General features: G+C 41.6%; 3 protein-coding genes across 13 annotated transcripts in view; 1 reads left to right on the top strand and 2 right to left on the bottom strand.

Annotated features, from left to right (window-relative positions):
* PSTPIP1 (proline-serine-threonine phosphatase interacting protein 1) overlaps positions 1 to 17,946 on the top strand; it is a 46,312-nt gene extending 28,366 nt beyond the window's left edge. For 2 of the 3 annotated variants that reach the window (XM_042876259.1, XM_042876256.1), the window contains 10 exons: positions 224 to 286; positions 1,317 to 1,415; positions 3,259 to 3,304; positions 4,078 to 4,157; positions 6,530 to 6,628; positions 7,352 to 7,448; positions 10,204 to 10,285; positions 11,552 to 11,622; positions 13,525 to 13,625; positions 15,184 to 17,946. In XM_042876259.1, the coding sequence (XP_042732193.1) occupies positions 224 to 286; positions 1,317 to 1,415; positions 3,259 to 3,304; positions 4,078 to 4,157; positions 6,530 to 6,628; positions 7,352 to 7,448; positions 10,204 to 10,285; positions 11,552 to 11,622; positions 13,525 to 13,625; positions 15,184 to 15,318 (873 nt within the window). In that variant the 3' untranslated portion in view covers positions 15,319 to 17,946. The remainder of the gene's footprint in view (positions 1 to 223; positions 287 to 1,316; positions 1,416 to 3,258; positions 3,305 to 4,077; positions 4,158 to 6,529; positions 6,629 to 7,351; positions 7,449 to 10,203; positions 10,286 to 11,551; positions 11,623 to 13,524; positions 13,626 to 15,183) is intronic. The other variant, XM_042876258.1, reaches the window with a different exon arrangement.
* A 9,660-nt stretch (positions 17,947 to 27,606) lies between these two features.
* Positions 27,607 to 51,538, bottom strand: TSPAN3 (tetraspanin 3). Its single transcript, XM_042876129.1, has 7 exons — positions 51,410 to 51,538; positions 39,659 to 39,850; positions 38,568 to 38,642; positions 34,288 to 34,389; positions 33,905 to 34,057; positions 33,595 to 33,678; positions 27,607 to 28,539 (listed from the first exon to the last, which is right to left on the bottom strand). Exons 1-7 carry the CDS (start codon positions 51,470 to 51,472, stop codon positions 28,447 to 28,449), a joined length of 762 nt encoding a protein of 253 aa, XP_042732063.1. The 5' UTR covers positions 51,473 to 51,538; the 3' UTR covers positions 27,607 to 28,446.
* Positions 51,539 to 69,175: 17,637 nt separating this feature from the next.
* Positions 69,176 to 72,089, bottom strand: part of PEAK1 (pseudopodium enriched atypical kinase 1) — a 95,727-nt gene continuing 92,813 nt past the window's right edge. For all 9 annotated transcript variants that reach the window (XM_042876272.1, XM_042876268.1, XM_042876277.1 and 6 more), the window contains one exon: positions 69,176 to 72,089. This exon is cut by the window's right edge and continues 4,292 nt beyond it. The gene's annotated coding sequence lies outside the window, so the exon portion shown is untranslated.

Genomic DNA, 72,089 nt, shown 5'->3' with positions numbered 1-72,089 from the left:
AATGGAAAGCACTGAAGTAGAATTATCTTGGATTATTATTATTTTTTTTACCTGATGCTCTCTGTGTCACTGAGAAGCCTGTCAGTTGCAAAAGCAGAGTGAAGTCATTTTTTGCACAGGCACGTGGCTTGTAGAGAGACACTGCCAATGCCTTGCCTGAACCTACCAGCAGGCAAGGGGGAAAGTCCAAAGAAATGCTCACACTCCTGTGTGTTTCTTACAGTACGAGTCTGCAATGGAGCGCATGCAAAAGAACAAGTTGTCCCATTATAAGAAAGCAATGGAGGTAAGCAAGGAGGTTTTCTGTAAACTCACTCCACCTTGAGACTGTATCACATGAAAAAAGATCAGCAGTGTGTGTGTGTGTGTTCTGTTGGCATAGGAGTGTATGTGTGTGTAAGACAGGATGGGATTCCTGGCAGGAGGGAGCTAATCTTCCTTGCATCCCCCACTGAAGTCTCCTAGAACACTCAGAAAGCTAAATGTGGAATCAGCATCAACCGAAACAGTTCAGATTGGATTTGATTCTTTCTAGACAAGGATAATTATAGGAGAAAACCTCATTTTCCTGCCTATGAAAATAACTTGAAAAAAAATTGAGCCTTGTAAAGCAGAAGGAAACCTTTCCAGCAGGGAGTTTTGCAGGTACAGGAACTGCAACAGCTGGGTTTGGTTTCCGATGGGCAACTGCCTCTGAAAAAGAGCAGTTGCAGACCTGCCAGTGCTACAGCTGGAATTGTACTAAGTATTTTAGTTTACATGCAGCATCATTCTAAGCGAAGCTCTAAGACAGGGAGTTCTTCTGGTGCACATAAAAATACCTTTTGCTTCTGAAAACTCTACTGAGATTGCTGCCTATGTGTGGTTGGTTCTGTCTCACAGCTCGGAGTGCTGGGTCAGCCACCTGGCAATCCAAGTCACGCTGTGGAAATGACAGCTCATCCTCACTGGCACATTAGCTGCAACTTGGTCCCTCTGCACTGGATGCACCGACAGTGCCTGAGCTGCATCTGTGCAGAGCACCCATGGCAGTGACCACCTGGGCAGGGAGCTGGCAGCACTGACACGGAGCAAAGAAATTCAGGGCTGTAAGAAGGGGGTCTGATTCCCACCACTAGCCTCTCTGCTACAACTTTTCAGTGCTATTTTTAATAAGCATCTCCTCCTGGCATCACAGGGAATTCTCTCCTTGGCCAAAACTTGGGTGCTGATTGGTTCCCCCAGATGAGCAACTCCAGTTTGTAGGAGCTTTGAGACAGCCCAGCCTTTTCCCTAACCCAAAGCCTCACATGTGATTTCATTTCAATTGGATACAGTCAAAGAAGAGCTACGAACAGAAGTGCAAGGAGGCGGATGAGGCCGAGCAGTCCTTTGAACGCATGAGCGCTTCAGGCAACCAGAAGCAAGCAGAAAAGGTACCTGAGACAGACAGACCTATTCAGCAGATGCTTAAAAGGGAGAAAGCTGTTTTTCCTTTTCCCAGGTTCAACAGAACACAATTGAACAGCCCATTCCACAAGATGCCAGGGGTTGCTTTCCCTTCTAATTAACTCCTTAGAATCAAAATGGGAAGAAGCACTTTCCCAAGGAGGCCTTCCTTCACAAAGCACTCAGTTGGACTTGCCATCCCTGATCTTGTCCTGTGGTGGGCCAAGGGAGGGACCGAGTTAACCCATTAGTTTTCTTTATCCCAGGCTATGACCTATTTGCTTTACAAATCATGAAAGCAATCCGAATGAGATTTTTCTCCAAAATCATTCATGAGAAAGAAGCGAGTCAGATGTATGCCACGCAGCTAGCTTTGCCTTTTGGTTGCTTACATTTAGTAGGCATAGTATCTTACATTAGAATGCATCTTTTTCTCTACATTTTTTGTCCTTACGCTTAGTTTAATTTCATCTAAATTTACAAACTCAAAAATAAATCATTGGAAATTAAGGCACTGCTGTCCTTCATTGCATCTTCTGATACTTGTTGCTGACAATTTGCTAACTTTTAATGGGAACATTTTACAGTGGAACAGATGGAGAAAACAAAATAAATGAACTCCCTTTGGCTCGATAAAATAAGTGCAGTGTAAGCAAAAAGGATCAAAAATCATCTCGAGGAGCAGGAGGAAGGAGACTCTGAAAACAGCATCAGAAGTTTACATTTTATTTCTCTCGCTCCCTAATCTTTGATGAATTAAACCGTCCAGCTTTGCCATAAAGAGGGGGGGGATGAAATCCTGGCCCTACTGAAATCACACCAGAACTCTCAGTAACTTCAGTGGTATCAAAATCTGACCCAGGTCCTTTCATGCAGAGGAATCCCAGGGTACTTCCTTGCCATTATTTCCACACAAACGCCAGCACAATTGAAATGCACAGAGGCACCTCACAAGAAATGCCAGCTGTTTAATTCTACTCAGCACTTGCAAACAATTTGGGCCAGGAAGAAAATAAGAATGAAGCTGATGTTTCCAGTTTACCACACATTTTCCAGCCAGCTGTGAGGAGGAATATGGTCATGAGAACCCCTACCTGAGCAGTGCTTTGAAGGGCAGAAGGGAAGAATGTGTGATACTGATTTCTAGAGCTGTGCATTAATGTACTGTCATCACCATCTGTGCAGAAAGACCTGGGAGTACAGAGCTGTCAATAACGTGCTTATTTTCATTTGTAGAAGCTGCAGATTGAAAAAAAAGAAAACCCCAAAAACCCTGCTCAGAGTGAATTTAGCTTTTAGCCTTCTGAGTTGTTATGGGAAATAGTCTGGCATTTGCAAAGTATTTTAAAGGCTGTATTCTTGTCATATATGCATTGCATGAGGAGCTTGGAAGACGAATATTTTTAACTGACATTTCTGCTTGTAAATACCTATTGGAAAAGCACTTTGGACACTCTAGAAAATAACCTGGAGAGCAGACACAAAGTTCAGGCTGCAGCATGCTAGCAGTGTGCTCCTACAGCAGGGATCCCCGGATAGGATGATATAAGCTGCCACTGCAGGCAGTGGACTTATGTCTACACCTGTGAAATTCTGCTCCCTCCTTCTCCATAGCACATGCTCAACAGAGCAGATGGTTGGACTAGATGATCTTAAAGGTCTTTTCCAACATGAATGATTCTATGATTATAAAGGTGGAGCAGCCAAGAACCGTTTGCACTTGGAGCCTTAACCCTGTAAGAGGAAAGGGAAGAAGGCAGCAGAACACTGTGCCAGGAGCAAAACATGCAGGAAATTAATTTGAAGTGTTTCTTTCTTTTCCTGTTTCAGAGTCAGAACAAAGCCAAGCAATGCAGAGATGCAGCACATGAAGCAGGTGATACTCTATTTGTAATAGAACTGATTTTTTTCTCAGCAAAGATCAACCAGCATGCTAATTTTGATAGCATCGATCAAATCAAGTGTTGCTAGCCCTATTTGAAGTCAGGTTTCCTGATGTCATCTACCCAAAGACACCATGGTGAAGAGAAAAGCAAGCCTGAAAGCTACACTTAATTTCACTTGTGGACATGCAAGTCTCGTGCTGTCATTAAAGATTTTACAGCAGACCATCTTTAAGGACTTCACTCAGGAAAAAAAACTCTTCTCAAAGCAAGTTTGAAAGCACAGTGACGCTCATTGTCCCAAGCCAACCTAAACCAGATACACAGTCCCTGGGTTCCCTGCACATGAGCACAGCAGCAAGGGTACATCCGTCAGCCAGAAACACACTCGATGTGCTTTGTCCAAAAGGACAACGCTGGCAAACCTCTGCGCTGGTTCATGAACTCAGCCTTGGCACTCACTGCTCATACTGAAGTTTACTACATTGCATGGCTTACCTGACTGGCTGAGTCAAAGGATGGGCATGGCCTGGACTCGTGGGATCTCACATAATTCCCCTTCCCCCTCCCCATATATATGTGTGTATATACACATGCACACTTGCTGACTATCAGTTTCAAGCTCACACATTCTCATGACTTATTTCAGGCCTGGGGTTTGACAGAGTAAGAGCCACAGGAAAATCCTAATGGGAGGAAAAAGAGGAAGACTATCATTTTTCTCGCCTAACTGTTGGGTTTCTATTGTGTGTGTCTGTATTTACAGAGAATGTGTACAGACAGAACATTGAGCAGCTGGATAAGGCCAGGACAGAGTGGGAACAGGAACATATTAAAACCTGTGAGGTAAACACTGACCTTTACAGCAATATATTTGCGTGCTCTTTGTTTTATCCTACTTACAGATACCCATCTGGGTCCTCAAATATTATCTCAAGGGCTTTGCTGTTTGCTTTACACTGAGTCTTTGCACTACAGAATCTAGAACAGATTCAGACGTAGTTACTTCCATGTTTCTTGTTTGTTCAGTGTGTGTAAGTAAATATACAGGAAGGGAATAAGTGCAGAGGATTGAGGCAAGGAGCAATATATGAACTTGTACAACCTTGCATTTCTTGCCACTTTTCACCTATAATGGAACTTTAGACACTAGCTCTAATGATGATGCTCTATCATAGCCAAGATTGTTTTGCAACTGCTTTTTGTCAGAATGTAGTTTCAGTAGAAGATTAACAGGAACACATGAAAATTCACTTCTTTTAAAAGATGAATTTCAGAATGGAAACAAGAAGTGCTAAATCAGCCCATTAAAAACAAACATTCCCTCCGAATTATGTCTTGCAGGAAGTTTTCAGAATGGTTTCTTGCAGGACAGCTTTTGCTTGTTTGATTTTTGCTTGTTAAATATCACAAGTTCAATGCAGATTAAAAAGAAAGTTTTCACACTAAGCAAAAAAGCATGGTAGCATCACTGTAGTGCAAACAAGGTAGCCTGTACATTTCACATAGCATGTTACCTTCATCTGCAAGAACATTCGCTCCCTGCCGAGGACTAATCTCTTCCATTGAAGGATAGTGGCTGGGGGAGGTTTGTTTCTGCTATGGACAAGGAGATTTGCTCTTGGTTTCTAAGGTTTGCACGCCAGCTCACATCTGGTTGACATCCAGATCAGACACACACTTGGTTATAATGATCCTTCAGGTACATTGTCCATCTGCTGAAGTACAGTTTTGCTATGTTTACTTCTTTCCAGTTTTACTCCTACATAAAATAGCTTTCTGGTTCTCTGCTTCCTCTTAAATTCCCTACCTGGGAACACTGGGAAAGTCCCATGGCTGCCACTGCAAACTTTCTATGGAAACTTTGCCAAGCCTTAATTTTCCCAAGATGCACAATTTCCCCTTCTTAATAAGCCAGTAAACAAGCAAAACTTTCCACGACTTGGAAGACTTTCTCCCACACGGCTAAATTCATTGTAGCCCACAGAGCTTGCGGCCTGCCCACTGCTTAGCTCCGACAGCCACTCATGAAGGAATGGCACTTCTAACTCCTCCTTGAAGAAGTGCTTGCAGGTAGAAGGAGCAGATTTCGTGAGACCTTTTAAACTGCTCACTGATCGAAACAAATCCGCTTAAGATCCCAAACTTCTGGCTGCACAGCACAAAAGCTAGAAGTGTTAAGGTCTGTGGCTAAGCATGGGACATCCACAGCCTGAAAATCCTAGCTAGCAAGTACAAGCACTGAGACAAGCTTCATTGTGAGGCTGGGCTGTGCTCCTTGGCACAAGCAGCCTGGGCTCACAAGCGGGCCAGTCGCACAAGCTGATGGCATGAGAGATGTGCCTATCACAGCATGCAGCTGCAACATGCAAAGGGTTTGACAAACCCCAGGTCGCTCTGTTTCTGTCTTTGATGAGCTGCATTTCCTGCAAGGGCATCATTTGCTTGGTAAGTTCCCAGTTGAACAGCCCCTGGGGGTAGGCTGTGTCCATAGGCTTTTTATTCTGCATGGACAGCAAACTACTAATTTCCCTACCCTGCAGGTTCTCTTAATAAGCTGTTTCTCTCAGAAACTGATCCCAACACCAGCTGGTTCTCCCTCGATTGACTCTTTTTATCTTTAAGTAAGATATTCGATGGCAGGCAGCACACCCAAGTATTCTGCTGAATACTGTATACATTTGTGGTGTTCTGGACATAATTACTAGCAAATGGAGATGCAAGCAGATGGCTGGAAGCATCTGAGCTTTTCACACCTCATAGAAAACAAAAAACCGATGTTCTACTTCTAACACTGGAACATAAAACAACAGAACCCAATTTCTAAAGCTTTCAGAGATAGTTTATCTGCTTCTTCCACCACCTCAATACATATTTATCCTGTTTTCCCCCTTTCACTCTCCGCAAATCCAGTAAGCTGTACAACATTAATGAATTAGACAGATGAGGGAGAGAGTAGAGAGACAAAAAGAAAACCAACAAAAAAAAAACACACACAAAAACACCTTATCTTACCCTGAAAACAACCTTAGAAATGAGCAAATGCAAACTCAGAGAGCCTCAAATAGTTCCAAAGAGGAAGTCTGGAAAGATACTTTAGAAGGCAGAGATGGATATTTCTGGCTTTCCCTTTAGCACAAATACAACCCCTCATGACAGCAATCTGCTACATTGCAATACAACTAACATGGCACTACTTCACATCTCTTTGGCTTCAGGTTTTCCAGCTCCAGGAGTGTGACCGCATCACCATCCTCCGGAACTCGCTGTGGGTTCACTGCAACCAGCTCTCTATGCAGTGTGTGAAGGATGATGAGGTAGGGGCCAAAATCAGGGAGCTCCACGTGCAAAAGACAAACTGCAGGAGCCCTTTGGAAGCACAGCACTAGCCTGGCCTTCTCTGCATGTGCAATCAAACTGGCTGTTGTGCAGCTCTGGCATGTTCCATGAAGTCCTCTCAATCATTCTCCTTCCTTCTTCCCCAGATGCAAAACAGATACATGGGTTTAGATAATGTGTGGCATGTGTGATGAACACTATGTCTGCCCTCCTTCTTTTGTTGGGTAGTGCCTCCAAATACCAGATTGCTCAGCTGAGTAGGAGTGCTTAGGCACGTCCTTCAGAAAGGCAGGCAGTTACAGTCTCAGAGCAGGAAGACATGAAACATACACCACTCCATAACGGCCTTTTGCTTTTTCCTTCAATTTTTTCCACCTATTTGAAGGTTTGTGGATCACATCCTAAAAAAAAAAATGTGGGTCACATTCCTCATTCCAGTATGCCTGAGTTTTAACTTTCACTGGCTGGCTCTTGCTATATAAATATGTCGGTTGCATTGAAAAGCCCTGGACTGTCTCATTCCTCCTCTCATGAAAAGATACCCAGAACACAAATAACAGATGCGTTTACAAGAATGTCTGCATGGGGGACAGACGTGTACCAATTGCAGTGGTTTTAAAGAGAAAAAGCATTAGAAGAACATCAAAAAGCTAATTCAACATGAAAGCTGAAATATTAAATTCTTGAATTCTGTTTTGTAGCTGTATGAAGAGGTTCGGGTAAGCTTGGAGGACTGCGTCGTAGAGTCAGACATAGACTACTTCATTAAGAGTAAAATGACAGGAACACAACCTCCAGGTAATTATTCCTTTTGGTCTTAGCTGATGAGCCTGTGCCTGTGTTTGGGCAGCCCACTCCACTGGGAAAGCCAAAGGAAGGATTCTCTGCTCCCACCACCCATTCACCCATGGTGGGAATGACGCTTTCTTCTCTTAACAAGTTGTTTGCATATGGACACGACCCCAACTGGGGAAAATTTTGAATGAAATCGGCTTTGTCCTAGTATGCAGTAGTGATGTAAAGTGCACAGACTGTCCACTCAACCCACAAGAAGCCTCTTCATCAACTTTACTGATCAAAATCTCTGAGCTGAAATGGAGAATAGGACAGGAAGAACTAACAGCAGTAGTAGATTGAAAACCTGCTGCTCCAGGATAGGAGTTCTCCAAACACATCATCAGAAATTAGGTCATTTTACATTCCAGTGACCAAATACAAACCACACCTTCTTACTTCAACAAGCAGTATCAGATATTTACAGACTGAGTGAATGCCTGCACTGCCTGCAGCAAACAAAGATTCACAGCCTTTGTAAAAGAACAGAAAATTCCCTATTTCATCTCATCATCAGCTGATGATAGATCTCTATTCTGAAAAGATCTCTTCCTCCATTTCTTTGTTTTTTTGATCTGTGTACACAGACTGCAGACGTATGCAATCTGCTGTAACGCTATTCTGAGACGCCAAAGAGGAACCCCCTCAGTGTTGACTCAGGAGTCACAAGAGAGCTTACTTCCATTCAGAACACAGAATAAGCCATACTGCTATAAGAAAATTGTATCTTGACAAAAGCCTTCCGTGCTAGGGATCTTATAGGTGCAAACATCAGTAGTACAAGTGCCCTGTCCCATGGCATAATCTTGACAGGAGCAGCTTAGAGCCCAGATCTGGCAGCAGTAGCAGACTGGCAACTTCTTCAGCAGGACTGGATGCTGCTAGTAATCCAGCACTGAGCTACTTAAGGCTTGTTTACTGCTTAGCCTTTTCTCATTACACCCATGACAATTAAGAATCAGGACTTAGAGAATTTTATTTTTTTTTATTTTTTTTTAACTAATACACTGATGCTTGTGCTTGGATGTCATTTTGCTGCTACAGTTTATTCCTCTTCTCATAGGGGATTGAAGTTTGAGTGCTACAAGAGCACTGATCTAGGAAAAACTACAGTTCTGTTTCCTGTCAGTGAAAATGCACCTTGCAATTGTATACAAAGAATTGTAATTCTCAGCTGGGCTGGCTCCCTCTCTCCCCTCCTCATGGGAGATTTCTCATTCTGCAGTCACCTCGGTCATTTTCTGCAAACAGTTCTTGGCTATGTCAGGACTCATCTCTAATAAGAAATAGGTGGGAGAAACTCTTGAGAGCTTTATGAAATGCAAAGAAACAACTGACTCTTGGTTTGGCTTCTTTTTGTTGTTGCTGTTTCAGGTTTTTTTTGCCACCTTCTAGAAGGTGACATGCTCTGGAAGTAACACCCTAGTACCTCTACAGCTCTTGCTAATGAGTTTGCACAGTAGCACTGTTCAGCTGTTCATCTCATTTATTATTTGCAAAGTGCAGGGGGAAAAAATCCACGTGTGGTTTTGCATTGTGTAGAGGTAGATCTTCATCCTGACCAAACCTTTAGGTTTCATGATGCTGTTGCTCTCTCTTCTACTTAGTCATGGCACGAATTACAGGCTAGAAACTACAGCAGGAGAAAATCTGGAAGGGTAAGAAATGCAGACTCTTAAAATGGTAAAAAATAAAAATAAAAATCCTTTAATACTGTGAGCTTCTGTTGTAGGAGTTCTTTGCACTCACTATTGTACGTGCCTGCTCTGTTTATGGTCTTGGCTAATCCAATGTGAAAACTTCAACACAGTCTTTAGTCTAAGTTCAAAATCTTATTTAATTACCTGGTATCAGAACTGAGATAATAGGCTATCAGGGCTTCCAAATCAGATTTGACTCGTATTTGTTTGGCTTTCACACTGAGAAGGCAGGAAGGGTGCCTGACCACCAGCTCTAAGCAACTGCACTGGCAGCTATAAGATGAAAAATAAATCCATCTGTAACTATTTCATCTGGAAAGCTAGATTTGTAAATAAGCTCAATTTCACCCTCAACCACACCATAGGGGAGAATGAAAGGACTGTAACATAACTGTGTTCAAGACAAGAAAAACTATCGCTGTAGTAAGCAGCAGTAAAAAGCAAATCAGCTCTCAGGAGGTGGAGGTGAAGATACAAAAGATATGAAGCCGTGCACAAGCATAGACCAGGAAATTTCTTGCTATTGCTGCTCCCAGAGATATTCAGAAATTTGCCCAGCTCCAACAGAAATACTCAGCTCAATGTGTTACGGAAAAAAAAATACACTGCCACCAACTGTATCAGGAACACGGTCATGGGCTCACAGTGACCATGCTCTGCAACCCATAAAGTCTGGGCTTCATAAAAAACCAGAGGAAACAGTCATGTGCTAAACTGCATTCTGAATTAGGGTTACTCACTGTTGTTGCAGTGGTTCCTCAGGACCTTGACTGTGCTTGTGCCAGGTTAAGAACGCCTTTCTACCAAGAGTGCATCCACATGCAATCACTTGAATGGCTTTTGTCAAGCACCTACATCCTCCTGAGCTGCTCCAAACACGTTACTGGCAAGTGCAAATGGATCTTATGCTGCTGCTTCTTCCAGCAGTTCCTGAACTGCTATACTGATGGCTGTACTCTGGTTGAGAGAAAAAGGTTTTGCCTGATTGAACATCACTTTTTTTTCTTGCCGTATTGCAGGTGCAATAGGATATGAGAACTACTATGACAGAGAACCAAACAGAAGCAACAGCCCAACTCAGACTTGTGGGATGATGAAGAGGTGAGTGCTAGACTTTCGTTCCCAGAAGTAGCATTTCTCAGTGCATGATGATGGCATGGGGGTTGGAACTAGATGATCTTTAAGATCCCTTCCAACCTAAGCCATTCTGTGATTCCATGCTTCTGTGACAGTAAATGGGACCTGAAAAGCCCTTCATTGTAGCAAGAAATGGCTGCATATAAATAAAAGTTAACTCGAGAGAAGAAGTAAACCTGTCAAAGCTGGAGTCAGAACCATTTTGCCTTGGCCTAGTGGGAAGAGAGACAAGAGAACAAGTTCATAAAACAATTAGTCAGCTGGCAACGGAGAGCATTCACACTTATTTCCTCTTTCCTAGTGAGTCATGGCACACAGCATCAAAAGCTCCCATCAAGGGAGGGCAAAGGTGAGCCTTGCTGGGAGCCAAGGCTGGGGAAAGCTGTCCTTTTCAGCAAAACCTCCTGGCTTAGTGCATTGCAACGCCCAGCTGAGCAGAACAAAGAGCTACTGTCTCTAGACCAAAGGAAAAAATACTTAGTGGAATAACTGTGATGATAAGGGAGATGTTTTTCTAATCCATTTAGGCTGGTAAATATAGTAACATGAATGCAGTTATATCAGCGGAACAGCATGGTAGAGCTATTGGTTTAAATATTTTATACCAAAATGGCTAATTCATGGCAGGAATGGCATCGTATTTAAAAGCAAGAGAGCTTAATATTTTGACAAGCCTTATTATACGGCAAAGACAAAGAGTGGGATGGGATCTTTCATTTAAAATGTGGTCCGGGGTTGTTAGCGAGCTGATAAGGTTCACACAATATTTGGCTTTTGGTTGGAAACAAGATTTTATATAATAATGAATTGTAACATTGCAGCCTCTGCAATTACAGAAGACAACTGTATGGCCAATTAGAATACAACTGTGCTCTGCAGGAGCAAACAGCCTTGAGAGGCTCAGTCTCAGTTGCTCAGAAATTGCTGAGCTTAGATATCCATTTTCCTGAAACTATGACCATACACCAGCTGAAAAATCAAACCCTCCAGAATTGCATTAGTTTTCCTTAAAGGAATTTTATTCTCTTGTAAATTTTCTGAGGTTTTGTTTAGAATTTACTTTAACTCAAGATAAGAATATTTATAGACAAAGGAAAGTAGATGGCCGCAGGAAGAGATGATATCCATGCAGCACTGCAGCACATGGGGGGAAGGTTGAGTCTGACAGCTGAGACTTGTAAGAAATGTCCTGGTCACTCATTTTGTCATTGACTTCTCTTGGTTCTGCAGATTCTCTGGACTGTTGCATGGAAGCAGCAAAAACAATGCTGAAAGAGTCATTCCTTCAGCCCCTCCTTTCGGTATGCCTCACCAGAAGTAAATTTACCAGATGTGTATAACATCAGTTGCTAAATCCAGCTTTAACACAGAGCAGAACTTCTACAGCACACGTTCACATGATGTCAGGCAAGAGTACGAGCAGATTGAAAACAAATTCAGCTCAAATTTCCCAGTTTGAAGTACTAAATAATCCATATAACATTAGGGTCGTAACAACTTCAAGACCTCTATCTGGGCAAGGGTATACCGTGCTTTCAGACCAATGCAGTTTTACTATACATAATAGTATTCTCCTAACGTTGGGTATGCTACCTCTAAAAAGCACAAGGGATTCCCTAAAGTCTTTAACACATCTGTCTCATGCCTTATGAATACAAATATTCATCTCATTTCACACTTGGACTGCCTTATCACAACCTTTGCAGTCAGGCATTTATCAGTAGGACATTTAAAACAGTATTTTGACCATGCAGAAAGCAGCAGCTTACAGCATTTTTTATTCATTTAAACCGGGAACATCTGAACTGAGATTGCTGCCTACAGGAAATCAAAAAGTTCTTTTAAAACAGCTTTTAAACGTACTCAGGCCAACTTCCTTTGCAAGGCATGCCTTGCCTGCTCAGATGTCCAGTAATGAGGCTGCAGCTACCCCACTTGCTGCACTTGGTGCTCAGAGCCTCTCCGGAGCTATCAGGCACCAGCTGGACCTGCCAGACCCCAGCCGTCTTAACTCAGCATGCAGCAGCATCCACATACATACACAGCCTGAAGGTATTTAGCCTCTTGCAGAGCTGTATAACGACCACATATGGAAAAACTTACCAAAATAAACAACAATATTACATCAAATGCTGGATTAAACAGCAGATCTCGACTTTATCTAAGTAAACAGCATCTGTGGTGGCACCTTACGCTAAAGCCTGGTATGATAATCTCCCTCTAACTGCAGAAAGAGCCCTGCTGGCTGCCCATCTCTCACTCAGATATTGTGTGGAGCCCAAGTAGACTTTGCTGCTCATTTAGCACACCGTAGCCATCACATTTTGGAAACCTCCTAAGGCAGTGTTTTCACCTGGGCTGACAGACCAGGTTATGAGCATGCAATTAGAGCCTGCCCTCCCCTTCATCTTTAGCCAGCCCTGAAGGTTTGGACTGCTGACACCATGACTGCCATTCTCTTCCCCACACAGCCCTTCTGAAAGCAAAGGTGTGCTTGGGAAATACACAAGAGCAGTCCTGGACTACTGTGTCAGCACAACAGCATCCACAGCAGCAAGGCTTTGGTTCTTGCATTTTACCACTGTGGTTACATCACGAGCACAAAAACAGCAGAAGAGACCCAGGTGGTTCTTTTCAACAGGGCTAGCTCTGCCTTTTCCTGAATGACAGGAGTTTTCCTTAATTATGTCAAGCTAGTTTAAAATCTCTTTCAGAAAAGTCCTATCTGTGACAAATGGCTAAATGGAAACTACATGAACTAATGAAAAATGTCTGATGACCCACCACACCAACACAGTATTTTCCACTTTTCTCAAAGGAAAAAGAAAAGCCCTGTGTGAATCACTGCACTGCCAGAATTCCACATCTCCAGTAGCAAACATCTTAAACCAATTTACTCACAGTACTTCCTTCTTTGCACTACTGTGATCGTGCTTTAGCGGGGTAACATTTTTCCTAACCTGGATGAAGCTAATGCTTCTGACCTCCCAGAAGGTTCAATGGCTGCACTGTCACCCAATCAATGGCACATAGTTTTTGTGCGAGAATTTACCTACAGTTCACAGCAGCTTTTCTATACACGTACACCTCCAGACAGAGAGAGAACAGAGACCCTTGTATTTGTGAACTCTTGCATATGATCCCATGCATTTATAAGCAACTGAACCCTTTGTTTCTGTTTTTCCTTCCCCCCTCTCCACAAGCAGAGAAAACAGATGGGGTCTACGCAGACATTTTTGTAAATGAACATGGAAGAACTACATCATCACAGGACTACAGAGTACTTTATGACTACACAGCCCAGGTAAACAAAGGCTTCAAACTAAATACTGCATACAGTGTCAGATTTAAAACCGAATGCTGATCTAAACATCTTGAAAGCATTAACTGTGCAAAGGAGCTGTTAGCTTCCCTTCCTTTTTCAGAGGAGGGCACCTAGAGCTGCTGGCACAGATCACTGGACCGTGCTCTGCCCAGGATGAAACAATAAGTCTCTTTGCAAGTAATTACGCTTGCCTAAATTGGTCCTGAGCTGTTGCAATCTCCTAAGGACACATGGAAAACTTTATTTTGGTGATGATGGCCAGATGTGCAATACTGAGCATTCTGAACTTACATTTTCTGTGAAATGTCCTCCCTGAGTAAGAAAATAGGTAGAGATCTCTCTTATAAACTCTACTGCAGCTTTATAGCAGATCTCAGACTACATGATGGATGCTTGATTAAGAACTCCTCTCCATGTGATCTCGCACATCGTCTGGAGAGTCCTGCTCCAGTATAACACACTGGTTTTAACTGAGGTCTCTTCCACGCTGGGGAGGACTGAATCCCCAGAAATGACAGAGTATCAGTGTTGCAAGTTGCAGAATCACAGCAGACTTGGCCTGTGTACCAAAAGAGTGTTATAAACCACAACCTGCATCCTTAACCCGGGTATTAAACTCTCACTGGCTTCAGACCTCTCTCAGCATAATACCATTAGTAAGATTACAGTATTAGAGGGCAAACCACTGTACTAAGCTTCAAAAACACAGACTCCTCACCTGTAGATGAACTCTGAGAGAGAGACATCATTATTCCTATCATGCAGATTACCTTCTAAAACACCAAAAATGGAAAGAAAAAGGACCAAGACACAGTGGCTCAGGCCCTTGATGCATCTAATGAATATTTTATTTCACAGCAGCCACAGGTTTCAAAGAGTGGTGTAAATAAAACATACAGCATGTAGGACACCTGCTCTCGCTTTCCATATTATGATTGTTATAATTTCATCCAAATCCATAAAATGATTCTTTCCTCTATATTTTTTCTCAAGACTGGTTAAAAATACTTTCTTCTTCACATCGACTCCTGCCACACCATCAGTCTCTGCCAAAAGGACTGTCACAGTTTAATCTGTAGGCTTAAAAGTTCCTCCACTGGTCACCACTGTTTGTTATTAAGAGAACCAAGAGTCTTATTTATGGGCTGGATTTATAGAGATACTGTTTTTATCTCTGCCAGAAATTAAGCCTTGCACTGTTCAATTGAGCAACAGCTGTAGAGTAAGGAAGGTTCATGGCTGGCTGGTTTGGGACAGTCACATTTAACCCTTTCCATCCTTCCCTTATGATAAAAAAGGTTACTCAGGAGGAGACAACAGGAGGCTAGGGAACGTTCTGAGGATCTTAAGGAAATAGGCAGCTCAGTAGGTGCTTAATCCTCCACTGTTTGGTATTTTAGGCTCATTCCCAATCAAGAGGACACTGACAGACTCTTGATGAAAGACAGGGTAAAAAAAAAACCAAAAACCCACAAGACATGTGGGTCCCTCCTGCATGCTCAGGTTAACAACATTTCCTTTCCCTGTCCCCTTGCAGAACATGGATGAACTGGACATCAACGAAGGAGACATTGTAGCTGTCATTGAAGAAAATGACAATGGCTGGTGGACAGCTGAAAGGAATGGGCAGCGAGGCTTTGTGCCAGGGTCTTACCTTGAAAAGATTTGCTGAAGCGTAGCCTCAGTCCTTAGACTTTGAAAATATTCTTCTACTGAAAACAAACATCATACAAGGTCTGCTCCAGCCGACCAAGAACAACCCATTATATTGCCCTCTACATTTACCAGTCAGGAAATAACTGCTTTCATCTTCCTTCCCATCGATCCTCTCTCCTCTCAACAACTTCTGGCTCACACTGTCTGAAAAAAGCTGTCTTCATCTCAGCAGGACGAGGACTCAGGTTTCTCACAAAGGTGCTTTCCACTCTCAGCACTGCTGCCATCAGAATCTGGGAGAAAAACCCTGCTTAGAACTTGACTATGCTAAAGGAAAAAGAAGCTAATTCTGCTTGTCCAGGATGGAGGAGCACCTCCAGTCAGCCTGCGAGCAACCCTTACCACCATAGCAGCCATGACCTCCACCACGGATTCCCTCTTCTCACTGCACACATCATGCAACTGTTTCTGAGGGCTGAGCTAAGAGCAGGAAGCACACATTCTCAGAAAGCAGATAGCTTCTACATCACAAGTTCATCCATGGCTCTGTTTGCACTGGATTCTGGGACAGCCAAATGAGGGCAGATAAAGAGCCCAAGGCCTGCTTTTACCTCAATTGGATGGTTTCTCTGACACCTTGCTGGGATTTTTCATGTTTAAAAAAAGCTTTCTAGCAGTGCTGCCCTGCCCTGATCCTGGGAAAGAAGTGCTGGTTGCCTCCACATGCAGTCTGCACAGACGTGCCCTCAGTGCATTCTCCTTTTAACTTCTCTGTTCACCCAGCTGATCCTTTCCTGCCCACCGGCTTTTCAGTCTCTGATTATCTACAGCCTCTGCAGCTCTGGGATAGCTGGCACAGATTTGGCTGGGTTCCTTTCCATTTACTTCTAATGTGCTTGTGCTACAACAAAGCCTCTGCGGAGAAGCTGTGCTGAGCAGGTCCATTGCACCTCATAGGTTACAGCTCTAGCAGTCTTGCTAGTCCAGCATTTAGGAATGCTTCCAACCAGCACTATACTTTGCAAGAGATCATTAAGTACTTTGTGCCACTTCTCTCTATTCAGAAATTAAGCACGGTGAGAGTCAAAGGTACTTGCGTTATCGTATTCTCATTTCTTGATTCCAGAATGAAATAAAAGTTGCTGCAGGCCCTCTCTGTCCTCCTGCACACACAGCACACTTGTCTTTCCTATGCTTGCCCAAGTTACCATGTTGCACATCTGCATTAGGGCTCTTAGCAGCTCCCATCAGCAGAGGCTCAGAAGAACTGCAGGAACTTGAATGTCATTTCAGGCACTACACTGTACTAACAGCAGTACTCACACAGGCTGAGGATGTCAACGACAGTGTCCTGTGACCAAGTCTGAACTGACAGTGCCAAGAGTCCACAATAGCCTCCAATTAGTTAACTGCACTGTAAATGCAACTGTCAGACAACAACAACAGATCCTTGCATACTGCATAAGAGCAAACCTAAAGTGTGAAGGATTTAATGTATTTGCTTGAATACAAAGAGAACTAATCAACCAGCAGATATTGAAATATTTTGCAAGCGATCTGAATTAAAATAAATCTCTAAGATGCAACTCTTCTAACAGTATATGACATAGGGATTCTGCTAAGACTCCTCACAGACAGCCTCACACAAGACACTGCAGTACCCAGTCCTGGTTACCTTGAAATCCTTTTATGGATTGTCTTTGCCTACACAGACCATATGGTCTGCATCAGCTGACAGACAGATGGTGACTACTGTATCTCCCCCATCAAAGCATTTCATATTTTTGCTGTTAAATTCAGGAAACTGGTTCCTTTCCTATCTTTTTTTTTTTTTTTTTCAAGTCAAGTTTTCTCCTGTTTGTTACAACTGCAAAAGGCTACAGATATTTCCAAATCTACCCATTCTTGTAGCATTTGGTTCCCACATGCTAACTCTAGGCTGATAAGAAATGGAAAAGCAACAGCAATGTTTTCTCATAATTCAGTTTCTGTGCTTTATGGTGAAGAATCTTGCTGATAAGTAGTTAATAAGCCATATCTATGCAGCTTGCTCTATCAGTGTGTCAGCACTTGTCAGAAATAAAACAAAAATATCGAGAAATACACACACACTCCCTTAAAACACCCCTTTCAGTGTCATCCATTCCAGGCAGTACGAAAAGCAGGAAGGTCAAACGTAGGGCATTGCCTTAATAATAATGTTGCCTCTCCAGCTTGGTAGCTATTTGGTAACAAAACTGAAGCATTCAAGAAATCATTTAATTTTCAGGTGAAACTAAAACAGATCCTTTCCAGGGGCAGGCATACTTAAACTCAACTCCGGTGTATCTGGCTGAGATGCTTTTCTGATAGACACTTCTGATAAGGCTCTACCTCCACCCTGACTACCATTCTTTGCTGAGGAGGTGACAAGCAACAAGTAGGGCCATGGCAGCAGTGGCACACACAGCTATGGCAAGTAAACTGATTTCACAGCACGTCCACAATCAGCAGATTACCTCTGTGGCACTACCTGTGCTGCTAGTGCTCTGGATGGGTTCACACACAAGCAGCTGTTAGCAGACAGTGAAGAACACGCTTTTGCCAGCTGCTTTGCAAAGGGGGGAGCCCAATTACCCACTTACAGCCTATGGCTAATATGTAAATAGAGTCAAACTAATTAAAGCAAATTTGCAATAACGTTACTGAGCTGTTTTTGAATAAGCACCGCAAGGTAAGACTTCATTTTGCACAAGTGACAACAAATATTTCATGCTGAACAATTTCAGACTTACAACTGTTATCTCTAGAAATTCTTACTAGATCATAAGAAGCCAGCAGGCATCTTCTATCCATTAAACAAGACGGGTAAGAAAGACTGGAGTCATTTCCCACATAGATCACAACAGAATACAAACAAACTGAGGTTCACACCTGCTGCTCTCCTAGATGGATTCCGGATTTGAGCAATGTGGTCATGAGACTGCTAGTAAGAAGTACAGAGATTCTATTGTTCCTTTAGCAGAAGCAAATTTTCAAAAGTTAGAAGCACGTGACTCAGACCAACAGTACTTGTAAACCAGGCTCAGTTACGTACATTATTGCCCTTTTACCATGGTATTAATTAAGGAGAAGAACAGGAAAGCCTGGTTGAATATGCAATTATAAGATGCCTGCTAGTGCAGTGAGGCCCACTAAGGAACAAAACAGATTTCAGCTGCTGCATATACCATTAATAGCCCACAAGCCCCTTGGAAAACCTTGGTCAGACAAAGCAGTATTAGACTGGTAACAACAAGGATCCTGGGGGCTCAGCCAACACAGTTAGGACTCAATTGCAAAGAAAGGACCTTCTGCCAAGTTCTACAGGACCATTGCTACAGACAGGTAGCTTCTGGCATTGTTTGCAAGTACTCAGCTGAGAGAAAGAAATGAATCAATCACTTCTACAATAGACAGAGCAGTCACCAACATCAGGAACACAGTGGCTACTGGAGGTTTTGAGTATCACCTCCTTGAAGACTCTTGCTTGAACTTCATACCAAGAATAATTCCAGCATACTTGAGCCACAGCATTGGCAGATCACATATATATGATGTTAACAGCATCAGCTCTTACCTTGTACTCGTCTTGCTCCTTGAAGGGGTGCCTTTGAAGTCCAGGGCTCCTTTCCAGAGGTAATTTTATGGATGAAGATACTTGATTGCAGCTCTCACTACGATATGCAATTTAAGTGGAAACACACAGATGCCAAGAGCAGATTCGTTACAAGCCAGGCATCAGGTGGTGCCTGACAGGAACCTGGCTGGGTGTTCAGAAACACCTAATGTAAGCACTGGTGGGTAACTAATATGCTGGCTTCTATAGCACTATGTATCCTCTTGGCTGTATCAGTGCTGGCTCGCTTACCTTTGCAGACTTTGGGAACCCAGGGGACTCTCTATCAGTAGTACATAAACTGAGTCTACTGCACTGAAATGTTGTTAACCTTCAGTGTAGGCTGGCAATAATTCTGAACAGTACAGAACAAATAGCCAATCCTCAAAAATGAGTTTCTGCTGCTCAAAACACCTTCTCTTCCCTTGCTTTATTGCTCTCCAACCACACAGCTACTAATAATTCACGCGCCCTAAAGCACAAACATCACTCAGCACTAATGAGCAAGGAAAACAAGAAGGTGCTGCTCTTAGCTCGGCCTTCACCCCTCAGATCCACATCTCTTTGTTATCGTGGGCTCAGAGGCAGGAGCGAGCTGCCAAGCCTCAGAAGTAAATCAGAGTTAGCTGTTACAAAACAGAACTAACAACATGATTAGGATCAGTCACTACCACTCACCAGTTTCCTAAATTAATTAGAATGCCCATCACAGGTGTTTTTAATAGCACAGCTGTGGATTCGGGCATGCTCACTGTAGTAGGGCTAAAGAGAAGAGAATGGCTGAGAGTTGTACCATTACCATTTCCCTTCAGATCTATCTCTAAAATATTCTTCTCACCTACTTGTTGCTTTAGTTTTTTTGTTTTATTTTTAAAGAAGGAGATGAAATTGGTATGCTAGGCCACGTCAAGCTTCTGAAAAGTAAATGATTGCTAGGAGCTTGCAGGGATTGACTGGGTTGATTGTTTTATTTTTCTTTAGGGGAAAGAGGACTCTCATAGAACAGGTTTTGGATGGGGAGTGAGAATTGCGGTCCTGCAAGTTAGTGTGCTTTTAACAAATTGACAATAGCCCACTGACACTGAAGAAAAAACTAACACTGGGAAGGGAAAAGTACTTTTCTTCAAAGTGTTTGTTAGCAATTACCTACTCTCAAGGGCCTACTCCCATTTTGGCAGAGAGAAGCTCAAGGTCACAGCTACCCTCAGATTTGTGCAGTGCTAGATGACACACAGTGCCAACTGGATCTGTTTCTGGCATGGACAGGTAATCATATTTCTGTCCAATTAGCCAGCATACATGGTAGTGCTCTTCCTGTCCTTCCACCAGCTGCTGGAGGACAGAAGACACCTGACCTGGCACAGAGCTGCTTGGTGCAAAGTTAAGAGCAAATTTACAGGCTGCCGCTGCTGCGTGTCACACAGCTGCAGCAATTTCTGTCTGGCACGCGGTTCAAAAGCCAGATTTACTGTATTTTGACCCAAGGCATAAACTAAAGACTAGAGTACATCCTTGCTTTAGAGATAAAATTCTAAATAGAAATCATTCAGGGCTTCCAGCTATCTTTTAGCAAAACCAGGAGAAATTTGACTTGTTATAACTGAAATTTACAAGGGAAAAAACAAAACCCTCCAAAATCAGCAGGCAAACAGAACTGGGCTTAGAATGTAACAAACAGCTGAGAATTAGAAATTTCCATATAGCTTATTGGTGATGAAGAGTGTACAGAGATATCAGGAGTGAGGTGGGGGGTGAGGGAACAAATATCCTAGGGTTTTGCTTTGTTTTTTTTTTTAAATCAGAAGGAATTTTACATATCAGATCTGAAAGAGCCACTAACATTGAGATTTAAAAACAGAAAACAGTAGTTTTATAAAACATCTCGTCCCAGCTTTGCTGTTTGCAGACGTGAGATAATAATCACAATCTAAAGACACGGGGGAGTTGGGGGAAGCTTAGTACATCCCTTTCCACTTTGCAAGGGCAGAAATGCTCAACAGCTGCATCTGAGACAGAATTGTTCAAAATTTTAAGCTGTAAACAGTCTGTGTAGGAGCTTCTTGGGAAAGTGATGAACTTTAACCTTCCTGGGATAAAAACGTTCAAGTAAGTGTGAAAGGGAAAGCTTTCAATGCACTGATAGACATGAGAAACGCTTTGTCTTTAGAGAAGGGCTGCACAGCCCTCCCTGTGTCTGAACCATTGTGAGGAAGGGAGACATGAGTGACAGTGACTTTGTTCCACTAAGTGGCATCTAAAGGTCTTACTACGGTCACTGCTCAATTCAGGGATTCAAAACCAGAGATGCCATATTCTAGAGATAGAGGGAACTTGAGAAACACATCCTCCCTGCTCTGCAGGATCCTGTACCAATTTCTTGTTAAAAACAAACAAACAAAAAAAACAGAATACAAAATACAGATCATTTATCAGCATAGGACCTAAATTTATCTTTGCTCTGCATTCTGTATCCTCAATGCACTATCACATGATGCCAACACCTTTGTTCACCACCCATGTGTACCAACATTGCCAGGTTAAAACAGTGGCTTTCATGCTTTTAAAATGGATGTTTTATTCCAAGTGTAAGAGTATAGTAAGTATAGTGCTGGACTCTTAGCAACAAGCACTACTCCCAGGAATGGAGAATTTTTCAAACCCTGGAAGCACTTGTTGGGAACAACACTGCCCAATTCTCCTGTAGAACCTCCTAGGAAACAGTCATGCCTATATCCTGTTTGCTGGAGGCCTGGTACAGATGTACATGGGGCAACGCTTACTAAAGATGGCTTACCTTTCTCTTGCAACTGACAGCATTTGATGACTATCCCTCTACACTCAATTCACTAGCAGCCCATTCAGTATGGAGCATTACATAATATCTTACTGCAGTTTTGTTTAGGTGTGAGAAACATTTCAGACTTGCTTGAAAGGAGTTTTTCAGATGATTCCTGCTTTTGCATGCAAGGAATCACAGAAGCTCCTAAGCACCTCAAACACCTTAAGCACTTGATTTATGTCAAGGAAATTAATCCTGGTTCTTCAGTCACGGTCTGATGCTAGCAAAGATCTGACAGCAGTTCATCCTGGAAAAAACTAAAGTTCATCTATGGAATGAGGCAAAGGCCCATTTGGGCTGCTGCCCAAAGCACTACACAACCAAGATGAAAGCAAAGCTGTCTCCAAAGTCTCGAGGGGCACAGATCTGGGACCCCATGCTGCTATGGCTCATTCTAGTGACAAGTAGCCCAGGATTAAGCCTTACTTTTGAGCAGTAAGCGACATGCTGCACAGAAGAACACGTTGCAGGGTTACTTTAGCTTTTTTTTTTTTTCCTTGCAACATAGACCTTTCACCTGGATGTAGGAGAGAAGGGCAAAGTTTGTACCTGCTGATTCAATCCAGCTCCAGAGGGAACTGGATCAGCAAGGAAAAGACTAGCAAGATGAATTTTTGAAAGGGGATTTGGAATTCTAAGTCAGCTTATTATATATATGTATAAGGGCACTTGCTCCACTCAGAGTGGCAGCAAAGAGCAAATGTGAAAAAGAGAATTTGGAGGCTCAAGTAGCAGACTGCTAAACAGCATTCATACAAGTATGCACATATGCTATGGGACACAGTGCATGGGAAAACCCAAGACCCACCACACTCAGAGACTGCCATTGCATCTCAGAGGGGTTTATCTCAGACCTAAGATTCAGCCAGTTACAAGGTCCACTATTTCTGTCCTGCAGAATCCACCACTACAACTGTTATCACATCTAATGTCTCAAGTACCATCTAAAATACCAACAACAAAAAATTAAAGCTGAAAAGCTGTCATCTTCCTGCTACCATGACAGTCATTTTACTAGCTTTACTGAACTGCACCCAGACTATTTCCCTACTTAATAAAACAAATCCATACCTGACCACACCAGACTATAGTTTGAATGCAGCTCATTCTCATGAGCCTTATATTACAGCAGTAATTAGTAAGTGAAGCATGGGACTTGCATTACAGTTCATGTCACAGTCACTCAAATAGCAGCAAGAGAAAATATCCATTTTTAAGCATGTGTTAAAAAGCCTTGGATCAGGTGAGGTTCACCACTGTGGGCAATCTGCATGCTTGCATGCTCCACAGAGCATGTATGTATTCAGTCATTCCTCAAATAACTCCTTATGCAGTCTGCACAGAGACCTCATTGCCTCTTCAGCAGAGAGCACCTGATCCAGTTGGTTTGGATGAGTGACCATTCCAGTGTGCAGCTAGGCTGAAGAAAACATATTGCTATTTGGAATCAAAAATTGAAGTCCCATCAAGCAATACAGATATATCCACCCTCCTTAACAACAAGACAAACCTTTTGCTCTCTGAATCAATATGACTAGCATTAGTGGCTTCACTGGCTGAAGTAGCATTAATAGTAGATGCTGAAAAGTGGCTAGACTTTATAAATAACATTACCAGTATTTGACAGTGCAATGAATCATGAAAATGTAACTCATGCACTAAAGTGTAATCAGTCTCAGTCCTACAGAGTTTCCATCAAGTCTATCAACAGGGTACCGAAAGTCATTTATTGGTTCTGCATTTCCTGTGCTGTAATATCTCACTGTTACAGATTTGATTTCTGTTACACACAGTGCTACAGATAAATTGTGGCAGATAAAGGGGTAGGGACATCCTACACATTCTGTACTCAAAAACACAAGGCCTGCTCCAATGGTAACAGTGAATGTTAGTGGTACAGCAGCAGGGGTTGAACCTTCCCTCAGAATTCCATTACCTTTGCCTTTGGTTGTTGGGGGACAGACAGCAGCAGAGGGGCACCGACAAAATGGCGTCTGACACAGAAGCGTGGATGGAGCAAAGGGGTGAAGTGAATTCCTCCACAGGGAGAAAATGGCCCCCACTGACACCCACTGGTGCTTGCTGACCATTTATGAAGACCAAACAGTGGATGTGAGTGCAGCAAGGCAGTGGGTGGTGCATTTCAGCAGTGCTGGCAGTGGGTCACCTATGCTGATGGCAGATTTTTTTTTTACCAGCACAGCATGCAGGCTACTGTTCATCACATGCAAAAATGCACAACCAAGGGTAGCAATGACATTGAAAAATAGTACTTCGTAGTTGAGAATTTGCTCTATCAAATAATGTTATTGTGCTCTGTGTAGCTGTTGTCATCTCCATGGAAATAAATAGAAGGAATTACTTTCTGGAGCAACCTATATAACTAAGTACACAGAAGAAAGATCTTGAGAGCAGTCAATACAACTACATCTAAAAGTTAAGTGTGACACGTACAGCTACCAGATAATCCAGAGGGATGGCTAGAATGCTGAACTTCAAAAATACTAAAACATATTGATGCTGTGTCTAGAAGATGAAAGGAAAAAGTAAGATGATCAGTGATAGTAACATTGAAGGAGAGAAACTAAAAATTCATGTTTAAAATACTAACAAGAATGGTGCTCATACTTCAGTTTCAAGTATGTAAGCTAGCTAGGGCATGCAGGAAAAGGATAAGTGAAAACAATACAGAATCACAGAGCAGACCAGAGATACCGGGCCACTCAAATGAAGACGTGGCTTGTTTCCAACAGAACCTGCACCACAAACTATAACAATATTGAGGAAACCAAACTAGCTGGAATTGGAAGGAGTGGCCCACCCCTGGTGGTGTTAATTAAGTATAGAATCATAGAATGGCCTGGGTTGAAAAAGACCTCAAAGATCATCTAAGACTAATTTATGGCATTTTTCTCAGTAATATTAAGTAGCCCTTACAGAACTGGTATGCTGTCATGGCTCAGTAGCCTTTGGTACTTGTTTTAAACTAGCTAGTGTAGTTAACACTGCAGACTGCTGTCCTGAGCTAAACAGGATTCAACAGAAACAACTAGAAAAATTATCCACTGAATCTTCTAGAAGGAAAAGCTGCTATTCCACATCGCTCACACAAGTTTTTACCTTTTGCTTGGATGGGCAAGGAGCTGTTTCGCCTTTTGTGCTGTTCATTGAGACAATAAAAACAATACTGCAAAACACTGCCTTGAACACTGACTGTAGTCTGAGTTTCATTATGTTGAAACTTCATTTGAAGAGTCACAAAACAAGAAAAGCCTGTACTGTGAGAAAAACTATTTAGCAGAGTATTACTTGTCAGATTGGCTTATGTTACTGAGACCTTCTTGCTGTTCTTTAATAGTAAGGTAGTTTTTCTCAACAGTGAAAAAAGCACTTAATATCTCATTGCAGTGTGGATCGTCAGTCAGGTGAAGAAAACACTGGGATTCAAACCTTGCATAGGCTGTTGAGCAAGGAGTGAAGCAGAAAAGGCATACCACTGCACCAACTTGCTGAAACTCTCTAATAGCACTCCTTTTCCCACAGGACAGAAATGTAGCTTGTCATTTTTTGCAGCACATGAATAGTTTGCTAAGAGCAGAGTTTTAATAAGAGTAGCAGACACCACGGATTCAACATAGGTAAGAACTCAGCCAGAAGACAAGCAATCCAAGAAACTTTTCTCAGATACATTCCTGACACCAGCAGCAAGTAGTCCAGTGTATCAAGAGACATTTCAATATCAGTTTAACATACTCAAAAAGAGCAGTTTCTCTCTCTGTATATGCACACCCAAACAGCGTTTTTCTTCCACAAAGTTAATTGCCAAATAAGCTGCAATTACTATTGCAATAGGTATACAGAACAGTACTTCCACAAATAACTGCAACCCACACCTGAGCTTTTTGTCTAAAATGCACAGTAACAGCAACTCCTTAGCAAGTAGAACAAGTACTTCTATTGCTGACAGCTTTTAAGGGGACACCTATGCAGGAACTAAAGCTGGATAAACCTCACCTTTGCTTTCTGTCCTTAATATTGAAGTCCTTCACTACAGGACTCAGGATTAAGTTTTTCTTTAGGGTTATACATGGACCAAAGTCAGAGTTTCAGAAGCCTGCCAGATCAGTTTGCAGTCCTGGAGTTGTAAGCAAAATAGATTTATTGCCAATCCAAAACTCGTAACAGTATGGTTATATTTAACAGTAATTGAGCTGAAATATACAAGTTACAAATACTTGACCTCTCTGGCTTTTAATTACCTTCAGAATTCAGCAAGTCTACACCAGTAGAAGTGATGGCAGAAGGTATGGTGACAAAACAATCATATTTCAATCCCTAAATGAGAACTTGTCATATTCCTTCTTAAGTGTGAATCCTGCTGTTTGTACTAACGAGCAGAAAGCAACCCAAGTAAATCTACAACACATGATCACTCAAAAACCTTGAGCAGTAAAACCAGTCAGCTCCTACATCTCTTTTCATATCTGACTACTATGGAGATAGCACTTATTGCCAGTTTGGGGCAGTCAGACAAGACACTGTATATAGAATGCTGACAAATCATGCAAAAATGCCACTAGTTTTCAACAACAAATTTACACAGTTATAAATTGTATTGGGTTAGTTCAGCCCTTTATGCAAGTAAGGTGTAAAGCATTTATTGATTAGATTTTAAAAGAAGTTTCTACATTTCAGCATGAATTTTATTTTATGAAACATGCAGAGGCCTCCCTGATCTACAAGCAGGTATTTGGTGCTATGCAGTCAAGTCACCTGTAGTACAAATCCATGTCTTCCAGCAAGATTAACAAGTACGTGCATTGTAGCAGAAATCTTTCCATAATTACACTGACTTCAAAGGAGTACCTGTAGGCTGCTGGCTGCAGAGCTTATACGTGCCTCATAGCTAGTAAAAGCTGACCTCTTTTTGAGGTATTCTTACCTTTGTCTTGTGCAATACAAACCTGTTTTTAAAATCTGTCCTGGTCTAGTTCTTAAGTGTTAAGGTTAAGTTTCATTACTCTGAGATTCTGCCAAGTGTATATAATGTATGTAATACAACAAGATGCACATAATCCTTAAATTCATCCTCTCTACTAACAGTGGATTCTGTTAGCAAGCTTATTTCCCACATCCGTGACATTTAATACCAGTGTCCCAAGAGGCCTTTCAGGTTATTAGCGCACATACAATTCTAAGAGCACATCATCTGCAGCCCATGTTTAGAAATTAACACAGAAGTCCACAAGTGTACTTTTGCAATAGTGAAACAACAGGAAGAAAGTCGTTGGTCTTAGCAGACCACACATTAGATTTGCCCTTTCTTGACTGACATTTCTTTGGGTGTCTGAGAACACTACAATCAATGTGCTGCAATCAATGTGGCTGAACAAATCTATTTTGCATAATAAAGAGCATGAGAAAAAGCAGTAGAAGTTCTGAACACTGCCGTCTTCTACAGAAGTAACTGAAGCCTTTGAAAACAGAGCAGTGACAAAGTATCTGAATAACACAGGACAGATTAACATGTAATTAAAATACAACAGTATTGATCTCCAACTGTTGAGAAATCAGATTCTTCCCTAATCGTGCTCACAAGGTGTTAACTTTCCACTAAGTTTAACTAAGTTTGTTCTGCTGTGCTTCCTAAGTACCGCATCAGATAAAACAAACACATCTGATATAAACACAAGCTCCCACCAAATCTTAAGTGAATTCACTTAAATCTCTATTTAAAACACGTGCTTTCATACATTAAAGCTTACAGCACTTGCAGACTCCATTTGAACCAATACACTGGAATCTTAAATAGAAAAACCAGACAATTATAGGGCGGATATACAGAGATTTATTTAATCAGGTTTACTATTTACAGTTGAGATCACTTTCACGTACTACTTTGCTACTCTACATGGCTACGTTATTTCCAAACCAGTTTAAGAGCTACACTCTAACAGTTCACTCAACACATAAAACCGCTCCTCATAGAAAAATGAAATATTTCATTATAGAACAGTAGTGCATACATTATACTCCTGAAAAGCCAGCTTGTATTTTAAAACACTAATGCTTGAAAGGTTTGATCTCTGAAGGTCGAAACTGCAGTCGCATGATCCTAAGATTTTGGTTAGTTTTTGTTTTACTATTTATATATAAAGAGTACTGGACTTCACTTAAGTGTTTTTAAAAAGTGACACTGGTGAGGGGCAAGACTAAAATACTTCTCAAATTAAATACAGCTGGCTTCCTTTGTACAGCTTTGGCCAAAAAAGTTCCATGTAGTGAAGGTTTAACAAATTCTCTCTCTATGCAAGAATCAGTCAGTTAATGCTTAGAGGTAATTCTACCAAAGTAGGCACACATCCTTTGACTTCCACATCAGCCAATTTACACTTAACTTGCAAATAGTTTTGAAATCAGGAAGTTTACTAGTATACTAAAACATTTAGATACATGAATTGCTGGCTAGAACAGTGAAAGTCACAGGTATATATGGGTGTGTGTAAAGCTGAGTTGCTTTGCCCGTCACCAGTGTACAGTACAGCTCTCCTCATCTGTGAAAGGTGTGCTCTGACTAAGCTTAGGACAAGCAAACTATTGCAGTAGACCTGGCCCATTCACCTTCCACAAAGTGAGATAAGATTGAACCACGTTGTTCACATTGTCTTCTAGGCATAGGTTCCACCAGTGATGAGAAGTTCGTAAGCAGGATCCCGACTCCTTCTACACAACACTATACAGGCACACAACATGCCCAGAAGCTATGGAGGAAAAAGAGAAAACAAGCTGAGTACGAAGAAAAGACTTTAACTTCTTCAGTCTTCACAGAAACTGCCAACACGCTCTGTGAGGCTGTGACTGCCCATAACAAAGATAGCAACAAATGCTTGAAAAAGCTTCTCTCTCTGCTGCAAAAAGCAAAGGCCAAACACTTCTTTCTATCTGCTTGCAAGATCACAGACATCTTTAACAGAAGTTGTCTTGGTCAGCCACATTTACGCTGCCACAAAAATTCTGATGGAAGAAATTACTCATTTTCTCCTGAAAGATACAGGTTTAGATGGTGCATGTATTATGAAAGCTCATCATTCAAATGCATTAGCACCAATCACTGTGATGAAAGAGAACAAAACCAGGAGCTTTATAAACCTACACTACCTTATTTCAGATGCTCCATCTATTAACATTTCATGCTAGAAAGCTCAAGGCCAACATGAATTACTCACTTTTAGACAGCTTCCTGTCATTCAATTTTACTGCAGTGCTGTGACTACACTGGCAGAAGTTCATCAGGAATTAAGGGTATGATTGCTCTGCATACATTTAAAAGGCTTAACTAAATATGGCCAGGAATATTTTACAAAAGTGAGCTATTATTTGAAAGATTTTTTTTAGCAGGTACAGTCTTTTTAAGTTTAATGATGGTCTTCAGGACTTGACAAGAGCTGCCAATGGAGTAAGATTGTCTTGATTTGTACACATGCATACAGGGAAAAATTCTATTCACAGATGTAAATATTCAAGGTGATCCTGTCATAGCTCTGGATTATAAAGCATCACCCCAGGAGGTTACTTAAAAAGAGACTTTAACAGAAAGCAAAAAAAAATTCAGGTGGTCAATGACCCAACCACCACAAAGCATGATGTTTTGTGAGAAATCAGTACAATGGAAGGAGGTTGTTTTCTTTAAGTCAGTCTGATGAAAATGTCAAATGCATAAAAACGTTTTTGAAGCCAAAGCTTAACTGGTACATGCAACCTAGTTAAGTTTGATGAAAGATCAAAGAGTTTCAAAAATGTTAGTCTAAATAAGCAGTGATTAAAAAGAAGCATGCATGATGAAGCTGTAGTGCAAGTTTTGTATTTCCTGGGATGGAACAAGATATAAAGACTTAAAATATTCTTTGTCTGTAGTTTATTCTCTGCTTTGGAGCCATAGCCAAATTCAGCTTTGGACCAGAAAAAGCACATTGAGAGTAAGCTCAAGTATGGCACCTCAGCCTGTCTGTTGGTGTACTTCACGCTTCCCTCACTTTCTATCAGTACTCAGGTAGTTCCTGTCCAAAGCTCACTCCTAGTAGGGCATTATCTCGTGTCAGAGTAAGGGGAAAAACTGAGTTACATGACAGAATGGCTCTTCATGGGAAAGCACCCTTCCACATTCGCAATTAAAAAAAGAAGGCAAGCTCAAGTTAGACTCATGACATGGAGCTTTGTGGTAAATGCCAGTGGCTATGGAACTCTGAAGGCTTGCAGGCAGCAAGCACAAAAACTGCATTCTTTCCTCTGTTGAGAACAAAGATAAGATGAAGTGTGCTAGGCAGAAACATTCCTTTCATTGTGGGCTTTTTTTTTGTCCATAAATCATGCTAGCTATGTGTTTCAAACATAAGTAGTTCTATCACTTCTGCAGGTATTCACACAGAGAATCCTGGTTGACTGACTCAAGTTACTCAATTTATATAGTTGTATAAAACCTGAAAAATCAAAAGTCGAGCTATGTAATAAGAATAATAAATTTGAGTCATTATTTAAACCAGGCAAATGCTTTAGGGGGTGAATAGGAAGCATATTCCTGTAAGTTACTGTAAGCACAGAATTAACTTCCACATTTCACATTTCTTGACAGAAACAATTTAGCATGTAATTTTTGAAAAATAAGCTAGCATCTCTGAAGTGTTCTGAAGTTTTAAGGCATTTAATTCTGTTTCTCTTCAATTGCTAATCAATACTGTGAACAGAAGTCTGCTGAAGAACAATACATACATCTTATAAAGCTTGAACAGCATTCAGAAACATTTCAACATCTCCCACAGACAGATTTTGGTTTTTTCTCCCCTTCTTTAATTTGCCTACTAGTATTAACAATGCCCAATCTACTTTCATCAAACCAATTAGCCTATTTTTGGTCCTGCTAAAAACCTAACTGACTGCACAGATACGCCATGTTTAGTATCTCAGATGATCATTTACTAAAGAAGATATCTAAGAATGAACTCTCACAGCTAATCAAGCAGCACTTAACCCACTGCAATGCCTCTGCTCCCTTCATTTTGCCTCTGATTTATTAATAGTTCAGTGCTGTCACTGTAGTTGATACCAAGGAATTATCACACCCTTCCAGATCCCCATGGTAACTGGAATATGAAGACACTAAAAATTAATTCTATGCAAAAAAGATTAAGTCTTCCCACAAACCAAAATCCTTAAGAAAGTTCTTTTCTCAGTCTTTCCATTTTAAAGAAGGCAGTGAAGGCTAAATTTGCTGACTTAAAGCTATGAGGTAAGCTTTGAACAGTCTTATTGCATTACAGAATAGAAATATGTTCAGAGAGGACACTATTCAGTGCTTATAGCAATGAGAATAGAATTGGCCAAAAGGAAAAACACCAAACCCAAACAGATTACTATTCCTCTACAGAACACGGCATAGGTTACAGGCCATCCACTGAAGTTCTCATTCTTATCTGCATTTCAATCGTCCTGCAGACTATTTTGCTGAGAACTGGCTAAACATATACCTTAATTCTGTATTTCAAATAGGACAATGCCACAACTCACATCTTATGTTTTGAGAAGTAATTCAAATAGTTTCAACGTGCTTTAGTACTAACTTGTTTCCAAAAGATTTAAGTTCCAATCATGCCAACTCGTCAAAATTTGAACTGTAGAAAAAAAATATATGAAAATCTGACCTCTGGCAGATTTAAGTGTGATAACCACACAGTGAATACTATTAGACTTCAAAGGTATTCCCAACAGCCTGCATTCAGGCTGTCCAGAAAGTAATGTGCCCTGTTTTATTATGCTGGCCCAAAGGCAGATGATGATGGAAAGGCAGTAGAGGGTGAACATGCCCACCAATATTCTGTTCCATGTTGTTGTCATTAACAACACTGGGTCACATCCACTGGTGCGAGTTTTCACAAGCACAGCACGCAGGCTACTTACTGTTCATCACTGGCAAAAACACATAGCAAATGGTAGCTGGACAAATGGTAGACAGTGTTGAAAAACACTGTTTTGTAGCTGAGAATTTGCTCTACCAAACAGTGTTATTGTGCTCTTTGTATCTGCCGCAGTTTCAGTGAGACATTAATGAGATGGGAGACGTTACTTTCAGAACAACCTACGTAGATTTATTTTTTATTAACTTTTCTAAACAGGTGTCACAGATTGTGACACACAGCATTACTACAGCACCAGCAAAGAAATTTGTCAGATGTTCTTATTTTCTTTCAAGCTGTTTAGATATGTACTTTCTGCCAATTGCTTGGTTACTGATAGGGAGACAAACTAAAGCATCCACTGCAAAAGGAATACAACCAACATGCTTGCAGAGAATGGATTAGCCAGGAAGAACAGAAGGATGCAAGTAGTCGCATTTGCATTTCAAGTGTGTGGTAGGAACTCTGGCCCAATCCCAACAGAGAGGAATTATAGGAGTTATAACAGCACATCGGAGTGGACCTGTTAATCAACCTGCAAACTCCAACATTCTGAATGCCTCCTCTCTATTCAGCTCACCCAGTCTCGTTTTCTACAACATAAAAATCTGCCAGGTTAACTATCGTTGTGGAAATATCTACATTTTAATTACAGAAATGTATTTCAGTATTTGAGCTGACTAAATATTGCTTTAGGAGGTAAAAATTAAGAACAGCAATTAAAAATATCTTTCTTCAGCACACTGAGCACTGAACTCAAATTTTACTGTAGTAATCTGGTCCTGGACAGTTCAACAGCAGTACTGAATACACTGCTACCTGTGAGTACAGCCTACTAGAACAGAAATAGAAATAGAATTATTCTCTCAAAGTGTTTTCAAAAGATGATTTGCTCACCTTCAAAACACACAACCCAGCTCAAAAGCTGGTTCTGAAAAATGGAAGTGCTTAAGCTTCCCAATTCAGCAGAAATAATGTTTTCCATATTCAAATGATATTTAAAGAGTACAAAAGTAATTGAAAAGTAGTTTTCAAATCTCTTGGGATTCAGCATACGTAGTACATTTCTCATAGACCATAAAATTGCCACAAACTGAAATGGATTAATGCACTAAGCCTGCCTGATTGATCAATTTTACAGGAATGTTTAAAAGACAAACAGTTCTGTGGCTTTCCTGTGTTTTTTTTTTTAATCTTAGTAAATACTGAGATACTGTTTCCCCAGTTACTTTCAACGACCATGGAAAATACACCCATTAGAATTCCTGTGGAAGACAGCCTGCACTCAACCTGGTCTCTGCATTAGAACCCCTTTTTTGGTTCAAGTCCAGCAATCAGGACAAGAAAACGCAGAATTCTACAGAACAAGAGCAGATAATGCTATCAGAAACCTTGCTGCGTTTTGTGGGCGGCCTCAACATCATATGCATGCCATGAAGCATACACTGCTGTATCTCTAAAATGGCATGAAGTATGAGCCATCTGTTTCAAAGCTGTAAATTAAATATGCAAATTTTTATTTCCAGTCTCAAATGCCTTCAGAGCACATTCATAGAGATAGATACCTGATGCTTAAGATAATTAGTTTCAAGAGTAATTTATCACCTACATTCTAGTTGATTATTGCACGTAACAGACTTTTCAGCTATTCTGAAATCTAACAGAACACACATTCCTGTTTGCAGCAGATTTTAGACCACACTTAATTAAGAAGTTTTGTCTTGAGGTATTTTCATCATTTTGACTGTGGTTCATTTCTCTCTCAATCCAAGTACAAACTAAAGTTGTCAGCATCCTGCACATACTCTAATGGCCCGGACAGCAGTTTAGAACACCATTTGAGTTTACAGACAAAGAACATTCTCTTACCTGAATAGCAGCAAATGCTAGTGCTGCCCAGATGACATACATCATTATCTCTTGAAGCTTCTTTACAACCAGAGCCTCACAGCCCTGAAACAAAAAGGCTTGTTATATATCCCTCTGGCAACCACACCAAAAAATCCCCAAAAAACATCAAATAAGGCAGAAAGAACAAAAAAAAGAGAAAAGTTTTTCTTTAGAAGCCATGTTTACTTTGATATTAACTTTCATGCTCGATTTGATATTTATACCAAAAAGAAAATTAAATGATTGTCACCAAAAGCTCATCCCTAGGCTCATACCTGAGCTGTCTTACCTCAGAATAAAGGTCCATTGGACGGGTCAAACTGCCAGTACAATTGCTGAGAGTTGCTTTGCAACAGCTAAGTGGCACACTGTTGTTCTTAGTTTGTTTAAACCAGACAGTATTCTCCCAGTCTGTGTAGTTATGGATCCCACAACAGCGCAGCTGAAAAACACACAGGTGAAGAGCTACGTGTTAACCACTCATTAAACTGAACGAGACAGAAGTCTTAGCTGTAATACCAAAAGCACAAACATGATAAGGTTAGGTTGTTTTGTTACTTAAGTAACACAAACTATATGACAGTGTTATCTAAGCAAATCATAGATGGAATGGATAGTTAAATGGCATACAGCCCAAAATCATTTAATATTTCACACATCTGGCCATCTCACCTGCCTCTGTACATAGTCAATAGCACGACTGGCTGCATCAGGATTTGTCCCATTGTATCCGTTGTATACCTTCTGAATGCTATGATCAACTTCATCTTCCACCTGTGAAGCATAAGCAAAGCATTAGCACACCAATGGAAGTAGTACAACTCTAGGAAAATAAGTTCACTTTTAAGTATAAAAGTGAGAAAACCACAATAATTCCCTAACATATCAAGCATACTTTGATGGTACAGCTTATTAAAATTCTGACCTGTCTTTGGCAACTAACTAACTAACATTACTAACCTAAAGCTAATGGCCAAGAGAAAACAAGAAGCTACGTTCAGTAAGATGTTAGACAAAGAAGCTTAGAGACCCATCTCAGAAAAGAAACTGCCTTTACTGTAACACCGTAGCACAACTCACAGTATCAGACACAATATCATGAAATTAAGAACTCTCCAAGAGAGCAAGTATGCACCTTTCCACTTTCTACTCACTTTCAAAAGTTCCAAAGCAAAAGCAAAAATCAGTAGAGCCATTCAGACTAACTCATTTTGTTTGGGACCACCAGGATAACACTAAGCCATGGGAACTGCTGAATCACAGCCTGAACCTCTGATTGACCATCTGAGGCAAGCAAGAGGCAGCCCCAGGAACACAGGTGAAGGCAATTCACCAGTGCTACCGGAAGGATGGAGCCTGGCTGCACCTCTCCTAGATCCCATTCAAGTGCTGACCGCCACTGAGGAAGGATCTCTACCTGGAGATTGCTCCTCATGAACTTTATTGAGAGCCTACAACATCAGTGAGCATTTTTCATTTATTATCTTTCCACCTGATAATCCTTAACCTAACCTGTGTACACCAATTGATTTTACACCTCCGCACACTTTTTGATTATACACCCGTTCTGACCAGAGTGGGTAAAGTACCAAAGATGAGGTATTTTGATTGACTATTCTACCCTACAGCAATCAAACTTTCTATAAAATCCACCTCCCCCATGCTTTCTGAGAAATGTTGATGGCTGTACAAGGTACATGGCAACAGCTACTGGAATAGCTTAAGCTACTGCAGATGAGTCAAGCTGCTAAAGATGCTGTTCAGTACTTGTGTTAAAAATGGATGCCACTCAAGAATCATTACTTGTCCTGCAAAAGATGTCCAACATTCACTCTGTAGGAAGTCTTGCCAGAATCTTTGAGTAGTACAATTCTATAAATTGTTATGTAAAAGAACAGAAAGTTTGGTCTTTTTCAACTTTGGTACTGAAGTAAGTTTAATAAAAGAAATCAGTTCAGGATAACCACTTTCAGAAGGAATTATGCACAAGGAATTTTAATTTCAGGACTGAACATGAAGCAAGCATACTCTGTAAAATTGCAAATTATTGCAGGAATATCTTGCAAACACACCATGCAGAAAGATTCAGGTTGTTTAACTGCTTTACGTGAAGGATTTTCTGCAGCAATTGCACAAGCTTATTGTCCCCTTCCAAGAATACTGGTTATTTTCACAAGTAGGTCTGTGTTAAGACAGATATAAACTAAATACAGTTTAACTTACACAGGCAACTTGTTTCAGACTAGTTTGAAATCAGTTGTTTTCCTGTATGAATCGGTGTTCTAAACTGCATTAGTTAAATTAAACACATCCTCATTTTGTTATATAGACTAAAACAATTTTCAATAAATACTCATATGTTGTTTGACTTCTTCAGTTAGGGCAGTGTGTGTGAAAAACAAAGCACAAAACTATATAAAAAAAAAAAAACAAAACAAACAACCTTACAGATCATCAAGTTCCAATTCCCCTGCCATGGACAGGATTACCAACCAGGAGACCAGGCTGCCCAGAGCCCCATCCAACCTGGCCCTGAATTTCTCTCTGGGCAACCTGTTCCATCACCTCACCACCCTCTGAATAAAAAATTTCTTCCAAACATCTAACTTAAATGTCCTTTCCTTTTCCTTAAACCATTTTCCTAAAATGGTTTAAAGCCATTCCCTCTTATCACTAGTTGTGTAAAAAATTGGTCTCCCTCCTGCTTGAACTCCCCCTCAAGTATCGGAAGGACACACTGAGGTCTCCCCAGAGCCTTCTCCAGGCTAAACAGCCTCAGCTCCCCCAGCCTTTCTTCACAGGAGAGGTACCCCAGCCTCTTCCGGACCCACTCTAACAGCTCCACATCGCATTTGTGCCGCAGGCCCCAGGCCTGCACACAGCACTCCAGATGGGGCCTCCAGATGAAGGTAGAGCACAGGAAAACAAACCACTCCCTTGCTCTGCTGGCCACTCATTTTGTGATGCAGCCCAAGGCACTGCTGGCCTTCTGGGCTGCAGGAGCACACTGCTGGCTCATGCTTTACGCCTCCTGGAACCCTCAAATCCTTCTCAGCAGATCTGCTCTCAAGGAATTCTTCTCCCAGTCTGTACTCATATCCATGACTGGAATGACTCAAGTGTAACACCCTGTACTAGGCACTGTTGAACATATTCACATGGGCCCACTGGATGGCATCCCATCCTCCTGTTGTGTCAAATGCACTGCTCAGCATCATCAGCAAACTTCCTGAGTGTGCATTTGATCCCACTATGTATAGATGAAGATGCTGAAGAGCACAAGTACTACAGACCCCTAGGGAATATCACTTGTGACTAGCCTCCACACGGACACAGAGCCACTGATCACAACCCTCTGGCTGCAACCATTCAATTAACTCTTTATCCAACAAAAAGTCCAGCCTTAAAACCCGTATTTCTCCAATCTAGAGATAAGGAAGTGATGCAGGAACACGTCAAATACTTTGCACAAGTCTAAGCAGACAACATCAGTTGCCCTTCCTTCATCCACTGACACTGTCATTCCTCCACAGAGGGCCACTAGACTGGTTGGGCACAATCTCAGTGAAGCCATGCTGGCTACCACAGCCTCCTTATCTCACATGTGCCTTAATACCTTCCTTTCTTAAAAATGGGAGTTATGTCCCCCTTGTTCCAATCATCAGGGACTTTGCCTGCAGCTTTTCTAGCCTGATGGAGAGTGGCCTGGTAACCAAACCAGCCAGCTCCTTCAGAACCCTGAAATGCATGTCATCTGGCACCACAGACTTGTGCACATTCAGCCTCATGACTTGCATGATCCTCTCAGACTTGCTCTGCTCTTACACTGGGAAGGATTTCAGTCCCCTGATCCCTACCTACAGGTTCCAGAGACATGAGTAGCATGGGAAGCCTGACTGCTAGTGAAGACTGAGGCAAAGGATACGCTGAGTACCTCAGCCTTCTACATGTCTGATGAAGCCAGTTCTCCCTTCTCATTTACCAGACGGTGTACCTTCTGCTTTGTCTGTCTCTTCTGACTCACGTATCTAAAGACACCCTTCTTGTCATTTTTTGCATCCCTCGCCAAGCTCAGTTCCATCTCTGCCTTGGCTTTCCTGATCCCATCTCTGCCTTGGCTTTCCTGATCCCATCTCTGCATGTCTGAACAGTAATTAATTGGAAAAAAGTAATAAAAAACAATCAAATCTAGGCAGTTTTCACCTCCCAATTTCACTTATAATAGGTATGACACTCCTCCTGCCCCTGAGAACAAGTTTAAAACAGTAAATACCAAAGGGTAGTAGAGAACAGCCACTTCTTACTAACAGTAACTTTGTCTGCCCTTTGAAAAGATTCAAAATTTAGTTTTCAAATACTGACTCCTGCAAGTCAGCTAGGCACACTCAAGTGTGTAATTTCAGACAGGCTACAGAAGACAGATGCATGCATCTTTTATCTGTCCTGAATGCTGTTAACCAGAGAGCAGCAAACCACTTTTACACTGGAACTTAGAATGACTGCAGCTTAGCCTAGACCAGATACATGGTAATTTCTGAAAGACCACAATGTTATATGCTACGTTTCTGCATAAATCTGAGCAAAAAGCAACTGTTCAATTTACTGCATATGAATCCAACAGGTTTCCCATTCTCGGGAAGTACACAGCTTTCCTCAATTGCTTCTAGGGACCACTTGCACTACAAGCTAGAGTCCCACCTGATCAACTGACCTTTCAGTGCACTGCCAAAGATACCAGAAATATGATGTACACTGAGGTAATTGATAATGTTAAGCTGTTATCAGTAAGTTTGAGACACCGCTGTTCTAAATTTTAAGATATCAATCTCCAATTAGCACAATGAATGAATATCCACTAACAGTTTTACAGAACCAATTACAGCAAATCCTACATCCCAGTATTTTGATCACAGTTCACAGTAAAATATTTACTGAAATTTAAAGGCTATTACCTTTGCTCTGTAGATGTATCCAAGAACCACCACCACAACCTCGGTAATGAAAACCAGGAGCAGGATGATCACAAACTGTAAAACACAGTTCAGAGAATTTGCACAAACATTTCCACAATTGACCATCTGAAAGTCTTAGAACAGGCTCTGATTTATTATGAAATTATTCCTCAGGTTTCAACTTCGCAAATTACCTAAAGCAGGCAAGTAAGTTGATCAAGCGAGTCCTGAGGTGACTCAAGTTTTAGAGCTTATAGTTGTACCAGGTAATGAGAATTAGAACCACCCAGTCAGGTAACTGCTGATCATTTGGACTGAAAAGCCACACTGAAGTGTTTTAATGAAACACCCTTTTATTAGGTAAATATTACAGCCACACAACAAAGAAGCTACCCAGGCTATTCCTAAAACTGGTAGAGAGACTAAGGGAATGTTTTTTCAGTTCAAGTCTTGAAACAAAAACAGTAACAATCTATGCATTTGTATTAGCATACTTGAGAGGACTTTTCAGCATTCAATTAAGTCCACGCAGCATCCAACAGCAGCAAAGTGGGGATGATTTGAATACTGGCCTAACTTAAATCCTACCTAATTCTCAAGCTAGAGTTATATTTAAAACACTTAAAAAGATAAATTCCTGGAAACTAAGTGTCCAAATTAAGCCATACAAAGAACACTTAAGCATCACAATCATTCCCAGTCAGCCTCAATGCTGTATGCTTAACACAAGAAGGCACCTGTCTCACCTTTCTTCCTATCCCATTCCAGCTTTTCAATCAGAAAACATAACACAGATTTAACTTGTTCTCACTTAATTGTAAGGAGGTGATTAAAAAAAAAAAAAAAAGAAAGATCACAGCTCTAAAATGTGAAACACAAAGACTCTGCTGCTGCCTGAACAGGCAAACTAACACCGTTATTTAGAACAGAAATCCAACATAGGATGTTAGGAACAAAACTAACAAGATTTCAGGCTATAAGGCAAGATAAGAGGAAATATTCAAAAAACATGCATTTTGAAAATCTATTAAAAGGACAAAGGCCAGATACACAGCAAGGGAGCACCACCACACAGCAGCTCTGCAACTTACCGTAGCGAGTCCACAGCGGCTTTCGCGAATTGTGGCACAGCATCCAATCAGCCCAATAATAAAAAGCAGCGTTCCCACAGCTATGATAATAACTGCTGGAATGAGCGTGTAGACATCTTCAAAGAAGTGATCATAGTCGTCATATGTGATGAACACATAGGCTCCCACGTAGCACAGTATGCCTGCTGCTGCCTACAAGAGACAGTAACATTTCAGCTTCTTTGAACACCAAACTCCCATCTGCGAGACCACTGTGTAACAATTATTGTCATCAAGCACTACAAAGCAGTGCCCTTCAGAAATACCTATTTTTATTATTTGCCTCATCTTTGTTAGATCACAGTGTACGTTTGTCTGGAATATCTCAGAGGCTCGCTTCGCTTCCCAATTACACTTAATCTAGATGGTTCTAGTTCTGACTATGCTTAATAGTCTCCTAAGGAACGCAGTTAAGAAGTGAGGGTAACCATACTATGAACACCAAGAACTTGCTTCCTTCTCAGACACATTCCCTCCTGTGCTGCTTCGCTTTCTACATTCACAAACTGCATACTCCTGATAAATGGATTTCAGACCACTTTCAGAGCCAGTTTATTAGCAATTGAACTGCTATTCAGAATAAGTATGTGGTTTTTAACTACCATCAATTAACTATTTTCTTCATTTTGCTGTCTGACTACCCATGATTTGAGGTCAGAACAGAATGCACACACGTCTTGTGAACTAACTTCTCCTAGAGACAGCAGCTTTTTTGAAGTCTGAAGCACCAACTGTTGAAAGATACAGGAAAAGAGCCATTTTCCTAAGGGTCACTGTATTAAGTTGCTCTTTTCTTAGAAAACAAATCACTTCAAGTTACCGCCATCTAACAATATATGGCCTGAATCAAATAGCACCACACTCACTACAGAATAAAACCACTGCATTCAAACTTAAAATGAAGCAATTATATTCAACTGATTTGCAATGACATTCAGCATCATTCGAATGTTTCATGATACTCCCCTGGTGTCACAGTGCATATGAATTACATTGCTTTGCAAGGCTACACTAAAACAATCCATTCAGAAGGTGCAAAGACTAAGGCATGATTTGAGGAATTTCATTTCGCAGTGAAGGTTTGTGAAACCCCTTCCAATCCACATCTCAGGCACAGAAGTTCACTCAACAGGACCCAAGGAGGAATGCTGCAGCCGGCCCCATTCCTGCCCTCCCTTCTCACTCAGAGGCTGTTACCACTCCTCCCCCTGCACTGTGAAATAAGAGGGCAGACAGAATGCCAACAGCTAGTGCCAGCAACTGAAGCACTATGAGACTGGGTCAGGCAATAGCAGCGCCAATGAATACTTCAGGCCAGGAGGGACCTCAGGTGATCATTTAGTCCAATTTTCTGTTGAAGGTTGGATCAACAAGGAATTCAGACCAGGCTGCTCAGCAGTTTGTCCATTCTTGAAACTCTAAGGGTAGAGATTCAGCAGCCTCCTTAGGCAGCCTGTTCAGTATGGCACACAGAACAGGATTTAGAAAACTGGTGCCTATTATTTCAGCACACTTTGCTACTATCTACACTTAGTTCTGCAATATTACTGCAACTATTTTCCATAGAAACAACACTGGATAAGCACTGCTAGGATGAAGTCTCCCATTCCAAATGCCCTCCGCAGCACTTGGTTATAGAAACACTAGCTTAAAAAAAAAAAAAAAAAAAAAAAAAAAGCATTAACAGCCAGCTCAAAAGTACCCCCCTGTTCTGCGTGGATCTGAACTCTGATTCCACCTCTCTGCCTTTATTTCTGCAGTAAAGGTAAGTGTGTACCCCACAAGAATTTAAAGCATCCAGAAGCTCAGTCATCCAGTAGAAAGTACGATGTAGATACAACAGTCACGAAAGTGAAAATTAACAGTCAAAGGCCAACAGTGAGGTATCACCTCCAGACAACAAAAGCTGAGGAGAACAAGCTGTAGGACACTCGCTCCTTCACACAAAACACCAAGTGCTAATCCAAGTGCAGAAATCCTGCCATGTTAGGTGCAGCGTGGCAAAACAAAGATATACAATTCCTATAGACAAAGATTCAAAGTAGTGTCACAGAGCAATGGAATTACATTAACTGTTGCCTAGCAATGAAGCATGTGAATGACAGGCCAGCGATGTCATCTCCCACCTCTAAGGACTAAAACGCTTGTTAGAAATATGGTATTATGTGAGGTGGCAGAGAAAAATGGCTGCAGCTGGCATCAGGCACAGAAAATATCAACAAAAGTGAAAGCAGAACCAATGTGAGCCTCTTTGTCCTCCTCTATGATGAAAATTGAAGCAGCTTCCATCTTCTCTAAGAAAAATATGGTTCATACAGGCAGACTTGAGACTCCTGCTAACTGCATGAGCATATGCATTTAAATATCTTTGAACAGAGACAGAAATCAAGCATTACAAAACTACAGATGTTAGCTTCCCATCCCTCCTTTGAGAAGCATTCACATTAGGAGAAACTCTGCCCTTTCAGTACTATGCAGGACAAGTCCAGCACATACAGCCTCAGAAATCGATGAGCACAGAGAGTGTTTTTCCTAAAGAGAACACTGCTTTGTAACTGGAAGTTCACATTTTTCATCAGGCTTCTCAGATTAAAGCAGCCTTGTCTGAAGTCCTCACTTACACCTTCTCACACGTGGTTCTACAGATAGGTACCAGCCACAACAACACTGGTCCTTAGGTTTTGCTTCCAAAGGTTGTAGAACAGGTGTTTCTGTGGAAAAGGTATGAAAGTTTGGGAACAGAGTGGATCCCTCCATCTGCAAAGTGCACTACAATCATGAAGCAGAAACTGAAGACCCACGTCTCTCTCCCTCTCTCTGAAGACCCACTTCTCTGTACTTGAGAAGTGAGCATCTAGCCAATAAAGTGTCCATGCCCTTTGCAATTATTGCTGTCTCTTCCACAGAATCATTTGCACAACTAATCTTCAGTGGAAATAAAAACTGAAAACAACAGTGCCTTCTGGAACTTTTATATTCAGATCAGTTTTAAAAGCTAAAAGACAATTTCTGAATCCCCCCCCTCCATATTACATTTTCACATTATTTTTGAACCACTACAATTGCCCAGTTGATTGCAGCACAATGAAAACAGCAATGATGCCCTCTTAGTTTACAGAAAAAATAATTCAAATACCTTCCTTTCCTCCACACCAGTCAAGTGATGCTTAGTGCTTCCTTCAGCATGCTCTTAACAGCAAGGGAGGTAATGCCAGGTCTTTACATCAGCATTTTCACTAGAGCTTGGTTTCATGAGCTTCCATAATTTGTTTTCCAAAAGAAGGAAATAATGCAGAAGACCTAAGATCTGTATCACAAGTAATGTCACAAGGAGGAACTAAAGTACAGTAATCCAATTCTCAATACTTATTATTCTCAAGAGCAGAAAGTAAGTCCACAGAATACTGAGTTGGCTCAACTTAAGCACAAAAATGTTTAAATAAAAAGCCATCATATTGATTAATGTGTTTCTCATATCATCAAATATAAATCAAATACATGACCCACACAAATTTCAAGTAAGTCCTTTATAAGCTGGACTGAAAGGAGAATTCTCAAACAATCTGCTCAAGGCTCTGAATAGAGATGGCAGCAGCTCCTGAATCAGTGCCAGGTCACATGCATGCTCTATGGAGATGACTGGTTATTCAGCATTCACACATCCCTTTGGAGCATTTAACTTCAGAGTACTGAACTTGATGTGGCATACTCTTGTTTTAGCATAAGTTAACCTTTAAAAGGGCTGCCAAGACAAATACAGTTGATGAGAATAGTTTGTTGAACAAGTCTTTAACATTCAGACACCCCATTCATCAGAGAAAAAAATTAAGGCTATATACGCCCCATATAGTTCAGAAAAGCTTGATATGATTGCTTTGGCACCAAGCTCCAAAGACTTGTTGAATAAAGAACAAGAACGCAAGTAACTGGAGGGGAAGCCAGAAGATCTACTCTGCAATGCATGCAGTGATAAAAAGCATCAAAGTGTTACAGGAAAGCCTTTAAAATTTGGGGTTCCCTCCATCTTTGGAGCAGTGTAATGCAGACTCCTAAGCCAATGCCTGCTTTCACTAAAGTCAGCTTCCACCTTCCACATGCACTGAGGTAGACAAGCCTACTTTGTTGACTCGCCCCATACCATGAAGTAGGCAGCAACAAGCACTAAGAACTTCATACTTTCAATAACGTATACACAGCAGGTTTGAAAGCTAAGACTTTTGCTGCCAAAGAGCAGCATGACTGGAAAGTAAGAGATCAACAGCACTTGCTCTGCTGATCATTTATTTACCAACAATGGAACAAGGCAGCTCTATTTACATCCTATGGCTTTCTTACACTACCCTAACTTCCCTTCCTAACAGATCTAAATGAAACTCATCTCAAGATTGAAACTCATCCCAAGACTGCTTGCACAAAGCGCTGGCCTTCATGTTGCTCTGCTATTTCACAGTCAATTTCCACAGAAATTTTTTTTTTTCCTTTTTAACTCTTTCATTTAACTGAGCCAAACAAGAGCATTTGTTCCCATGGAAACTCCATTCTGTTCTCTATGTCAAGAAAAAGACAATCTCTGAAAAAGCAAACAAAATAGCAGCTAAGCACTACAAATACACACACACACGCATATATATACACACGAGAAAACATTTGCACCTGGTATCTGACTACTTAAGAACAGTATTTCACTCTTTCTGATAATGAACCCTGAATGACAACAACAAAAGTCTACTATTCCCAATCGTCACTGCTGAGTTCTGGCAGTAATACAGGTCATTCCACTGTTATGTTAGACACACTATCCTCCCAATGTGTCTATTTCCCTCCTCGTGTTAAAGCTTCAGTGAATCTTAGTTCACACTGCTTTTCTAGTCTGATGGGAATGTGTTGGTTTTTTTTAACTGCCATATTTACTCAGAAGATCTGGGGGCTCTGAGGTTGTATCAGCTTCATTCCAAGTTTCTTTCCTCCATTTGCATATCAACATATTGACATTTTTCTACCTGTACACAGAGAACATTGGTTTACTGTCCAGCTTTCAGTCATAAACCAGTACCTTAAGAAGTGTTTTCCTCCCCCCTGCCCCCAAGTGCTTCTGTATTTGTTCTCCATCTTCCCAACACCAAGATATTCATGACCTGACTCGTGTCCGATACAGAAAGATTTCCTCCATCAGTGTTTTCTTTTTTGGCTTCCTCTATTTCAAAGTCTAGTTCCTCAGTTTTAAGCTCAAAGGCCTCATATGTAGGATCAGGCCACTCTTCACTCTTCTCAGCACTTCTCAGCTCTGTCTCCCATCTCATCCCCCTCCAAAATAAACACAAGCACACATGCAACCCTTTCTTCTACTTGCTTTAAATTTATGTCCACCCACCATAGAACTCAACAGCTTCCTGACCACTCTTTTCCACTCATCACTAATTATTTGCATGCAAAACTGAACTGTGACTGTCTCTCAAAACTCTTTAAGAGAAGCAAATCAATTTTAATCAACTGCATAACATGGTTGAGGTATCTCAGAGGTTTACAAAACAAAGTAAAAATCAAGCCATGTGGCTTTCTCTGTACTAGCCAAACTCAATTCTGTAACACTACGCATTAAGAAAAGCCTCAAATTCAATTGCTTTCATAACTAAAGCAAAATGCTGAGCTAGATCTCCTCTGCATTTGGCATTACATATTTCAAACGTCACTAATTGTGAGATGCAGAACAGAGGAATAGGGATTTTTACTGTAACTGAAAGAAATGTTCCCAATATCACCCTTCTTTTATATCTATTTAGCGTTAATTACAACTTGACCTGACACTCCACAGTTTCCAGACTCCTTGCCCTGCACAAGAACAATGATTGTGCCATGCTATGAAGCTGTCTTGCTGCATGAAGCAATACTTCAAATTCTAAATACTATTCAAATATGTGGCATTTCACTTTGCAAGCTGTTTCTGCTTCTCTCAGGTATAAACTTCTAAAGCACAAATCTACATCTGAACAATCCTAAAGAAATCTCATGATCCAAAGTCTTGAACATCCTCCTTTAAAGAAACATGATGAGATTTATACTTAAAAGCAAATCAAAGCCTAGCAAAAAAATCCAAGACCTGATGTGTTTGTTACCTGAAAATTTGTGCCCAAATGCTTTAAGAAAATCATTCAGAGGCTGTGATGCTTCAGGAGCTTTATACCCTAATTCCTGATTAAGTTCTCCACAATGCACTGGATTCCAAATTGTTCAACATTCCTGAAAATACACTCGTTTAATGCCAGAACAGCAGAGGCACAAAGTAGGCTACTTTCACATCCAGAAGTCAGCCCTTCAAAGAAAAAGGCTTCTGCCAAGTAATCTCCTCTGAGGAAGCCTTTGGGATTATCTGTCAATCTACTCTTTGATCATCAAAACACACCTGAGAAGTTTCTTCATTGCCTTGCTTTTAAAGTCCAGACCAGAAGACACTCCAGCTGCCAGTGAAATGGGAAGGTTAGCTCACTTCTGTCTGCTTTTAACTTTTTACATTTCTTCCTATTGCTAGATTTCACCAAACTCTGCTCTTGCTGCATTTTCTTCCTCCTTTTCTACCAGCAATTCATGAACACACTACACTTTGCATGGCTACAATTCCTGTTAAGGACGGCACAGCTAGTTTCTCTAATGTAATACTACGTAATGTCTAATACTGTGGTTACTGTGCTGTGATGAGTATGCATAAGTTATAAAGTAAGCACAGGATTGTAAAAAGCCTTCTTGCTATATTGAAATGAAGCCTGGCGATTCAACAACCGCTACTAGGGCTATTTTATACTAGTTTGGTCAAATAGTAAAATTAATGATTTCTAGATAGTTAAGCAATTTAAAGAACAGTTAAAAGAGTTGGCTTGTGAATACCAAGTAGAAAGCATCACAGGAGCAAAAGCAAACTTTATTCCCTTTCTCAAGGAGCAGATGTACAGGTAAAGAAAAAACCTCAAAGGAAGCATAGGGTATTAGGTACTGTTTTAGCACTACAGGCTGTCAAAGCATACGTATTCTTTATGAACACAGACTCCAACTGTAGGCATCCTTGAACATTTTAGCCATCTACACTACCTCCTAAAGAACAAGCCCAAAAGCATTTCTCTGCATTTTTACATTTATTTCATTTCTTCAAATAGCTTTCAACTAAGCTGTACAAGTCACCTGATGGAGCTTTAACTTAGTGCCTTACTTTCAGCTGGGATGGAATTGCTTTCTTCAGACCATCTGTTACGATGCTACATTTTGGTTCTAGGAGAAAAACAATGCTGATAACACAGTGGTGTTGATAGCTGCTGCTAAGTGGTGCTGCACAGAGCCAAGGCCATTTGCAGCAAAGGGCCCAAGGAGCTGGGAGGGAACAGAATTAGGACAGCTGACTCAAACTGGCCACAGGGATGTTCTGCACCATGTGACATCATGCAGAAGGAGTCTGAAGGGTGGAGGAGTTCATCTCACTTTCTTCCATTGCTCAGGAGGCCAGCTGGGCATAGGTCAGAGGTGGTGATCAACTGCCTGTGCATCACTTGTTCTAGCTATTCCCTGTTCCTTTTCTCTATCTTTGTGATTAGTTTAATCTCAACCCACAAGTTCTACTTTTGTTCTTTGATCCTTGCCCCTATCCCACAGGGGGTGAGGGGGAGATAATTCAAAGGTATTTTGGAAAAATGCACTTAGTAGAAGCATTATTGTTTTATTTCTTGGGTGTAATGAAGTGAAATAAAACTTAACATCAGACTTTCCAGAAGGAGATGAATTTTTAGAATCACAAACTGCAAACTGGGTGGAGCTTGGGCTACATCAGCAGCCATAAATGAATGAGCAGGTACAGCTATCAGATAGCATGCCTGACCTTCCTTTTTCATAAGGCAAAGACAAATACGGAGCTACCACAGAACTATCAGAGATGACATCCTACTTGAGACCAATACAGAAAAATAAGAGGATCTTACTCCTGATGAATTAAGAAAGCCTGTGTGAGCATAAGCAAAGACACCACTCTTAATGTCTGCTGCCACAAACAGGGACAGCTTCTCTTGGCAAAAAGCCTATGGCAGTACCATTTACACTAGCTTGCTTCTTTACACATTTGCAGCCGCAAAAGGAACTTGCTATTGCCAACATGCACGCTCTGTATTAATTTTACTTAAGCAGTCTCGTCAACTGAAGGATCTGTTAACAATACTAAATCACACCTATACTAAGAAAATAATAAAACCTTTTTCTTGCTGGTCTTTTTTCCCCCTAGAGCTTAGTAATAACCAAACACTCATATATGAACACGTCTGTGAATTAAAAGAAACTGCAGAAACAGAACATGTGAACTCTTGCAACATATACAGAAGCCTGAGGTAAACATCTCAGTGCACTGCAACAGTGTCATACAGAACAGGAACAGAATGGTGGCTTCATGTGATTAGAGGTGCCATCAGTGAAACTGCCCACTTCAGCAGAACAAAGCAGACAGTGCTCTTTATTTATTAGCAAGCATCCTTAGTTCCTCTTCTGTTATTAAGTACTTAATGAAAATGGGGGTGTTTTTTGATACCACTGTCATGCTGATCTAAGAGACCTATGTGTTGGTTAGAGGTACAGCCCCACAGTGCTTCCTCCTCCCCAGCCTTCTTTCTTGTCTTTTTATCATACCATAACTTGCAACTGAGAATCCACTCTATCCAATAGTGTTAAGGTGTTCTTTCTATCTGTTCTAGTTTCTATGGAAAGAAATATGAGACATTACTTTTGGAGTGACTCAGTACTTCAAGGCTTAAACTTTTCTGATGAAGACATCATCAGGTTCACAGTACCAAAAGAACAGCTGATAGATACTAAACATTTTCCCAGCAAACCAAGCGATTGATAGAAAATGGTACCAAAGGAGAAAGTAAGAACCAAAATGTTTAGTAGACAGGAATTCAAAATATCAATTATTTTTAACAAATTACATTCAGAACTAATAAAGCTGTTCTTTTTCCTCCAGGCAGTAGCAGTAGTAATTTTCTGAACATCTCACATCCAAAAGACTGAACTATAAAAAAAAAAAAGTGTTCTGAACATTCACACCTCCCACAAATATCAGAACTGTGGTTAGGGAGAAAAAAGTTATAATAATAGAAAGTCCTGCATTGGAAGAGATCCACCAGCACTGCTGAGGCCAATCCTTGGCTTCATGTAAGATCAACCAAAAAAAAAAACCAACCATATTTCTGAGAGCACTGTCTAAACACTTCAAAAACAATTCACTCGGCTAATTGTCAGAGCTTTCAATGGCTGCAGCAAACTAATCTCAAGTTTAAATACAGAATTCAAGTTAATTCTGTGATATAAATGCACACCATAAAGATTATGACAATCCTGTTGATCACAAAGTTTATATATGATACTCTGAAATGACATACTAAGTTTAAAAAAAGCAATTCAAGGACGTTTCACAGTTACTTGACAAATTATAGGCAGTTGGCTGTCAAAAGCCTCAGTGTAAATCTAGATGATCTGATTACCAATACTGGAATGACATATGAATGACAATCAGAACACTTCTGTAATGGCACAGAAGCAATTATACTGCCAACTAGATAGGCACTAAATGTTATACACGTTCAGCTCAGTCACCAAATGAAACATGCTAAATCAAGAACTCAAATGCTTCCTTCTCTTTTGCCATTTAAAACTGAGATGCACAACTTTTGCTTAAATTTTGTAAGAAGTCACATTCATTCTTTCCTACCTTTAGGCTACAGCTTGGCTAAAGAGCCAAGACACAGGTTTCGAGGCTTTCAGTTTTGGATAAACCTGCATTTATCATTCCACGTACAACTTATCAGCAGTATGGCCACTGAAGCTGCCTCCCTGTCAAAAAGCTGTCAGCAAAAGTTGACCTCTTTGGAGATTTGACACAGAGTACTTGGTACCTAAACACAAACTGTCTACACATCATCTGAGTCAAATTTGTCTTAAGAACAGAACAGTGCCATTAAAAACCCTAAAACACTATTAAGTATTACACCAAGTAGCTTCTGTGCTTAACACTGATGGGTGTGTTGTTTTTTGTTGGTGGTGGTGGTTTTTTTTTTTTTTTGAATAAACACACTTGCAATTGAATTACTAAATGCAGCAAGTAGCAATCAACACCTTCCAAATATATAAAACTGAACTTTGGGGTTGGAAGAGAAAACTCACAGAACTTGCATCCGTTAAAAACACAACCTAATTTATATCAGTAACTAAGGAGCATAAAGCACTTCTTCAAGATGCAACTCACAGCAACTTCACATCCAGTGAAAAACTAAGCACTATTTGGCAGCTCTCACAATACTCTTTCAGTATCACTTGCATGTAACAAAAAACCACTCCCTACAAAGGAGCTTCCAGCCATGTCCCTAGAGGTGCTCAAGGCCAGGTTGGATGGGGCCCTGAGCAACCTGGTCTAGTATCAAATGGGGAGGTTGGTGGCCATGTCTGTGACAGGGGGTTGGAGCTTCATGATTCTTGAGGTCCCTTCCAACCCATTTTGTGATGATACTTCCAAGATAAGCAATGGAGACTACTCCTAACACAGATCTTTTAAATATGCCTCACATCAACTTCTCTCTCTGAACAGCTGTATATACAAATGCCAGTGAGACTGCACAGACGTGCATTTTGCCTGACCATAACTCATGCTTAAGCACCCAAGAGACACATTCCTTTGTAAAAATCTAGAGAAACACAGTTACCCTCTAACACTTGTTACATTTCATATGGTACTAATCATTATTTAGCTAAATATAGTTACACTTTTATCTCCTAGTATCTCCTTACCAACTATTCCCTACTCAATGCTTTGAATAGCAGCGAAATCTTCCCTTCCTGGAGCCAGGAGTAGAAAATGAGAAACAGAGAAATTAACACCCCCCCCCCTCCCCCCCCCCCCCCCCGTAAAAAAAAAAAAAAAAAGGAATTCTTAAAGTTCACATCATGACTTTGTGTAATCTCTGCATGCATTGCTCTACACCTGGCAATGGGCAAAGACAACTGAACACCCATCTTCAGCAAGGTTTTTTTTTCCAGCAGCCTGCTGCTCCCCAGGCTGGGTAAGCACAGCTGTGGCAGGTTCAAGCAAGGCATAAATACTGCTGTGAAACTGCACTGACTAGAAAAAGTGACTCACAGCACTTGCTGTCACACCATTAAGTTCTACGTACGAATAGTTCTGCGTTAAACGTGTGGAAGAAATCAGTGTCACATACTTACCACTAAGTGCTCGGGGCAGACTTTAAAGGCCGAAAACTAGGTGGCTGCAGCAGCCCTACAGAAACTAAAGCGGCAAAAATCTGCAAACCTCAATACCGCAGTTCCAGCTGTATCACGTTACACAAGAGCCCCTACGGCAGGATCTCTGATGCTCATTAAATGCTACCCAGCGCTGAGACAACAGATGCAGTTTCATCCACCTCCCAACTCCGGAGGAGGGCGGCTTGGAAATGAGAAGATTGCACACAGCGCGGCTTCCCAAGGAAACACAAACGCTTTTAACGAGTTTAAAGGGAAATGGGACACGGTGAAACAGACACGGGACAGCGCGGCGCTCCCAGGCGGCCGTAAGGCCGGACAGCAGCGAGGCAGCGCGGCCCGCACCTCCCTCAGCGCCGGGCCCCGCACCGCGCTCGGCCCCAGCCCTCCGCACCTCTGAGATGCGCCCATCTTCTCCGACCCCACCGGACTCACCCAGAAGATGAGGTTGAGGAAGACCAGCACGGTTTTGGAGGAGGTGATCCCGCACTGCCCCATCGTGTCGCTGCCACCGCCCCTCAGCCTCCGGCCGCGCGGCTCCGCTCCCCTCCCCTCAGCTCCGCCGGCCCCAATCCCACGTGACCCGAGCAACGCGAGGCGCCGGCGCGGAGAGCCTAAGATGGCGGCCGCCAGCGTCACGTGACAGGAGGGGGCGGGGGAACCTAAAATGGCGAACTGCTCCTCCTTAAAGGAGCCGTTGCGCGAATCTGGCCTGAGGTGTGCGCAGTTACCGTGGCGACGAGGGCTGGGCAGCTAGCCAGACCGCAGCTCTACGAACAAGGATGCTTCCCTCCCGAGCTGGGCCTCCCAAGGCAGCCTGCACCAGTGCCTCACCACTCTGAGTTTTTCCTGATATCCAACCTGAACCTTCCTTGGTGCAACTTAAGGCTGTTTTCTCTTGTCCTACCTATCACTGTTACCTGAGAGAAGAGGCCATCCCCAACCGTGAGGGGAAAAAAACACACCACTGAATGATTATGTCAGCAGCAGTATGGTGACAACGCTGTGTGCCCTCAGGAGGCTGAAGGGTGCCTTCAGGGACGATGCAGAAACCTCACTCAGTTGAAGTAAACCTGCAGGGATTACAGGCATACCCTGAGTGCTGCACAGCTTCTCTGAGAACAGCGGCCGCAGGGCTGGGATGTAAAAGCTTGAGTGAAGCATCCTGAGAGACACCTCTCCAGTGACAGCCGTGAGGATCTTGCTGGCTCTATGTTGTATGTGTTCTATGACGGGTCTAGAGAGTATATCAAGAGGATATTGAACTACACATGTTAAAGAATTTTACTAACAGGACACGTGACTGGCAGACAGAATAAAGCTTGCAATAACAGAAAAGAGGATGACTTTTGTTGCAGAACTGAACAGTGAGGAAGGTGCAAACGCTGTTAGTTATTTTATGCAACCAAAGAGTGGAATTTTCCAGTGAAGAACAAAGGAAAAATAAGGAATGATGAGAACACATAAATTCCACAAGATACGCTTTCTCTGAGATTGCACCTGCACTAGGGCAAGGTACCATCCATCTCATCTTTGCTGCTCTGTTTATTTAAAAGGTTCTGATTAGCAGGACCAGGATCCAGCCTGTCAAGGCCTTGTTTGCTGTCTCACTAATCAACCCAAACTCCCTTTCCCTGATTTCTTCTGGTATTGTGGTATCTTCCTTGATCTTTCTTTTATTCCCTTCCTCCACTCTGCAATCCCCCACTTCTCCCAGAAATACCTCTCGTTCCTGAGCTGTTCTCTCCATGCTTGGTGAGCTCATTGAACAGCTTCCCCCTGTTCCTCTTGTAACACATTAATGTCTCAGGTGGAAAAGAAATTACCTATGTTACTGAAGGCCTTAACATGTTAGGGACCAGTCTTGTTAAGGCAGACAGGTAATAACCAGTTATGTTGCACCCTTACGTTTCCATGGTAGCAAAGTTAGTTTTTTTCCTCCTGCAATTATGAGAAGTTGTATCAGAATCAGTTCCCTGATACCATGGAGATAGTAAGTCTTTTTTTCAGCTTTCTTTGCCAGTCCTTATATGCTCATGGATGAACTTCCCAATCTTGCAAGTTTTATCAGAGCATCTTCTGTCTCTAAAAATGAATTTATATGCACAAGATATGCTCAAATTTGCTTGCAATATCGCTATGACTTTGCAGTGAATTTCTGACTTTTATGGCGTGATCCTGCTTCGTAATTTCTGCTTTTTATTGTGCTGTTTTTATATTATAATTCTGTGTCATGTAGTACTTCTATAAACATATGTAGGATATACTAATGTATTTACCTGATCTCTCAGCCTGCAATTTCAAGACCTACTGTATCACATTTGGAAACTGTGCTATGCTTTTTCTGCTTCTCTACACATCACATTTGCTTAATTCCATGCATAGGTCTGTGTGAGAGTTTCCTATATTTTAAAATTGATGAGCGTTGGAGTCTGGTGTGTCCCTCACTTATAAACACTTCGTTTCTTCCCAAATTAATCTGACCTTCAGTTCTTCACAAAACAGCATCTTGCACCCAGCAATGCTTTAAGAGTTTCCTATAAAAAAATACATTGCTTATTTATTTTCTTGCTTTGAACATCCGAGATGTGAGGTCCTCAGTGCCTTTAAACTTAACAAAGGAGTCTCCTACTCAGTATAACCTCTGGGCAGCCTTGACTTTGCTTATCTTAATTTTAATTCCCACGACAGCCATAGATACTCCCTGTATTTAGTTTTACTGCCTTATTATTCTTAGATGACTTTGCCGTATGGAACTTCCCCAAATCTATGGCTATCTGTCAAATTTTTATTGTAAGAGAACTTGACTTACTGTGGGAGAATGGGCCACTAATGTTCAGACTGGATACTGATTCTGGGTTTATTGTCATGTGCCCTTGATTAGAATTTTAATGGCCTTTTGCATTCTGTTGCTTAATCTTCAGCTATTCATTTACACCTACAAAACTAGGAAGCCACGATGTCCAGTTCCATTTGTTTCCTGATATGTGTAATGTCTTAGTGTGCTAATTTAAATTCCCACAGTATATCTAGTGCAAATAACTGGTACTTCAACTTTGAAATGATCTCCTGTTCCTGTCTGTTCTACTAATAAATTTAGTGATGGAGCCCTGTTTACTTTAAGAAAAATGAGATGTAATCAACCTAGCAGAAGCATTTAATGCATCGAAAGTGGGTGGCTGAATGCTTGTGTATGGATTACAAACTTGCAATCAAATTTCTCGGTGACATTTTTAACACATTTGACAATATGATGTGTTTTTTTTTGGACTCTAAATTCCAAACTGCTATTTCACTTGAGAACAAAAAGTGTTCATTTCAATCTGGTGGAAAAGGCATGCAAGGAAGGAAAAAAAATCTATGAGGAGATGCTCAAGAAGTGAGCAAGTGTTATTTGTTAGCCATAAGTAGGAGTACATTTTCGGAAAAAAAAAAGGACATAAATCAGTTCACAGAGATCTGAAGGCATAACGTGAAAGTGTTGAGAAAATAGGTAGTAAAAATTGTGAAATTATGAAAAAATCTCTTTGTAGAAAAAAATGGCAACTGAAACTTATAGTGCATTTGAGTGCAGAAGGATAAGCACTGGGTTAGTTGGCATTGATTCATCTTGGAAGATTTCTCTTACCTTTTGGATTTGCCTTGAATAGGACTTCAAAATCTAATACCCAGATTTTTGCTCAGATCTGAGTTGTTCCATCTCAAAGAAGTCGAGATAAAAGAGTTTCTAACTTCAAACTAACCTGAAATCTGAAGAGAAATCACAGTTCAGTTGGCTAAAATCAAAATAAAGGCAACTATTTGTGGCGTGGAGCTTGGCGGTATGAGGAAATTAGCCTAGTCCTGATGACTATATTATTATTCAAATAACATGAGTTCCATCTTCTGCTTGTTGTGGCCCATGCTTGTTTTATTAGCACTGTCATGGCTGGCTGGTTTCTGATCTTGGAAATAAACTTAGGACTCTATGCCCTCCCATAGGACCAGAAGAAGGAAAAACGAGCATGGGTGGGGGCAGCAACCCCAACTGCCTTGTCAGTAACATACGCTTTTCCTTTTTTGACTCCTTAAAAAGCAAACTGAGACATTTGCCTCTCAGTTCACCTGAGCCATGGTCTGGCCAGCAGTGGGATGCTGGCTTAGCACTGCTGCTGGGGCTGCCTCCTGCACAGTGGGGGCAAGACCTGGCTGCTGCTGCTGCTGCCTCTTCAGGAGGCTTCTTGCTTCTCCCTAACTTATCCTTACATGGCAGTAATAAAGGTGACAGCATAAGTATTTGTGTAACCATGGCAACCAAGAGGTGGGAGCAGATAATGGTGAGAAAAAAAAAAAATAATAGAGAGAAAGAAAAGTTGTATTTTTAACCAGGAGACTTTTCCCCAGTCTTTTCAGTGGCTGGTCCCCCAGGACTATGTGCACCAGCCCACCTGTGAGAGCCATGCACAAGCAGAAATGAACAGAGAGCAGGTGTGGGTTGTGTAATTGCTTTCAGCAATGGTGCTCCTCAATTTCACCCTCCAAGTGCCTGAGATTCCTAGAATGTTTCACCTTACCCAATATTCTACGGCTTGTCTCATCTTGGTTGGAAATGTAACCTACCTCCCCAGGTTGCTTCTGGAACCAACAGAAAGTGAAAGGATGGTACATTCCATCCTGAAGAAAGCACAGAAGATGAAATGGATCACATGCCAGAGGGACCTCTTCCCATGTATTAGTCATAGAGAAGCAGCTTAGCTGCTTGGCCAGATGAACTCTCTTAAATCTTTAAACTATTACTGTTCCCTGCGGCTCTGAGGAAAAGTTGTGCATGCTATCTTATTGTTCCAAGTGCAGTTATTGCTATTTACTAAAATCGTGTGTCTCCCAACAATGATGAAAGACTTAGTCTTTCAACCCAGTTCCAGCATTACAAATTAAACATGCTGTAAATAGCATGTTTAATAATGTAATAGAAACCATCATCACTTACTGTTTTTGTTGTTGTTTTTTTTTCCCATTCAAATTTCAGGGCCATGAAGATGATCACAGGGCTGGAGCACCTCTATGAGGAAAAGCTGAGGGAGCTGGGCTTGTTTATCTTGGAGAAGAGAAGGCTCCAGGGAGATCTTCCAGTGGTCTTCCAGAACTTGAAGGGAGCTTATAAGCAGGAGGAGGACCAACTTTTTACATGGTCTGAGGGTGACAGGACAAGGGGGAATGGCTTTAAACTAAAAGAGGGGAGATTTTGGTTAGATATCAGGTAAAACATTTTTACTCAGGGGGCGGTGAGATGCAGGAATGGGCTGCCAGAGAGGTTGTGATCCTCATCTCTAGAGGCATTCAAGGCCATGGATAGGGCTCTGGGCAATGGCAGGGGAGTCGGAACTGGATGATCTTTAAGGTGTCCTTCAATCTAAGCCATTCTATGATTCTGTTATTTTATTATTCATCTGTTAAGATGGAATGCTTCAGTTTCTTATTCTCTTTGTGCCGTGCTCTCCGTTTCTTGCACGTACTCTGTGTATCTGCATTGTCTTTTCCCTTCTGCAGCATCTAGTTCATGCCAGTAATTCACAAGTCACCCTAGCTACTTAAGTGCATGTTTTACCTTCTAAGACTGTATTTCACATAGAAAACAGGAGATTTTAAAGCTGATGTTAAGATAAAGCAGTAAGTCAGTGACAGGCAGAAAGACAAATCAAATAAATAGGCTTCCTTTACACTTAGGCCTGTGTAAGCACTGCCTGGGCACATCATCCATGCCCCTGCGTCCCCATTACATGATGGGTATGCCTTCATTTGGGTGTATGGTGGCATGGTTTGGGGGCATGGCTTGGGGGGATGCAGGGGCTTGGGGAATACCCAGCAGACAGCCCTCAGGTGTCTCTGTAAGGTGTTGTGTGGCCTCCCTGCCTAGGACACTACTACTGTCAGGTTTTGTCATATAATCTGCAGCTGAAGTTCTCTCGCAGCAAGTATCACTAACATATTTTATCTTCTTAACTGGTATTTGGAAAATCTATTAATTTTGAAATAAAAAACAACCCTGTCCCTAAAAAACAAGTTATAATGTCAGACCAGTTAGCTGGACTGCCTTTGCTTTTGCACCTTTCTCAAACTGTTCTCTCAGTTCCATCTGTGGTTGAAAGGAGCTGCTCCAGGATTTAGCATCTGTGTTTCTACACAGACCTTTTAACAAACATATTTGCAGTTTACTAATGGGTAACCTTACTGTAATGAGAGGAAAGAGGGTACTGGATTTAAAGCCATACTCCGTGGGTAAAGAATCTTGCCTGGATCAATTTTATGGTAGTAGAAAATTTCTTTAACTTTCCTTTCTGAATTTTTGTCAGTTTTCAGAGGTTGCTGGTTTATTTCACAATATTGTGAATGTTCAGATGATATCTAGGGAGCCTGGAGTTTCTGGAAGGCAGGGCTCTTACTGTACTGGTTGGGCTGGCTCCTGTGGATATCCTGCCTGTCCTGTTCTGAGCGGTCAGGGGGTTGTCTTTATGGTTACTGTTGGCTGGCTGGGAGCAGATGCCCAGCAAGATCCTGCCAAGCAGTAAGTGCTGTGGTAAGCTCTAGAGAAGTGTTTGGATGCATACAAACAGCCAGACGTGGTTTTCCAGTAGAGTGAAAAATGTGGAAACCAAATCCATTTGGGTAGGATAATTAAAGGGACAGTAACTTGTAAGCACTGGTTACTAACCAGCACTCCCTTCTGTACTCTGTAAATATCTCTTTTTCCTTTTTTTTTTTGTCCTTCCCAGTTGCCAGATGCTTAGTCTTCCTCAACTATTTACATTAAATTAAGGTAAATTAATCGTCTTCCTTACCAGCTGTAGTTTGCTGTAAAATCAGCACTCTCTGTAAGCCAGCCGAGGATCAGTACCCAAAAGGAGCAACAAAGCAAACTGGTGTCAAGTAGGTGAATCCAGCTAGAAGAAATAGAAAACGTTCAGCTTTGTGTGGTACCGCAGGGCAGTGTTTCAAGGAAATAACTTCTGTCATCCAATGCTCTGTGTATTTTAGTGCTCGCTTCATGATGGCCTAATATTTCAAACAAAATACAAGTTCTGTAATGAGATACCTTGTTTCTACCAGGACATTATTAGAATACCTGCTACAGTGATCTAATGAGATTGACCTTCATTCCATAAGAAATTGCTCTCCTCCAGAAACTATTTTTAATGGCCGTCATGATTTATGCAAAGGGATCTACAGCAATAGCTTTAATTTGGGGCAAATAAATGATTCGAGTAATTATAAATTAGAAGAAAATGAGAAGTTACTTTAAGGCGCCGCTAAATTTTTACCATGTTATGCATCAGTTGAGTACAACACTGTGAAAATCTCCTATGGCTTTGTGCCTACTGCAAAGTGCAAAATAAATGAGTTCAGTTCATAATGGGTAGAAGAAAAAAAACCCGTGTAATTGCAAACACCGTGTGTGCGTGCAGCTCGCAGCTTTCACCTTCAGGGTACCTCGCTCCCTGGAGTGCCATTTGCTGCCATCTACTGGACGTCTCTAACAAATTCAAGGGACTCAAACCAGTGCTCTAACTTCCATTTCCCTCCTGATGCTCAAAGCTCTAGTGCAAGAGATTTCTAATATCTATTGTAATGAGAATCCCTGTTTTAGAAGACGATGAGAAAGGGGAATCTATAGTCTGAATATTTATGCTGATTGTGTTAAGATGCTGAATTAGTAGCAGCAGGATGGTCATAGCACTTCAGAGGAAAGATGCTGAAGAGACAGATAGAGTCAGTGTTATACTAACAGTAAATAAGAATACTTTGCTATTCTGTAGTTAATTTAATCTGAAAAGTCTAAGTACCTTGCTAGCATTATTTAATCCTCACCATATCTTTCAAAGATTTCTTTTAGTACGTGGAAGTCTTTTATTAACTCTTATTAAAGGGAAGGCCTCACAAAAACAAGCAACAACAAATATTTCCTCAGAGACCATATATGTTCCCATGTTAAGACTAAGGACTTTAAAATCTGTATGTGCAGCATCATTTGGTGACTTCTAAATCGATGGGATCCCAAAGCAGGGATTTATGAACCTTGCTGCATTGTAGGGGTGAGTCAGCCAATACCCCCCAGCAGAGGTATGCTTTCCTTGCCATGTACAGCTTCCTCACCAATGCAGAAACACACCTTCATCCTCACTTCCAGGCTTTGGCCTTTGCAGCATTAATCTGTGAAGATGAACAGGAGAATTTGCTTGTGGTTATGGCCTCTTTTACACGTCTTGCTATCTGAACGTGCTTTCCTTTTGGTATCCACCCAGGGTTTCTTCCACAAAACAGATGAACTGGGTGATCCATTTGTAACCATCATGCCTGAGCGCCTTAACTGTGGACACACAGACTTTGAGCAGTCTTATCATGGACTCCAGGAGGTTCCAGTTTTCCAGTCACAAAGAGCAACTAAAAAGATCTGGAACTCAGCTCTCCAGCGTGTCACACCACAGTACTGTTGATTCCAGTAAAGTTCTCTTTCATCTTAAACCCAATGCCATTGACTGATATTTCACGTTTTTAACTCAGAACTCCTCTATATCAGAAATCCTCAGGCAATCTCCTCAGCTGCTGTGGATCTTTGTATTACTTACAGAAGTTTCCATAGCATAAAATAAAATGTATCTCCTTTGATTCAGACAGAAAGTGCTTTTGTCTGTAGAATAGCCTATGGACTTAGAAACAACACTGTATGTCTGTCTCAAGATACAGCCTATGAGGTTCTTCCACAAGCAGTAGTCACACAAAGGCTGCTGGAATTAAATACTGTTTCTCTCTCTCTCTCTCTTTTTTTTTTTTTTTTTTTAATGTAGCAGCTTTCTTCATTCATTAGAGAATGGTTTCTTATAATTTGGCACAGAGTTAGTCACAAAATCAGTCATTACTGCAGCTGAGAAGTAGTAGGGTGCCAGCAGTTTACCTGTTCTGCAGAAGCAGACAGGTGTATATGTTTTAGCAGAACACAAGGGATGAGGTCAGGCTCACACATTGCCATTGACACTGTCTTGTGTAAAAATCTCCCTTGCAGTGTCCACATCCCTTGGCTTTCTGATGGAACAGTGTGGTGTGGCGTGTAGGTCAACGTGTGTGTCTGTGAAGTCTTTAAGGAGGCCGTGAGGATGTTTTGGAGAAGTAGAAAATGTGATGAATGTTTAAGTATAGCTTTGTACTGAGATTCTGCACAGTAGACCACTGAGGAAAACTGTACTTCATCATTTGAAAAGCCATATTTTCATCTTCATATCTTGTTTTAATCCCCATGGGAAGTTCTCTGTAGTGAAACACGTGGCATATATCAGTGTAGGCTTTGTAAATATACGGAAGCAATAGGAATAATATGCTATACTACTGCTATTATTGATTTGGGTTTAAAAAAAAAAAGTAACAATAAAATCCAGCGAAAACAGAGGCAAAAGACTGAATTTGAAATTCTTAACTATAATTACGCTGCCCCTTTGAAAGATACTTGCACGGAAAGTCCAGACTATGCTGAATGTGTTCAGTAAATCTTTCTTCTCTTTTCTCTTGGCAGTGGAGCACAGTCCTCCCAGTAACCCGAGCGGTGCAAAAGAACAGGAATCTCAATGCTCTTTCCCCAAGGAAAACAAGTGTTCCCTTTAACCCACATCCAGGGATAGCGGAACCTTTGGTGTGAGGGAGCCCTTTGCTGATCTCTGCTTGGACAGCTTTGCCAGGGATCTGCAGCCTTTTATTGCAAGCTTCTGACTGATGAGGCATTACAGTTAAGTAATTTAACACCCTAGGGGTTCCTAGGCTCATTACCATCTTGTTTTACCATCTGAGACATTCACCACATACCTAAGAATATGTTACATCTGCTCCTTTCATATTCTTCGTCTGCATTCCACAAACGGGGCTCTGAGGCCTTTGGAGTTGGCATAGCTTTGTGGCCTTCTGTGGAACTCTTAATCTACGTTCAGACCCCTAAAGAAAAAGAAAAGATGCAGTTTGTAAAATGCACATCTCCACCCAAGGTGCAGCCACATTTTGCATCTGAACTGCCAAGCCAGAGATCTGCTATGTGCACGATGAGGATTTCTCTGCAGCTGGAGGCCAATGAGTTGCATGCTGAACTTGGATATTTTTCCTGACTGTAATTCTAATCGATTTTTCAAATCAACAGGGAAACGTCATTCTGTTTGATATAAAATGCAGCTGCGTTTACCAGAAGAAAGGATTTTTCCAGAGATGTAAAGCACTCCAGAGGCTGTGTGAGCACTGCTCGGGTGGGCAGCGTGGCAGCTGTGTGTTTCAGAGGGCTATGTGCTGTGACTGCCTGTATTCTCTAAGTGACCTATTTGAGCAGAAAGGAGAACTGTTCTGACTAAGGGCAGCTATTTTGAACTTAGGATGTTTTGGAGAGAGGGGGAAACAGTGAAGGATAGAATTAGGTCACAACTTCAGGATGCCAAGATTTTCCTCTTGATTTGCTTATTGCTTTTGCAAGGCAGGCTCTCACATTTAGCCGTACTGGAAGGAATAATCTTTTTCTCTGTGCACATTAAACCAGAGTACAAAAGAAATTTAAGTCATCAAAAATTCCATTTCCTACATTTCTGGGAGAAAGAACAGCTAAAAGGACAAACCAATTTTCTCAGCTGTGTAATTAGCACTTACTGGCAGGAGATTCTAAACAATCAATTGAAGTCAGTTGAAGTATTTCTCAAGTGCAGTTCAGCATCTCACTAAAGTGACTGAAATGCAGTGCAACGCAAGGACTGCTGCGATGAGTTGGACTCAGGGCAGGAACAGCAGTGGGATTGTTGATGACTAGAAGGATAAGTAGGATCACAGAGGTCACTTTTAAAACTGTGGAGATCAGTTCAGTCTAGACAACGCTCTGAGCCAAGCGACTGCTCACTTTATAGAGCAAGCTTGAAATATTAATCTGTGCTATTTAGAACTGGTAAATGCATCTAAGTTAGAAACTAGTCAAGTTGTATCGTATCATACCCTCCATTAGAACAGGGTGGGAAGTGTGGAAAAATACAGTGATTAAAAATCAATCTTAATAACTGGAAGACTACATTACATTTGCCTGCAACCACAGTGTGGCTTTGCTTTCAGAAGCTCTGTGCACCCATGTCTCCTATTCTGTCAGTAGCAATTGTGTAAGCAGTTGGGTGTGGGCTAACAAAAAGAGCATCAGCAATCCAGCCTAGTATAAAATAAGCAATTAGCAGTGACCCTGCAGCTGTTACTCAGATAGGATCTTTTCTATTATATTGTATCCCCCTTCAAAATTGCTATGGATTTTTTAGCACTTATCTAAATAGAATGGGGATAAGGTCCGCTTTCCAGAAGCAGTTCAAACAAGTTGTTCTTCCTCCCTTTTCAGGGGATAGCATAGATTCACAACCATGCCACTGTTCTTCTTTTGGCATTTTTGAAGATGCAGGGAATGTTGCCATCAGGTGTTCCTCATTTAATTCAATCCCTTGTTAAGTTGAGCTCTCCTTGAGTCTCAGCCTCAAGACCTAAATCGTTCATAGTAAAAGCAACACAATGGCCACCCTTCCTTTTAATCAGCGTTGACTGTTTTAGGCAGGTATTTCCAGATAATCTGATTACAAAATGACAATAAGCTAGCACTCAGTTAATAACGGATCAGAAAAAATTGGAGAAGAATCAAAGCAGAAAAGGAAAAGAGAAAAAAGAAAAGAAAGCCTTACAAAGACATGCAGCGTTAAAGCAAGTATTACAGAAAGTTAGTTTTGCCAGTGATTGCTATTGGCACAAGCCTCAAAGATGCGCAGCCGTGGGTGACAGGTTCAGCCCAGCAGGGAGAGTATTGACAGAACTCCAAGAAGAATGAGGTCTGTGGGAAATTTAACATCATTTCCTCTTAGACTTATTTAAACTTACTAATAAGATTTATAGGTTAGATGCTTAGCAGTGTAAGCTGGTGTAACTCCACTGAACTCTGGCTGCATCGTTTTCAGCCTGCTCCTTCTGCAATTGCAGGCAGAAACCTGCCTGCCTGGTAGCCCATCTATGGGAAAGTAACTCTTCTTGTCCAGTGTGTTCTGGGGCTGTGAGCTAAGAGATTTTTGCCTCTGTGTGTGTGAAGCCACTTCTTTGTTTAGCTGGTAGGAGAGGAGAATCAAAGCACTTGCCATCGTTCATGGGATGTTCCATGTATCTGCTGCATCTGTGATTCAGCTCTGTAAAAGTTCTCCTCTATTGGGGGACATGCCTGGATGGATGGGGGCAGACTGCCTTGGCACAGCAGGTTCTGTTAGGATGAGCTGATGGATTTCTGGCACAGTCCTGGCACAGGGCACACTGAGTAACGTGGAGCAGCTCTGCAGCCACTTCATACCAGCTCACAGGGAAGTCAGCAGTCATGTTTACTGGCCAGTTCTCTGATCTCCTGGGCTGACTTATCTCATAAGGCCCCCAGTTTTCTGGAGCCTGAGAGCTGCCAGATGTAGGGCTGCCAGATCTGATGGTGTTTGACAGAAGCTGACACACATATACTTTAAGGGGACTGTGATGCATCTTTCTTATTTCTTAAAATATCACCTTGAAAACGTCTAAAGTAGGTAGCTTATTGTCCACTGTCTTTTCTTTTCCGTGTAACTTTGCAATACCATTGGAATGACAGCCCTTCTTGTCAGCCAGCAGCTCCAGAGGAGACTGGGACTGGTTATTTTCCACCCACCTCCCCTGTGTCTGCTCCTGAGCAATCAGGCTGAATGGAGCCCGTGGTCTGCTGCTCAGCAGATGGCATGTTTCCAGTGCATCAGTGTTGGAACGGTACCCAGCACAGTATGAAGGAACCCAAGCTGTTAGAGTCTGCCTTTTGACTAAAGCAGAAGAAAAAGCCTTGACAATTTGCTATTTTGCAAGTTACTCAGTAGGAAATAAATGATTTACAGGGTGTTGTTCTGCTGTGTTCCAGTATGCCCTCATTCTCTGCCTGTGTTCCCAGAGCTCTTACTTGGCTCCGTTTTGCACTGATTTGGTAATGAAAGATACCATACACCATCATACACCATCACAGGAGGGACCGTGTTCCTCTTGGGAGTAACAGGAATGGCATGTGCTAATCACAAAGGGACTCTGAAGCTTGCAGTAGGCTGCTTAAAGTCATCAAGGTAATAATGTTAATAATTAGGGGCTTAGGAAGCCCGTAGACTGATGCACACATTTCTAATGGTGTGCCAAAGGACTCGTACTGATGTTGATGAGGCCCTTTTGCCATTGCCTCCTTGTAAGTCAGGCTGTTCAGTAGTGCTGGGGAACAGGGCTGGTCCAAGCAGGAGGAATGCTCCAAGGCTCCCACAGTACACAGGCACTGACTCTGCACTGGAAGAGAGAAGACAGTGAAGTGGCAGAGTACACAAGGTTCTAGTCCAAACCTGGATGCCTATTTAGGCTGCAATGGATGTCAGAACAGCTTGGTCTGTTACTCCAGTGCTATAGCTTTGAATTCCTTTCTTTTTAAGGGGCTTTGTAATCTTGTCATCAGCTTGTTCAAGCAGCTATTATTAAAATTGATGAAGTTGATTTATAATTCTATAAAAATCGTTAGAGATAGATGGAAATTGATGGAGGCTCCCAGGTCATAGAGGACAGTTATGAATCAGTGATGAGTAGCATGCAAGTAGACACAGTAAATGCTTCAGTATTCTTGTATCCTTTTCCCCTTCAGCACAAAACTCAAACTGTGTTCTTACTTTACATCTAGTGAGTGGGAAAAAAAGAAAACCTTTTTAATCATAGAGAACAACAATTCTGTAACAAGTACAAATCCCTTAGAGAAGACAGACAACTGTGTCCAAAACTAGTCTAAGTAAAATGTTTCCAATTCTGTTTTGCAGGAAGAAGTGATTAATCACAAAGTGAGATATTTCCAAGACAAGCACAAATAGCAGGAGATTGTAAAAGACTCCAGATGGACTTGAATTATTTGGGAAAATGGACAGAAACAGCAAAGGAAATGTTGAGTTGAATAAACACAGACTAATCCCTAAAAAACAAATTACACTGTCTAATGTGAACATCTAGAATTTTCAAAAGCCAAGGCTGTAGGCTTAGAAATGTCTACCCAGGGCAAGCAAATAGGGTGCTGATGTACTAGAGGTAAGACGTGTTCTGATGTTTGTACAGAATGCCCACATCCTTACTCCTGTTTCCTCATTTTGTGCCACATTAGCTGAAAAACACAGAGACCAAAACCATCTCACAGCTGTGAGGAGGGTAGGACTGTATGCTGAGGTTTTTGTGGAGAGAGATGAGAGAAGTCTTCAAAGTGATCTGCATGGAGGGAAGTGCTTCACGCCACAGGGAAATGATTGGAATGATTCATCACTGCAAAAACGGCAGGAATGGCGAAGCTCTGGGTTTTATGGACCAGTGGATTATAACATCTATAACTACTACAATAGAAAAACTGTCATGTGGCATCCCAGAACACCATCTGATACCTTGTTCCTTTTCTCAAGCCTAAGCAAACCTTTGTGATAGCCGCGTCAGCAATAGCATCTGCACAAACACAAATGTGTGACCTTGAGTCATGCAGTGCATAAACCTCATTTCAGTAACAAAATGGAGAAAGCCTGGTAGGAAACTTGCTCTCCTGGACAGCAGAAGCTGCATAACTAGCTCCACAGGTTACAGGGCGTTCTGCAGATGGCTGAGGTAGTGGCTGTATGTGGGCAGACTACTGGCCCATCTCCAGATATAAATTTAGTGCCTGTGTAGGAACTCAGATGGTTTTATTATCTTGATGTAATTCGCCATTTTCTTTAGAAGAACTCTGATGTCCTTTTGCATTTTGGTTTACATTTTGCAAAGCTAATAGTTTGCTTCTTATAGATAAACTACTGGGAAAAAAAAAACTTTATTTTTTTTTTTAAGTTAATCTTCTGCTGTTCATTGCAGTTAATCTAGAACATTAAGAGTCCAATGAAACCACGAAAAAAAATAACAAACAGGATCTGATATTAATACCTATAACTAGGTCTGGCCCTGGGGCATTTGTCTTTAAATGGCAGCATGCTGCTAAGCAGAGGAGTATGGGCTCTCCCCAGCCCCAAGGTGGCAAGTCAGGTGCCTCAGAATACAGCAGAACAGATCACAGTACAGTAGAACAGAATAATAGTTCAGTTGTAAGGGACCTTCAGAGATCACCCAGTCCCACTGATGGACCAATTCAAGGCAAACCAAAAGTTAAAGCATATTATTAAGGGCATTATCCAAATGCTTCTTGAACACTCTCCACCACGGAGAATCAACCACTTTGCTAGGAAGCCAGTTCCAGTGTTCGACCACCTTTATGGTACATTTTTTTCTGACACCTTCTGTAAAGCTCCCCTGGCCCAGCTCTGCTCCATTCCCACAAGTCCTCTCCTTGGTTACCAGGAAGAACAGACCGCTGCCCTCTCCGCTTCCCCTCCTCATGAAGCTGTAGAGAACAAAGCTCTTGGCCTCCTTTTCTCTACACTAAGGCAATCCAAGTGCCCTCAGCCTCTCCTCACAGAACATCCCTTGCTACCATCTTTGTTGTCTCCCTCTGGACACTTTCAGGACCTCTTTGTATTGTGGAGCCCAGATCTGCCCACAGTAGTGAAGGTGAGGCCACACCAATGTGGGAAATCACCTTTTTTGACTGGCTGTGCTGTCTGATGCACCCCAATATGGTTTGTCTTCTCGGCTGCCAGGGAACACTGCTGGCTCATACTGTGCCTGCTGTCGACCAGCCCCAGATTCCTCTCTGCTGAGCTGCTCTGCAGTCTCTCATCTCCCAGTCTGTACCTGTGCCTGGCATTACTCCATTCCAGGTGCAGAACCTGGCATTTACCTTTGTTGAACTTCATGCCACTGATGATTGTGTAGTGCTCAGATCTATCTGGATCCCTCTGCCTCAGGTGATGCCAGTGGCATGGCACATCTATAAAACACCATGCACTGCTTGAGACAGCAGCTTCACGTTTGTTGAACAGGGACTATGGTTAAGTCTGGCTGGTACTGAAAAAAACGAGACAGTGGTACATACCTTTGCAACGAGCTCCTCGTTCCCATTCCTCACCTTTTTGGAGTATAAAACATAGTAAAGGGTTGTGTGGCTTAACCTTAAATAACTGTCAGTTTCTTCCAGTAACTGTATGTCCTGATTCTGCCAGCTGCAATGTGACAAAGTAACACCCTGATGACAGTAAAACAAACAGGTCTTGTAAGTGTGTGTGATGCAATAGTTAAGATGCTGACAGATAACGTTCCATGGCCATGATTTTGTTCCGATTTAATACTCCTAAATGTGCTCCATAGCCCTCCAGCTGCTCTCCCAGTGGCTCACCAATGTCTTGTTTTCCAGACAACAAACACCACTCCTCACTTTGCTTGTGTTCTCATCTGAAAAAGATGAACTGATAGCAAGAATCCCACCTCCAAGCAAACCTGGCTCCAAGCAGCCAGGCTAAGCAGCAGGCTGTAGCATTGCCTTCTGAGATGCCAACTAAAGGTCAGTAGGTTTGAGGGCCCAACTTGGTGTTTTAATGCACATCTTCACCCACAGAACTGTAAGTCTTAGCTCACAATTGAATCGAAACCACATCCTTTCTCTGCAGTATGGATTGCAACAAGTATTTAACTTTGCTAGCGTGCCTCGTGAGCTGGCTGTGCCTCTGTAATACCAGTTAAAACTGCTGGTAACGAGGAGGTTGGCATGATTCATACGTAGCAGCACAGATACTTACTAAGTTGGGCAAAAAAGGAACCCTGCACAGCATGAAGATTTTCTGGAACATAAAGACAAGTTTGCTGTACGTGGAAACTAAGTCCTTAGAGACTTAGTCTACCATTAAGGTGAATTTCCAAGCTGGTGAAAAAACAGAAAGAAATATTCTTGCATCAGCCTAAACCAAGTGTCTGTTAGCTTCCCTTCTGTGCGTGCCTGGAACAAGCTGAAACGAGAATGCCAGTCTGTGACCACTTACAGACATCTACCAGAGCTTGGATTGATTTAAGTTCAAATGGATCTTGACAAGTAACTTTTTAAGTATCTTTTCCCTCCAGAGTGGTGATCGCCACTGCAAATAGCATAATCTGTTTGGCTGAGTCCATGGCACTTGGTTCAGGTGAATGGGGATTACTCTGGCAAAGCCAAAATCGGCCGGGCTGTTAAACAGGTTGCGTATTTACTCGCATCTCTGGAATCTGTCAGCTTTGTATTTTTAAAAAGCATAAGGACTCTAGCTTCTGCTGGTTTGGAAAGGCTTTGGAACAGTGTCTGAGGAATGGTTGTGAAAGGCATGTAGCAGTTACAGAAGACTGATTCTGATCCCACCAAAATCGATGACATTACCTGCACAAAGCCACTGGAGCTCCAGCAAGAATTGAGCCCTCAGGATGTTGGTTTTTTTGAATACTTATGAGCAGTGCAATTGTCATGCAGAACCACAGCATTGCTCCAATGTATACGGTGTCATCTGTGCTATGCTAATAAATTAGCATCTGCAGCTACCATTGCTGCTATCAGGTCCGGGTACCAAATTGAGCTGTTTCATCTCACTGCTGCTGATGTGTGTCTGCATGAGCATGGAAGATGCGTACGATCCCATCTGTTTTTCACACACCCTCCATCAGGCTGTATGCTTCAAGGTAACAGATCAGACACAAAATGAATTCCACTGCAGACAAGTGCCTTGAAGGCATCCCACACGGTCACAGCATACAAAAATTTCCTTGAGAGCCATTTTACTCCTCATCAGATCAGCTGAACCCTGTCCACACCAGGGAAACTGCTAACTTTGGCTCAGTGTCCCCTGTCATTAACGTGCCAGGTCACCTCCCTCCAGGAGGGCCTTCCAAGTGGTTTGATCAGCAGCAGCTGCTGGCAGGGCTTTCTTGTGAGCTGCTGCTGCTGCCACTTGTCCGGATGGAGCTGCGGTCAGGCTCCTGGGGCACAGAGCAGCACAGGCTGCAAGCAGCATGGTGGCTGTGCTGGGAGCAGGGACCCCAGCCCCACTGCAGCACAGCCCAAGGCACCGGGCGTTGCTCATCAGTTGAAGCTGCATCACCAGCACTCACACCCATCTGCTGCTGCCCACCAGCCAGCTTTGCTTGGAGCACAATCTTTTCCTCAACTTGCCATGTGCATTTTCCTCAGAGATGTGAATTCTAAGCTAACTACCTAGAAGAAAAATGAGAGAAGGTGATGTTTGCTGGAGTGTAATAAAACTAGTTTATTTACACAGTAACATGAATGCCACAGAGTACACAGCAAAGTACCACAGCAAACCAGAGTGTAACTGCCCCTGATCACAAAGGAAGGCTTGAAGTTTATATGCTTATATAAAAATGTGTACATGTTGATATGAAGCACCAGATAAAGCAATGCAACCAGGAATTCCAAATACAAATTACCCACAAGAATGGAGTTCAAATTCAAGAAAAACAAATCCCTCAGTCAAGGGATTTTAAAGAAATCTCGCTTATAAAAGATCATCCATTTTGTAACCCCTAATTTAAAAATAATTTCTCCCCTTCTATTAAAGACAAGAACATATTGTTAGATGCTCAGCATAATTAAGTTTTAAAAGAAAAAAACCCAAGGATTTCAACTGCAAAACTTTCCAATACCAACAAGCCAAATGATAAATAGAGGCCCGAGCCACTTTTGAAGAGGTGTTCCTTATGAAATGACTGTATTGAAACTTACACAATCTTAAATATATATTACATATACGATATATAATATATATATTTTCAGATTAAAGGGGGCAAAGAATACTTTTGGGATACAAAAATTCATATACATACATAGGTACATATAAATGTGCCTGCACACACTCGTATGTATTTATGTATATATGTGAACATACATTTCTTCCACATTAAAAAATAAACAAATTCCAGCATCTCGTAAATCCCTGAAATTTTCCCCTTGGGTTTATGGAAAAGGAAATCTTCATAATCTGAAGTACAATCCAAATCCTCACATTCTATAGAGTGGGAATATGCTTCTGTACAGGTATGCTGAGTGTTTCATTTCTGACTGGCGACTCTGCTTGATCTGAAAGCATTCTGTGGTTTCCAACTAAATGCTGAGTGGAGCACCAATAAGGAGGCTTACAGGGAATTATTTAAATTACATTCTACGTCTGTTCAAAACCACCATCCTTCAAATACTGCATCCAGGTGAATAGTAAAATCCATAGGAACGTCTACCAGAATTTCTTCTGAAAAGCATTTTCTTTGTATTCCTTTAGTATGTTTGGAATCCAGATGATAGTCCACAGAATATCTCCACAGGCCTATTATTACAGGCATTAAAAACTCTAACTCTGCCCTTCTCTGATGTTACGTTACCACGTCACCACATCACCATCTCACCTCTGTGCCGTGCACTGAAGGCTCTCTGTGCTGTAGGTTTTACAGGAGCTGTAGCAGAACCAAGACCGTCTTTGCAAAACCACAGTTGAGCACACGCTCACGCACTGAGAAATGGTCGTGCACTGCTTGCACAGAGGAGCATGCTTTAGCTCTTGTTTGGAGTAAAGAGGAACGGAGATAGCATTGAACGGTTTGATTCAGTTACCATCGTATCCCTTAGAAAAGTTGCAACTGATTTAAATAAAACCAGAACTATTTAATTTATATTTCCACATGAATTTGTTATTACAAACAAAATATATTAACTTAAGTGGGGCTTCTCAGCACCAGAGAAACAGATACATCTTAATTCAGCAGCAAATACTACTTTTATATGCTAAAGTTACGGCCCTACGGTGCAAAGCTGCTGAATCAATTCTCTAAGTGGCCGATCACTAACACACATCTGATTTATTTAAATAATATCTTTTCCTAAAATGTTGGAACTCCTCTGTGTTGAAATGTCAAAATGATTCATTCATACCTTGTGGGGGCTGCCGGGATGCGTGGAGCACACCAGATTTAAGGTGGAGTGTTTGAGTAAATGCTGTGTGTTCCCGTCTGCGGGCCAGCAGCAAAGCATCCTAGCTTGTGCTGTTGGTTTCATAATGTCTGAATACTGAAGAGAGATCAGGCCTCTGCACTGAACCTTGCTGAGGCTCCAAAATAAGATTCTGGATACTCTCATTCCTGAACATTTCTAGGTAAGGTTTTGCTGATAGATTCTCTTCATATTCACCTGGTTATGCATATTGACCGTATCGGATCTGAGGAATAAGTAAGAAAGACAGAACAAACCCATCCTCCATAACATCTCAAGGGGTAGGTTATTCAGAACCTCTCTTTTACCAGAGGCATACATTCCATCCACAGAGCACGGTGTGCAGCACATCCACTACTGCCCTCGGGATCAGCACACCTTACCTTCACTGCTCCTTCCAAACTAAAGCAGCTCCTCGTCTCCTAGAGCTGAGATTGTCAGTGCATTAGGCTTGTTTTGATGCGGCCGTCAGTCTAACCAATTGACTCGTCCTGTTCTCCCTGTGCAGATGCAGTTCCAGACCTGAAAGCCCACAGTTTTGGTTGTTAATCAGGTTTAATGCTGTACAACAAGCAACTGAGAAGAACCTGTTCACCTAACTGCAACTTCAGAAACAGATCTTATAGGATAGGTCAACTCAGTATCGTACAAAATACAGCATTTACTTTATTAATTAATTTATTTTGTCTGCATCTTAACGTGGGCAGTATTATTTATAGGGCTATTACAAGAAGAATAAGATTTCCAGCAACTGACCAGCTTCGTTTGAGTTTCTGGACAAGGCACTACATGTTGTGAATCCAATCACTGTGTCCTCTCTGTAACATCAGAGAGGGTTTTAATGGCTCTAATGAGATCAGAAACCACTCATGATAGTTCTTCAAGCAAGCACGTGATTTTCCAGAAGTTAGTTCCACTGGAAAACTCTTTAGAGTTCATGATAAAAATATCTGAATGACAGCTTTTATTAATAGAAAAATATATATTTACAATCAATACTGCTATCTTAGATTTGCAGCTCTTCCTATTTCTTGAGCTCAACTGAAAGTGCGACTGCTAAAAAATTCAAGGTCTGTGCACGTATCCATGTGAGTTCAAACATGCACAGCCGGGGGTTTTGTTCCTGCTGTACACAGGATCTCAGCTGCAAACAGAAGGGGATTT

Source organism: Lagopus leucura, unplaced genomic scaffold, assembly GCF_019238085.1.
Source record: "Lagopus leucura isolate 7727_CA_CO unplaced genomic scaffold, USGS_WTPT01 Super-Scaffold_100015, whole genome shotgun sequence".
NCBI lineage: Eukaryota > Metazoa > Chordata > Aves > Galliformes > Phasianidae > Lagopus > Lagopus leucura.
The sequence above is the reverse complement of the archived record's forward strand: the minus strand, read 5'-3'. Positions and strand labels throughout refer to the sequence as shown.

Excerpts from the sequence above, each read along its gene's own strand:
- TSPAN3 (XM_042876129.1), bottom strand. The coding sequence starts at position 51,472 with ATGGGGCAGTGCGGGATCACCTCCTCCAAAACCGTGCTGGTCTTCCTC. Across the intron at positions 38,643-39,658 it reads GCCGCTGTGGACTCGCTACG|TTTGTGATCATCCTGCTCCT; the intron begins GTAAGTTGCAGA and ends TGTGTTTTACAG. Across the intron at positions 34,390-38,567 it reads GATACATCTACAGAGCAAAG|GTGGAAGATGAAGTTGATCA; the intron begins GTAATAGCCTTT and ends TATGCTTCACAG.